The 72089-nt window shown below is 40.9% G+C and overlaps 1 protein-coding gene across 2 annotated transcripts; it reads left to right on the forward strand.

The window, feature by feature from the left end:
- Positions 1 to 12661: 12661 nt before the first annotated feature.
- On the forward strand, positions 12662 to 54749 carry LOC121314662 (SWI/SNF complex subunit SMARCC1-like). 2 transcript variants are annotated; one of them, XM_041248135.1, is made up of 28 exons: positions 12662 to 12920; positions 19218 to 19337; positions 20473 to 20558; positions 20776 to 20857; positions 21853 to 21945; positions 26174 to 26243; positions 26857 to 26926; positions 27777 to 27852; positions 28536 to 28661; positions 29140 to 29258; positions 29490 to 29635; positions 32320 to 32379; positions 33194 to 33231; positions 34935 to 35056; positions 35348 to 35419; positions 35687 to 35800; positions 36076 to 36229; positions 36340 to 36453; positions 40115 to 40174; positions 40551 to 40809; positions 41021 to 41182; positions 42129 to 42184; positions 42397 to 42529; positions 43361 to 43509; positions 44504 to 44638; positions 48211 to 48442; positions 52709 to 52840; positions 52987 to 54749. In XM_041248135.1, exons 1-28 carry the CDS (start codon positions 12723 to 12725, stop codon positions 53070 to 53072), a joined length of 3264 nt encoding a protein of 1087 aa, XP_041104069.1. In that variant the 5' UTR covers positions 12662 to 12722; the 3' UTR covers positions 53073 to 54749. The 2 variants fall into 2 exon arrangements, with proteins under 2 accessions (XP_041104069.1, XP_041104070.1); XM_041248136.1 differs by having other exon boundaries at positions 28536 to 28622.
- The last annotated feature ends 17340 nt before the right edge of the window (positions 54750 to 72089 follow it).

Below are 72089 nucleotides of genomic sequence, written 5' to 3' on the forward strand. Positions count from 1 at the left end.
TTATTTGTTCACTAGTCCCTTTTATCAAATATTAGATTTTGACTGAAGATCTGATAACATTCAGTGTCAAAAATATGCAAAAATGCAGAAAATCAGACAGGGGGCAAATACTTTTTCATGGCACTGTATATATATTATAATAGTGCCGTGAAAGTTTTCTTGAAAAAGAAAAAGTTTTTTTCTTCCGCCCAAATTTATACTTGCACTTTTGTGTGGTCCAGTGAATAATTTGCACAATTTTCCTTAAAGAATGTGTCGACAACGCAAAAAACAGAAATTTAACGTTTTGAAAATCTGCCTCTAAAAATACTACTCGAATGCAGTCAATTAAGAATGTGTGTTTTCTCGTAGAATGAAGACTTTAAATAATCTAAAGCCCCAGTCACAGGGAAGTGAAAGTCTTGGATTTTCAGGCTTTTGGACTATACACAACAGGCAGTGACCATGCCCGAACTAGGTCTGGCTCAGAAAACAGATGTGGTTGATGACGAATTATCACATGTATTTAAAACTGTAGAAACAAAGCTGCCTTATTATAATTATTGACCTGGTGTGGGTCTTTTGGTATGGGAAACAATAGCTACCAACCACAGCTCTACACCTTCCTTATCACTGCAGCTCACACTGAAATGAATCTCAAAGCCTGAGTTAAATCAATGTTTATGTTGCTGTCATACTAGGAGGTGCCATCATTTTGATGTAATCAAGACCTCATTAACAGACCCTCCGTGCAGGATCCTTTCAAAGAACACTGCCTGAATTACCGGAAAGATTTACCAATGCTTGAAGTGATCCATTCCTGGCTCTTGAGAACTGTGAATCAAAACCCTGCAGTGAAATATAACCTGTGTCCTGCTGATAATCATTCATCAGATACTACCGTCACATCCAAGCTTCAAAGAGCTAAGTCACAGTTTAAACAATCAGCAAGGAACACAGTGGTAAACCACAAACTATAAGAATGACAAACTATAAGCCACTATTGCAGAAACTCGCAAACTAAAGTTATAATATAACCTGGAATCCCTCTCAGTTACTCAGTAAAATGGTTTTATATAGGGAGATCTTCAGGCACTAAATTAAAACAGACTGAAAATAGGTCTTATTATTGAGCTTGTCACAAAAGATGTTTCCTGTTCCTGTGTTTATTTTGATACCTTCTGCTTTTGTTCTAAATGCAATGAAATACAAGCCACGTTTACGAGACAATGTGCTGCACTTTATACACAGTCTGATTCTGACTGGCTTTGCCCAACTCTTTCAAATTCTCGCAGTGCACTCTGGGAAAGAAAAGAATCCCATGTGATCCCTATGTGTTTATAGTACACTGGCTCCTTGCCTGCACAACCCAGCAGTTATGTTTCTCACGGTTTTCCAGTACTAAATTATGTTTTGTTTGTGTGCTCTGCCAAAATTCAACTCGCAGATTAAGGATCTTAAAACAGCAGGTTACATAATAGAATCAATTCATTTAATATTAGGGGTGTATCAATGAATTGTGCTACTTTCTTTACATGGTGTATCATGTCGCTAAAGAGGTGTGTATAGTTTGAAGAACAAAAGACCAACATACCCGTAGCTCACTGTAGTTCATCAAATAGTTGAATGAAGAATAAGTGTTTTATAGTTGGTATGAATACTCTCACTATACTATTTTATTTTTGTCTTTTAACAAAATAGTCCATCATTTATTGCCCGATTGATCTTATTGATCTGATGATCTTATTGATCACACAAGTAGCCTATCAGGACCATCACATGTATTGCGATACATATCGTGTCATGACCTGCAGTTTGTGATCGTCTGCACAACCCAGCATAACAGAAGTGTGTCGTTACACTATTTAATATATGTGTTTAAATCAAATGACTGACAATACAAGACAATAATCTGACAGTGACTTGCGGGATGATAAAGCGACCATGTCTTACAATCATGTTTAAACATAACTGTTTTTTAAATATTATTCTATAGTTGTTTTATCTGCAGGTATCAACACTCCCAATCACATAATGCAAATTGAAATGCAGGACTCTTACACCTGTAGCAGGTAAGTGAGGAAAAAATTCATAAAGAGATGAAAATGACTGGACCTGGTACTGGTAATGAAACAGTGGAAAAACAGCATGCTAAATATAGCAGTGCACACACAATAAATGCAGAGAGGGGTCAGCATCCCTGTCAGAAAAGCCCCCTGGGTCACACCCAGCAGGTGCTGCTGATGAATCAATTACCTGGAAATAACCCTTCCTGCTGTGCCAAGGATTCAGAATGACGGCAGAATGGACTAAGTGCTTCATTTTCAAAACTGTGGATTACCATTAGTAAATGTACTCAGAAGTATAAATTTATTTTTCTTTTGCATTTTAATTTAAAATTAATGTTCTGTTTTACTCAAGTGAGTGTTTAGGAAAATATGCTTTTTTAAATAGTTTTATTACCACATATTTATTGAACATAAAACTTACCACAATTAAAAAATCAGGCACTATGAATATATGTAATTATCGGAACATGTATGCAGGGCTCTAAATTGGCAAAAAAAAAAAAAAAAAAAAAAAAAAAAAAAAGGGCCAGGCCAAAATGGCCTTCAGTTAACAAAATGTGTAGAGGGCACCAAGGCCACTAAACCTTAAGCCAAGGTCATTTAGGATTAACACATAAAGCTACTTATTAGCCACAAAAAGAAACAACACAGTTAACTAAATAACAACCATTTACTTGTTCGAAAAAGCTTTTTGTGTGTGTGTGTGTGTTTTTGACAAAAGCTGCCTTTGTAAACTTTTAATTGCATGAACTGTCCTGTGTGGCTACTGGTTTGCTGGCATGAGGGTGACTTTTGTGCAGAGTGTCATAAAGGTTTTTTTGGCAAACAGCTGCCTCTGTACAGTTTTAAATTTATGGGCCTGGTCTGGCTGCTTGCTTGATGCAAATATATAAGGAGAATTGTTTCCAGTAAAGTTGGAATTTTTCACCGCTAATCTTTTTGATTCTTGAGAGCGGTATCCTGTCAGTGAGCAAGAGGGCTTTAGATTAAACCTGCCAAAGTCACTTTTACTTTCCTCAGGCCAAGCAGATATTTCCAAGAGAATGCTAATAATCTTCCAGGAAAAACACTGTTGTTTCAAATCTCTGCAATAGTTCCAATAGGCTTTGTTAACTAGTGTTTAAGTGTACTTGCATGACTAGAGAAATAATGGTAAAAAAAGTTAACTTCAAAACATGATTGAAAAAAGTAAGAGAAAATGTATTGATTTGGGGTACATGTCTTAAGCATTCCACTGCATATAGAATCTTTCAGCATCAGCGTGTTTTGCGAGACCGCATACATCCTCTTGACAATTACAATGATATTGACCTTTATGCCCATATTTTGAAGATCACTGATGAACTCAAAAGTAACATAAAACATTTATCTTCCAGAAATGGAGCACTTCCTCCATCTCTCCAGGTTTGCCGCACTTTATGGTATTTCTCTACCAGATCTTTTCAAAACCTGGTAGTCGATACAGGTGCATAAATAAACAGTCTGCAGAACAGCCCACTTTGTTGCCCTGTCTCTGTGTAAACTGTTGCAAAAGTATGTATACTTCCCCACTGATACCAAAAGACAGAACAAAACACTTTTTTTCAGATTGCTGGTGTTTCTGATGTTGTTGGCTGCATAGATGGGACATATATAAAAATAAAAACACCTTCCATGCATGAAGCTGAATAAAACAGAAAGGGTTTCCACTCATTGAATACACAAATTGTTTGCGATGCAGATTTGTTAATCACGAATTGTGTTATAAAAAGCGGTCCGGATCCAAACATGACGGCTTTATTCTGAAGCATTCAAATCTATGAGATGAATTTGAAGATTGTCGATTCTCAACAAATACCACATAAACAATTTCTGCAAGTAACAACACAGAAGCTTCAAATGTCATATAATAGGTGTAATGAGGATGTATACTGTAATACGTTCAAGTTTATTACGTTGGAGCTGTTTTGATCAGCAGCACCACCACTCCAACATCCTCAGTGCTGATTGGTTACTGTAAAGGGAACAGATGATCGACTTGGAGTCTCCACTCTTAGTAACAAACTAGCGAAGTTCTGCCTTAAGTATGTGTGGTGCAACCGAAAATAGGACAGCACTTAGTTAAAAACTAACTAGTAACTACTAAGCACTTAGTGAAGGCTTTACGTGTTAACTTATAGACAAACTTACGCATAGCTGGTGCAATCCAGCCCTGGAATATAGATAAACCGGGAGTGGGGAAAAATACTTGGGAACTTATAGTACGACTATGTCCATTATAAGTTAGGAAGAAATACACACAGAGCTGGCTTCAATGTCCAGAAACCCTGCTATTTTAACCATACTCCCTGCTATATAAAATCTTAACTACACCCTTGCATACAGTACCTTAAAAATACTGTGCATACACATAATTATATAGGCCTTACACACACTGGATCATACAGTGATAATCTCCATCTGTGCTGGAGACAAACAGGCTTTATGCCTTGTGGATCGCCCCCTCCCCCTCTGAAACTGGTCTCCTCACGCTGCAGTTTCATTACAGCCATGGCATTTAATTTTTCTTTTCGCTACTGTACTGTCGGAATAAACTATAGCTCCTGCTGACAAGACAGGTCTTGTGTAGACACGGCTACTGCACAGACCGGCACGGATTGAGAGATACCAGGAAGAGATGGCTGCTCATTTGACCATTCTCTGAAACCAAACCCCAGTTAAAAGCCGACGTCTAGCTTATGTCTACTTAGACGTCCCAGCTTGGATTCTGAGCTCAGAAGCTATTAAAAGGAGAGTAGGAGGTAACGGGCGAGATTCTTCCCAATAGGGCTACGTTTACAAGCATTTGCAAACACAAAGGCCTACAGTAGTGTACCATTTACACTTAGACACTTAATAGTAAAAACAATTCTAAAAAGCACAATCTAGAGACCAACACTCAATCGAAAAGTAAAACATTAAAAAATTGTGTAATTAGATGCTGCTGTGCTAAAATAGGAAGAACAACAACAACAATGTACTGAATTTAGACGCCGATATGTCTGACTATTTTAAAACTTGAGCAGTTGTAAGCTAGTGTTAAGTTAGTTAAAGTATTTATCAGTAGCATAATAAACTGAAGCATTTGCACGTTTAAACTTGATGCCCTAAATGAATATCCAATGCTGCAGTGTACTGAGTGATGTTGGTGGGTCAGTAAGGGGGCATTCTTCCCTCTGGACCAAATCCCCACCTGATTTAAACACAGATCTCACATTCATACTCTGGGTTGTAGTTTCCGCTGTGGAGAACTGGAAAACATGGACCTGGAAATATTTGGATCGGAGTGGACTAAAGGACTGATCCTATACCGAGTTGCACCCCTTTCACGTGACCTACTGTGTACGGTTGCTTGTTTTGCAGAAATCCATTTCAGGCTTTCTTACTGAATACTTCCAAAGCATAAACAATTGGGTTTTGAAAAATGTTAGCGGTTGCTGACAGAAATAAACGGCTCAAAAGTTTCATGGATTTTTTTGTTGACTATTTAGCTGTACTATAGTAATACTGCTAAGCTAAGGGTCTACTGGTTGCTTGGCAGAATTAATGGTAGTTCTGACATGCACAGGTTTTTGTCGTCTGTAAAAGATGAGCTCCCCTCAAGTGAAGTTTGATATGAATTATGCTGATACAGTTTTAAGAAATGTAATGAAAGCAGGATTCACTTGCCACTTTCCTAGAGCTTAGTGTTCTGGCATGGACAGCAGACCACGAATAGTTTGCAATATTGAAAACATAAGTTAGTTAGTTTGGGGGAAACCCAGTAGAAAATTATAAGTGAGACCAAAACATGAATTATGATTTATGAATTTAAAACACTTCTACAGCATTTGGTCTCCTTTAATATTAAGAGCAGCGGGGGATGCCGGGTTGAGTAGAAGGGTTGGTTAGCCTTTGATCTTTATAATATTGCTTTTGTGGATTCTTGTATTCTGCCTTTTTGGTTCTTCTTTCTTTTAGACAGCAAATTATGTTTACTTTTAGTGATTTTTCTTTATTAAATAAAACAAAGAAGAAGAAAAAAAATGTGAGTACCATAACATTAAGACTTTGTACTTTTTTGGGGCCCGCCAACATTTCCTCTGGGACCTTCAATTTTGTTTTAGTTAAGAGTCCGGAACACTCAATGGGAAAATGTTTTGGAGCGTGCTGACCGGCTAGAACCAGGTTTAGAAATTATTCAAAGCAGTGTACATAGTGCAAGAACACAGGAAAGGTTATGCGCAATGGGAAGCCATTCGGCCTATCAATGCTCTTCCTCTCATCACCTCTCATCAAAGGGTTAAGCTTAATACTCCATAGCAACAACTTCTATTGGTAACCTGCATTCTGTGTAAACAAATGTCTCTTCCCTCTGTACAAGTCTTTCTCCACTCAATTTCCAAATGTGTTCTTATGACAAAGGGTAGGAAACAAAACCACAGATTATGCTTAGCTTTTCATCTTTAATGTTTCTGCAATTAACCAAATTCTAGTTGGAAGGCCTGAAAGATTTATGCAATAACACGCTGCTTTCAGTGCAGAAGAGATCAGCACCTCAGCTTTCACATTTGCCTGATGAAATTCAAGTAACTGTTTAACCTAAATACACACAATGTTGGATCATTATGGACTATCAATATACACAAGGACAAATGGAGCTAGCAGTAGAGAACTAAAAGGTTTACTAAAAGTTAAGGCTAAACATTTAAACACATGTGGAACACTGCAACTGTAACTTTCCATATTTTTTTGTGCAGAACATGTTTAATTGTTTTCTTCTAATGACAGTCATTTTGGTTCATTCTAACCAGCAGTTACAGTGCAATGCCATCTCTGAAAAGAACCTATTGCTTATTCAGATTGAATATTTAAAAATAAATTAAATTGTCACAGTAACAAGGGCATTTCAGTAAAGGATAGATAGCACATTCAAATGAATGGTGTAATATACATTGTTGATTCAGTAATTTCTTGCAACAAATGTACAGAAATTCTGGGAAAACTTTATGGCAATAAATCCATACAGCAACGTTCATTAGAATTTGATGAAAAGTAAAAACAAGACGTTGAGACGTAAAGGTGACCCCAGTAAGTAAGACACCATGAGGTAGATACTGTTAATAAGAACTACAACAAGTGAGTCACAATTGGAAGACAAAGTTTACATTACGCATTCAGTCAGGAAAGATGTGTGGTCAATTGTTTTCTTAAAACAGGAGAGGCTAATTACATCAACTGGATTAACACATCTTCAGTCATTGCCAGTAGCCACACCAGGTAAGGGGATATGATGAAAACAGCAAGTGCAGTGCTCTGCTTCTTGGACATCAGAGTTAAGTTCAATGAGGTTTGGGGCAATTGTGCATTATGAATTCTTCAGGTCAATTTTGGGATACAGTGTTGATGCAGAGTAACAGTTCATACTGGGCTACAGCATGTAAAACATTACTGCTAGAAACTGATGGAAACCTTTTGAAGGCTAACAACTCCAGATGATTGATTAGCACCAGTGCTTTTTCAGTTTCAGCATTTCAATTCAGGTTTTATTTAATTGGTAAGATTATTATTATGTTTCTATGTAGTTAACTAAATTCAGAAATATGAGTTTGACAAAATTCCCTTTTTCAGTATTTGTTTTCATTTTAAGAGACTTTTTAGGTTCACGCTAAGTTGCTACATACAAATATATTAATATCGATAGATATTAATAATTCCAGTTATCTTTTTTTCACAGTGCAAACACATTCATCCATGTGCTTGGGCAACAGTAAGTCATTGCAGCTTGTCTGCGCTATTTATATAATAATTTAATAAAAGGATATTAACACAACTATGAATATTTTTTCATGTCAGTTTCATTCTTAAACATTTTACAGTTTCTATTACTATGTAGTTAAAGAAAATGTTTATTTTTTAGTTTTACAACATTTTCATTTTGGTTAACTGAAAAAACACTGGTTAGCGCACAAAAAAGGGGTTATTTAAGGGATTATGCGTGGAAGTTGGAACAAGGAAGGTGTATGGCTGTAAGGTGTTGGTGGGAGTGTGGGGTTAACGACCTTTTCTTAGTCCCAAAATAACTGGTGCCTCATTTCCAAAGAATTGTGCCGAGAGTAAATCATCCACTTTGTAGTTGCGCAATTTAATTTATTTGGTTATTTTATTTGAAACTAGCTGAAGTACCCAGCGTTGCCCGGGGTTAGGGTTACCCTGGATGAAAGAGGAGGCCATGCAAAGTTTGGTTACACTGGCTCCTGCGGCATCTGAATGCATAACGGCACAGACACAAACTTTCTTTTTCACATATTAAGATATACATTATAAATTGAGCACTTGCTTTGACAGTGAGAAAGTAAAAGGAGGTTGTTTTTCTTCTCATCTACATTATTCAATTACACAATTCCTTCCACCCACACCAGCAGTGTTTAAGCCCCCAGCTAGTTGGTTACTCACAGCGGTCGGTGTCTGTGTGTGGGCCGAGCAGCGCCTAGCTCTCTCTCCTCCACGTCACTCTCTCCTCCGGAGCTACTGGCCGTGGCGTCCGAATCAAAGGCTGTCTCAACGGACCTGAGGGCAGCCGCCAAGCTGCCTCCCAGCCAAGACATCTCCCCAGAGCCCAGCTGGGCAGGGAAGACTGGCAGGGAGAGTGGGGAGGTGGTGCGGGGCAAGAAGGGATGTTTCCCAAAATGACTAGGTCCAGCTTCCAAGGCATTGCACAGGAGAGGGCTGGTTCTGTGCAGCGTGTCCTGGGCCAGCACATTAGCTCCCCCTCCTGGCAGGGTGCAATCTCCTCTTAGCACACTCTCCACAAGCCCCTTCAGCTGCTGTACTGCATGCCTCTCCACCTGCTTGGCCTGGACTACCTGCAGCCTCTTGCAGATCCTCAGGGCTCGCACCTCCATCTCAGCCTGTCTCTTCACTGCCTCCCTGGCCCCAGCCTCAAGCTCCACCAGGCTGGGCAGCTCTGAAGTACAAGCCCCCTCAACACCATACATACAATCAGCCCCAGCACCATACAGGGTCAAATCTAGTGCAGTCCTGAAGCCATTAGTGCTCTTTGTCAGCCCCACACCGACACTGTTGTTGACCACAGTCTTTCCCTTCAACCCCAGGGAGCCCTTTTGGAGAAGGTCATTATTACTGTAATTTCTATTTGTCACATATCCCTCTTTTTTTTTCACAAAGCAAGTTCTACCATCAGCCCATCTAGCTTTAGGTGACAGGGGCAGGTCCCCTGGCTGATTTACTACCTGCAAGTCTATTATTCTGCTCTCCTCAGTTGCAGAGTCCTCGGTACCAGCAGTAATACTAATTTTGCCAATGCTAGATGACGTGCTGCCTTCTTCTAATGTAATACTATTACCAGTATCGCTGCTAGGGCGTTTTTGTGTCAATGCACCATTAAAACCATTAATATTACCGCGACTAATGCTGTTATTATTACTGATATTATCAGCTGTTGCAGAAGCTGCAACAAAAGTGCGCACCCTGTACAACCTTACCCGGCCTTTGGCAGATTTTGGCTCCCGCCTACAACTACCACTGTTACTACTAGCACTGCTGTTTTCGCCAGCATCACGAGACAGAGGCATAGCAATCTTATCTGAGCTATCTTCTTTCCCGCAAGAAGAAACACCAACGATCCTGTCGATCTTGCCAAACGCGGTGTGGGGATCATTACTGCTGTTGACTATACCGGGCAAGGAGGAGGAGGCACTGCTGTAAACAGCGGCTGGGGCTACCGGCTCTTTAAAATCTGATTCCCCGGACTTTGTGTGGGCTTTGCTGCAGTGTGTTGCCCTGCTTTTGGTGCTAACTGGGAAACACAGACGTTTCCCCTCCCACCTGCTGTCCTGGTGATGGTGCATGGCTACAAAACAAGGCGTGTTTATTGTACGATCCCCAGTGGTTGCCGCTGCTTTGCTCTGCCCAGTTCCGTCTCCAGCAGAGCGGGGTAGAACAAGGGAGGAGTCTGGGTCCCCTTTACTGCTTTTGCTGCTTGTACTAGCGGCCAACACAGTCCCTATCGTCCTGGCAGCTGGCGTTGTCACAAAAACGCATCGTCCGTCGCCAGTTTTACTATCACCGCCGTTACTATTTTTATCATCGGTAACAGAACTGTCTGTTTTCTTCATTTCTTCCCCACTCCCATTTACACCTGTATAGCAATCCACCTCGCATTCTGGCACATCGGCACTGCCGGTCCCCCCAGTCCCAATAGTGGACTCCTTGTTGTTTAGAGAAGCAACATTATCGCTTTTGTTGTTGCTGCTGATATTATGAATATTATTAGCATACCCGCAGACTTGAGGCCTAACGCTGTCGGCAGAATCCGCGGAGCCAGCGCCTGGAGCAGTAGCAGTGACGCCCGCAGGAGCAGCAGAGGTTTCGTTCCCATTCTCCACTGGAGCGCCGCTCCCCCGCTTGTTGCAACTGATGCTGCTGCTGGGCAGGACCCCGGATTCACCTCCGCCCGCTGCACTGGCATTCATCTTAGGCCAGGTGAAATAAAAATACATCGTCCAGTCTGCTTGGTGGCATGACCAGGAGAGGACGGGAACATGTGGCGAGAGTTCCGGCGCATATATCGCAATGCACCGGGGAGGCAGATCCTGTTCCACCAGCCGCTGCTGCCTCTCCCTCTCTGGTTTCTCTAACAATAGGTATCTTTGCTCTTGATTCCCCCTCTCTCATTCTCTCTCTCCTCCGCGCTCTTTCCGTCTACTACCAGTCGGCAAGCACTGCGCAGGCGCCCCTGCGTCATGCAGCCTTTCCTGGGTGGGTACTACAACTCCCAGAGATCAAAGGCATTCTAATTGTTGTTTATACAGCATTTATTATTATTACAGTATTTGTTTATTTAGCAGACGCCGTTATCGAAGGCGACTTACAGAGACTAGGGTGTGTGAAGTATGTGCCAGCTGCAGAGTCACTTACAACAACGTCTCACCCGAAAGACAAAGCACAAGGAAGTTCAGTGACTTACTCAAGTTCACACAGTGAGTCGAAGAGTGAGCCGGTGTGTGGAGCAGCAAGACTAATATTTTGTCTGTTATTAACACAAAGAAGGAATATTGTAACATGTATTATTTTCAGATCAATAATTCGAAATCATTGACATATTTTATTTGTTCTTTTATTTGCAATAATAATATAACCTCCAAATGTAATTCAAAAGATACCCTTAGAAAGAAAGAAAAAAAAACAGAAAGAAAGAAAGAAAGTGTACGGAGAGGGATGGATATACTCTTAATGCATAGTAGTTTTCCCCCATTCCAGGTTTTAATATATGCTTTATTAGCCAAAGTGTAAAGGTAACAAGCTGAGGTGAGTCTTATTAACTCACAGTAAAACAAGGAAGGTCAAACTGCTATGCAATGGATACAGGTGTCTGCCAAATAAATACATAAATAAATAATAATGGGAGTCTTATTTCCATGCCTGATACTGTAAATGCATTTCATGTAAATGTAGTGTGGAATGCCTACAAGCTGTAGTTACTTTTTATCATTTGCATCTCCCCACATGGCAGGACAGACAAGAACCCTCCCTCCCTGAACACATGACTACAGCAATGGAGCATCGGCCCACCCCTCACATTTTAGGGTGGGGTTTAGGATTTCAGCATAGCACAAGGGGAAGGGTTGTGATGGGTTATTACTCAACCAATGAGGTTATGCATATATAGAGCATTTAAATAGTTTTAATTGTTTACACACCTGGCAGAGTGGCCTTGCATTTGCCTGTATCTCTGTAATCCATCCAGGAAGCTCTAGAAAACAAGATGATACATCTTAATTAAGTCGTAGAGGTGCACTCCACTTATAACGGATCCTGTTAGAAGGGAGTTCTGTTTACATCGTATCGAGGAGGCACGTCCCTGCCACACCACATGGGTTTTAATGGGGAATTACTCTGGTTAAATCAGATTCGCTTGTGACGTATATACCGTTTAATAGGTACAGTAAATGACAGTGACTGCGGCATGTGTGACGTCAGCCAAGAACAACAGCTGCTGTTTACTTTAGTTGGCACAGCAGTTGTACAGTTTAAACATATACCATTTTAATTACATTTAGTGAAAATAAACATTCGTAAAATGGTACTAGTTATTATATTGTATGGCCCACAGGGGCATGTTTTGTATAAATAGTAAACTCCCATTCTTTGGCAGTTAAGCTTTCTTATATTGTTTACATTTAAGGTACACAGTTACATACAGCATTTCAAATTGTATTTTCTACGTACTTCGTTTATAAAGAACTTATTCCCGTTATCCCTTGGAGTCCATTATAAGTGGAATGCACTTGTACTACTTTGCAATGGATAACACAGTCTACAAATAAGTAAATAATAATTAATGATGACTAATAAGTAAATACACCAATACCCCCTGTTGGACGTAAATCATATTACAAGAAGAAAACCATTTCCCCCTTTTTTGTTGCCTACCATTCTTCAACTAACATCCATATGTTATATGCTGCTCAGTGAGGTGTTGAGGTAATTACACACTGCATTATAACTGCTCGTGTCACTCACTACAGTCTATAAACTACAATTCCCAGAAGTCCTATGTGATCACGCGAACCATCACCATGGCGGCTGCGCAGTGCAGCTTTGGGCCTAAAGTAGTGTTGCGATCGGAGCGGGGAAGGAAGGCGACTAGAAACAATGGCAATGGCGGCTACTGCAGCGGGAGGAACCGGCTCAGGCGGCACCGCAGTTACCGTGCAAGGGGGTAGTGGCGCCTCAGCACTCGGCGTAGGCAGGAAAAAAGATGGGGGGCCGCCTGTGAAGTACTGGGAGAGCGCGGAGACGATTTCCCAACTTGAGTCGGTGCGGGTTTGGACCGGGAAGCATTACAAAAAGGTAAAGGACCTCTCCTGATTCACACAAAGCGCGCACTGGTGAGGCACGACGGGGGTAACGCACAAAACACAGAACAAATAAGCCCAGGTTGATTAAATACGACTCGCATATGTGTTTATGGCGACTCATTTATGTATATTTGAAAAGGTTCACCAATATACACACACAGTGGCGCATACAGCAGGTGGATATGTTATGTATTGTTGTTTTTATTATTATATTTTTTTTGGGGGGGGGTACTGTTAATAAAACATACCAAGAAAATTGCATTATATGTAGAGTCAGGAATATTGGCTTTGTACCGGTGTTTATCGATGTGGTACCGTTATAGTATGTAGTGAGGATGAGAGAGGTAACTCGCACCAGAAGGCCTGAGAGGGAAGAAAAAATGTAATCACAAAAAGAATAATGTTCACCCATTTTTAATAAAGCTAATTATATATCGCCCTTTTTATCAATCAATGTTATTATTTTTTTGATTTTTTTTTTTACCGAATATAAGTGCAACACAACAATAAAACAGGCCAGTCCAGGTGACAGTCTTTGTTGTAATGTTTACGTATTTTTGGAGGTGTCTTATCGGGAAATTGAGAGTACTGTTAATCAATTTAGCCCCTATGTTTTTTAAATCTTTCAATCATTTTAGTACTGTACTGAAAAGAAATACACAATATAACCCCCGTGCAATACTAACCAGTGATTTTTGGTTGATGTGCGCGGTGTTTATTACCAATCGGTTGTAACAAAGCCCCTTATAAAGTACACGGTGTGTGGTTGGACTGCACTTTATCATTACCACAAGAGAAAAAAAAACAAATGAAATGGCCATATGTTAAGGCACAATTCACTCACTTGGCATGTTTGTTTGTTTTTTTAATTTTAAGTCGATAAAACAAGTACCGTAATGGTGTACGCAGAAGAAAGGAGTTGCTGATTTCTGTTGTGGGACTTGACTGTCACACAGGCATGATATGATCTGGTGGGCTGGAATGGCTTTGATTAGAGACTTTACTAGTCAGTTTTACTCAGCGGTATACGTGCTCTAGATTAGAATAAAGTGGGACAGGCATGGACATATATAGGCCTCATTATGAATTTGTATTTCTGTTAAAGGAGTTCTTGGATAGTACCCTGGATTTTGTTTCACATTTGTTATTATATGAGTGAGGTCATGTGCACACTTATTTAATGAAATGCTGTACACAGACATATCATTTAGTGGTGTTATCATATTTGGCTGTAATTAATATTCCCACTTTTCTGGATTCTTTAATTTTGTTTGCTGTAAAACACCCAGAAGTGTTCAGGCATAACATTATCTATACTAATACAGGGTTTTGACAAACCTGTGTGAATGAGCTTTATGTTCTGCATCTCCTGTTGCAAGTGCATTTCAGTCACAGTGGGCAAGATGAGAGAAATCTAGAAAAGATAGTTGCTTTGTTGGCAAGTTCTTTCATTTGCACAAATTACTGATGCTTAGTTCTAAACCATTTTGGGAAGATTTTTTTTTTTTTTTTCGCATTTGCCTGAAGATTTCAACTCTAACTTCCTTAAGGCAATGAAAGCAGTGACCGTGGATCTCCCACAACAATTTAAACATCTTTCAGACTTGCCATATAGAGGGAGGATTCTGTATTCTGACCTAGTCCTGTATGACTGGAAATATCAGGGTACAGAAACAATAGAATTACTGACATGAATGGTTTAATTATTTTGAAGGAATTTTGTGCTAAAATACATTAACAGTATTTTACCCAAGGGCAAGCACAACACATTTTTATTTTATTTTTCTTTGAAATAGCGCAAAAATAAAACTGAATTACTAAATTTTCCCTGTTAAATGTATTATATGAATGGACAATAATTATATTTTCTGTTGCCGATTGGCTTAAAATGATACTGCTTCTCTCTCAAACCCACTGTATCAGTCTGCTGCGGCTGGCCTTTTAAAATAGCCCATTTACAATAATGGAGGTACTAGTCGAAACATTTGTCCATTTGATTTCTTAGATTCTATCCTAATTTATGGTGATGTGTTTTTGATGTTCAGTTTTGAAGGTAAATTACCATATTCAATTTGGCGCCACCCTTGAATTAAAGACTCCCTCGTATTGACGCTGCAGTCATATATTGGCTTTATAATAGAGGCCACCCTCAAATAAACGCTGCTATCAATAAAGAAACATTAAAGTATTTTTTTATCCCCTGACACAAATAACAGCCGGAGTGGATGACGTTAGACCAGAAGCAGGACATAAAACGACAGAGAGGTGGAGTTTGGTGGAGCTGAACAAATGCTTTTGCTCAGAATTTAATAAATAAACAGAACAGAAAATAAACAGTTGTAACAAACACAAACAGGACACGGCACATTTGCCAAAATAAATAGACAAACAAAAACGGACTAACACTTCACAAAACAGGGTGAGCAGATATTCTAACTATTATTCGTACAATTTATCACTATTACCTCCGTCTCCAATCCGTTCTCCACTCACCGAACACACAACCCCAAGTGGGTGAAAACATGCAGCTTTTATGCAGCTGTACCAAGACTTGATTGCTAATCAATCATTCAATTGGAGCCGCGGTACAACTGCATGTGAATTAATAAAGTGCAATTCCCCGTGCTCACATATTATTACTTTTTACTTGCACGTGAAGTGCTGTGCAATCCTCGTGCCTAAATACAAATATACATTTTAAACACTTGTGTTACACAGACCCGTTTATATCCCGTGTACCAATGACTATACACCAACATTAACACACAACAGAAAACACAAAATACACACAGGGGCGGGCACTTTGCCACATCCCCCTACAAAAAAAAATACACAGTAAACAAACACGCCACACTGACTGTACAGGTAACACCCTCGAAGAGACGAGAGCCTCAATCTAGCATGTAAATTACAAACTAGTGTACACAGACATAGTAAGCACATTTTATTTTGTGGTAGTACAGTTCTGAAAGAAAATGCAAAATGAACAACGTACAGAAGAGCAGTTCTTCTGAAGTAGGATATATTGTAGTTTTTACAGAAATCAAACTGATATTCTGAGGTCATTTTTGGTGGATAAAAAACATCTACGTCACACCCTTTGATTTAACTGCCACACCAGCATTGTCCTGCCCATTAACAACCAATACAAACTCCTGATTCGCTGGTACAGTACTCCCCTGACCTTCCAACTCCCACCTAATAGGCTGTCCGTAACTGTCACCGATAAGTGTATTGTAGTCAAAGTAGGTTAGCCACACACGCTGCTACATACAGGTAGGCTACCGTATTACAGAAAATACGCAACCGCGATACTTCTAAAATGTCATAAATCATGTAGTAAAATATTGCAGCATTTGAAAATTGTAGTATTATTAATAAAGGTTGCCCTCTTTGAAGTAATACCGTATATGGAACTTGTAGGAAGAGAGACAAAACAAATTGGAGGTTGTTTTGGAAAATGTATATAAAGACAGGGTTCTAAATTGGCAAAAAAAAAATGCAAGACCAAAGTGTAGGATCTTGTGTAGTTTTGCTTAGGATTCATATTGAAAGTTAATTATTGGCCACATAAAGAAACAACACATTAACTTAATAATAACTATTTTATGTATTCAACCAGCCATCTAGATTCGAGCCTGTGAGGTCATAGCTCCCTGTGCTGAAGCTGGACATTGAATGTTTTTCTTAGCGTATATTTTAATAGCATATATTCTACTGTTTAACATAAACTAAATTCAGAAATCTTATTCTCGCCCACGTACAGCATTTAAAATGCAGGGTTTGTGTGTTGCATTTATGGATGAACTGAAAAGAGAAATAGCTATCTTAAGATGGACAAATGATGATGATAGTAAACACTAATACAATGTACAATAGTTTTTCCTACAGTTGATTTCATTGTGATAAAAAGGACAGTTTAAATAAGGTGGTAACGACAATTCAAACATTCAAGTTAGCTACAGTAAATATTTTTTTTAACCAGAAAGAGAACCACTTGTACGTGATTACGCAATCATGTTAATGTTTGAATCCAAACACGTCCTAGTACAGGCGTCTCATTGCTGTAGCTGAAAGGGCACTGCGGCCATAATATCCGTGAATAGACAGATTTTGAGGGGCACTGCAGCAATTGCTGCAAGGCCAGTGTTAATTTCAGGCCCTGTAAAGATAAAGGTTACTTTTTATTCGAGAAAGAACAAACTTCAGTATTTAATTCTGAGTGGTTTAAAAATGCTATGATATAGATTTGAATCTTGTCTGTACCCAGATATGTGGATGCATTTTCACCTTGTGACAAATGATGTACGGCATGACTGTCAATTGTTTAAAATAACAAGTACAAACTGAATTATTGGCTGTTAATAGACACTTTTTAACAGATCTCAGTTATTGAGCTGCAACATGTTTATTATGAACATGCTGGTATTGTGAGTTGATGTGTGTCAGAGATGCCAAGTGCTACGATTTTGCTGTAGCAGCTATTATTTTGGAGTGTAAAATACGGTTCTACGACGAAGGGTTTGATACTAAGAAAAAATATGTAGAAAAATATGTATGTAAGTGTATATATGTGTGTATATATATATATATATATATATATATATATATATATATATATAATCCCACGTTATATAAAAAATATACGTGTAGCCTATAAATTTACATATATAACAGTTTCAACAGGCTACCGTGTGTGTGTGTTTTCCTGTCTATTTATATGTACATATTATTCTTAATATTGCACTGGCATTTTACTTAACTTACTAAAAGCAGTGTAGGGGGTCCTAGAGAAATTGCCGCGCAGTTGCCTTATACAGTCGTTCAGGTCTCATCACCAGCCAGATATAAAAAATGCTCTACTCTTCTCCATCTAAAAGAAGTCGACTATCCTGCCAGAAATAGACAGCAATACACTACAGAATGGACTTTCATTAAAACAACTAAAATCTGACTCGCATACCTAGTGTGAATATTGCCAGACTGACTTCTCGGTGAAACACGGTGGACGTCACGATTGCATCATTCATGTAGGTAAGAAAAAAAAAAAACAATTTGCAAAATCTATTGGAAATCATAAATTCTATGCGTGAATTTGTGGTGAATACAGGCGAAGATAATGCAGTGATAAAGGCAGAGACACTTTTTGCAAACTTTATTGTTGAACACAATCTTTCAATTGCTGTTTCGGATCATATCGGTCCACTTTGCAAAGTAGTATTTCCAGACTCAAACATAGCCAGCAACTACAGATCAGGCCGCACAAAAACTACAGCCATAAACCAGTTTTTATTAATTGGAATCAGTCATTCTTGATAATACTACAATAGCAATCAATTTTTTTAAAGCATTATTTTCATTATTAATGATTCAACAAAAAGTTGACTAACTTTGTGTGGCTGAATTTGTTGTTGCTTATATAATTAGTACATTGAAATGTAAGCCTTAACTAAATGATTAAATGATATCTATTATTTGAATGATTGTCAATGCCCAGCTTTAAAAAAAAAAACTTTTCTGTGTAGTTATTGTCATTTATTCATTTATCCAAGTATAACGTTCCAAATCAAATAAATTTACAGTATAATCGTTAATCTCGAAAAACTACTGACTTCTAAATCTTTTGTAGTCATTTTTGTATTACTTTAGTATAAATACATGTTAATTTGGATTCATATGTTGTTTTTTTCTGACTTTGTGAACAAAAAGACACACATTTGCCCGTTTTCTCATTGGAAATAGTGATATTTCAAAATATCACTGTCCTGGTCACAAAAACAAAGTTTGTGGGGAATAATAGCCATTTTCTGTACTTTTGAGGCATAAGCAATTAGGAAATAACCCTTGCTACCCAGGAAAAAAAAAAAAAAAAAAAAATTGTTACACGGTGTAATAAATATGCTTATTTAAAGGACTATTAGCTAAAGTGTAGAAAAGTACCTGATCAAGGACAAAACTTTCCACTGTCTACCATCAGCAAATAAAGTGTGAACCTGAAAGGTAACTGCATTTTACAAGTGACACCTGTAATTTGATCCCTGATTGAATTTGCCTTTTTTTTGTAAATATTCAACCTCCAAGTATTGATAATTGAACATTTCAGTCCAGATTTGATTCTTCCTTGGGTGATTTCATTTTAATTTGGAGGTGCTAGCAGCACCTGATCATGAAAATAAGGTAATTCACCAGGTAATGTTTTTACTGGTCAGGTGCTACTATTTTTTATGGCAAGTGCTACTGTTTTCCACTTTCAGAACTTGGCATCTCAGGTGTGTGCTTCTTTCCACAGTACATTCAGGCTGACTCCCCCACCAATAAAACGCTTGCAGGTCTGGTGGTGCAACTGCTGCAGTTCCAAGAAGATGCCTTTGGGAAACGTATCAACAACCCGGCGCTCACCAAACTGCCGGTGAGTGATGTACTCTGCTGCACCCTTTGTTTCTAAACATAAATAAATAAAATACATTGTTAATCTTCACAGTTGTAGGTGGGTGCCAACAAAGCTGTGGCACTGCCAGTCTTTTAATCCTGATCTGAACAGCAACCCCTCCTGCTCTTCAGTGATTTCTGGGTGCCTTTTGAGTCTTGGACAGACTGCCACCTGTACTGACATTTTCTAGTGGCCTTGTGATATGGATTATTTGTGGAAATATAGTGTAATAAGCCATGTGTTGCTTCAACTGATTAAAAAACGTATCTAATTTATTTTCGTTAACATCCTGACAACTTTTTACACACAACTTTTCAAAATGTCCTCTGTAGTGCATCAGGGTTTGAGATCTGTCCTCTAAATCATGGCAGGAAGAGCGATTTAAAAAAATAAATAAAAAAACAAGTGCTCTGGCTTTTCTGTTCCATGTCATGGATCATTATTGGTGTGCTAATTGTTTGACAATGTGGGCAGTAATCCTTAAGGCTAGAACACACATGGGCCTGCTGAACACTAAATAAATACCGCTAGTCCCCAACCGGGCAAACACGAGCGGTATGCACTATGCGACTGACTTTCTGCTACAGTATTGTAGAAAAATTGAATGGCAGTTGTTCGTGCCACACAGTAGACTTTGTACTCGAATATAATGTATAGATATGGCCAAAAGTTTTCCATTGCCTACAATTTTATCATTGAGAATCTAGATCTTTTATTTAACAACATGTAATCAAAGAAACTACATAATTGCAAAAGTCTGCCGTAAACCACAATAGTAGTACAGTATTTCGTTAGATTTCGAAATGTCACATTTTTCAATTTGCCATTTTTTCGGTAAGTATATGGGAAAACTACAAAGCGATATGTTATTCAGTATGTTAACCTTAGAATCGACTTTATGAATTAAAATTAGTTAATTGTATAGGGTAATGCAAAACCTTTGGCCATGGTTATGTACTATATAAAGCATTACGGTACGATAATACCCAAAAATAATCCATAATTATAAAAGTAGCCAGCACAAATATCGCTCTCAATGGTGGTTTGTGCCTGTTGCCGGCTTATTTTGAATGCATACTCTAATATCTAATTAATTTTCCTCTGTTTTGTTCAGGCAAAGACCTTCCTGGACTTCAAGGCAGGAGGTGCCTTGTGTCACATCCTGGGGTCAGTCTACAAATTCAAGAGTGAGCAGGGCTGGTGAGTGGCTGTATTTTGTTATATTTTTGTAGAAAGCTAAACAAACGCAGTGTTTTGGAAATCTCCGTATGTCACTATATATGTTAACGGGGCTGTAGAATGTTTGCACACATTGTGCACCAAGTGATCTGATACATGAGAATAGTTTTTAGACTGTTTTTATTTTATTTTCTTACCCAATATATAATGTAGTGACCAGGCTGATTCCTCTCTACAGGCGAAGGTTTGATTTGCAGAACCCGTCCCGGATGGACAGAAATGTTGAGATGTTCATGACTGTTGAGAAAACACTGGTACAGGTAAGCATGTTTATATGCCTTTTATGCTGTTACAGGCAATGGTAGTGGTGGAGGTTTGTGGCAGAGTGCCTGCCCCTGTGTGTATTTTGTGTTGTATGTTAATGTTGGTGTTTAGTCATTGGTACTCGGGATATGAACAGGTCTGTGTAACACGAGTGTTTAAAGTGTCTATTTGTATTTAGGCACAAGGATTGCACAGCACTTCACGTGCAAGTAAAAAGTAATAATATGTGAGCATGGGGAATTGCACTTTATTAATTCACGTGCAGTTGTATGGCAACTCCAATTGAATGATTGATTAGCAATCGAGTCTCGGTACAGCTGCATAAAAGCAGCATGTTTTCACTCACTTGGGGTTGTGTTTGGTGAGTGGAGAACGGGATTGAAGACGGAGGTAATAATAATAGTCGTTAAAAATAGATGCTCACCCTGTTTTGTCTGTGTAGTCAGTTTTGTTTGTCTTTGTTTTGGCAACGAGTGTCGTGTCCTGTGTCTCATTTGTTTTGCAACCTTATTTTCTGCTTGTTTAAATTATTAAATGCTGAGCAGTACCACCTCTGTCGTTTTATTTCCTGGTTCCTGTTTCTGGTCTGAAGTCCCCCACTCCAGCTGTCTTTGTGACAAGGTTTTAGAACATTAATTCATCATGATTTTCAAACTATCTGGGGAGGGCTTAAGTCAGTCAGCGAATCAACTGCAATAATCTCACTTGAGGAGTGTGAGCAACAACAGCACCTCAATATTTTCCACACTGCATCCTGCAATTTACAAGTGTCCAGTGTACTTTTAGAGGTTACACAGAACCTCATTTAGCAGTTATGTTGGACTGTCTAATGTTAAATTGGATGTGGTAGTCCAAGATTTGTGCTCATCAGGTTCTGTGAAACCAGCCCTAAAAGTTAAGGGATTGGCAAAACAATTGGCAGTAAACAGAACAAGGGTCAGAAAAATCAAATTTTATACTTTGTGTCTAATCATTGAATCCCTGTTTTCAGAACAACTGTCTGACCAGGCCTTCTGTCTACCTTGTCCCTGAAATTGAGCAGAAGCTGGCAACTAAACTAAAGGACATCATTAAGCGGCACCAGGTACTTATCTCTAGGGGTAAATTGTTTAGAGTTTAAACATTAGTAAAGTGTCAGATTTTTTTAATTTTGCTTAATTGTTTAAACTTTGTCAAATGTATAGGTCAAATATTAACCCTTTGCGGTCCATTTATTCAGCTCTTGTCAGGCGCATCAGGTCCAATTTAGCCAAGCACCACCCCTTGTTTTATCACCAAACTCCTCAATAATGCGATCAAAGTCATTATTACTATAACATCTCAAAAAGCTTGGCAAATGTCTGTCATATTCTTTGAGCGATGGATGCGGAAGCAGCTATCTTTTTTGTTTGTCTGTGCTGCAGGGACTATGTGTATTGCTTAGATCTGCCCCCCCCTGCCCCCCCCCCCCCCAGCTCCTATTGGTCTGACTTGGCCATTGAAAGGTTTTCTTTGCTTTTTCTGGAGAAAAAAAAACTACTAGACCTGTGCTTGATGTCTTTTTGATGTTGGACAGGAAAGGGAAAATTGTAATGTCTGACCTGGTTTGACCGCAAAGGGTTAACCCTGCATGGGGAAAGTAGTACTTCGTATTTCTGTGGGGGGATGGAACAATGAAATGTATGTGTTGTGAACAAATAATTAGCAGCTAAAATCAACAGCGTGGGAGCACAATGAAAAATGGTTTAAAAGAAATCTAAAATTGAAAGCATGTCTTCTGCTGAGAGAAATGTTTGTGAATCAGGCAAAAGGAGGTAGATCAGGGCAAGTTAAACTGTAGTCGATTTTTCTCAGCAGGGACAAAGCTGATTTTGGAAACCATCTTTCCGTTGCCTATGGCCTTGCCAAAGCAAAACTCACGTTTTACTGCCGCTGATACTTTTAAAGACATTGCAACAAAAATTCCTCCAACATTGGTTACGTTTCAGAGACTTTATAGCAGTGCTAAGACTGTTGCAAGAAGTACAGAAAAATAGATATATTTGCTGAAATTTTTGATCGCTTAAGTGAAGCACCATGTGTACAATTGCCTCTGGAAACACCGATTGCAGTGACAAAAGCCAGTTAATGCTGTATCACAGAGTTGTTGACACTAAAAAAAAAAAAAAAAAAAAGATGCTCTGCAGAAAACTCTACGAGACGTCTTTTTTATAGCTTTCCTTATTCAAGCTAACTAAAAAAAAAAAACTGGTGTTCGTGATGGGTCACTCTTTTCAATCAAACCAAATGAAAATCTACCACGTCGCAATACTAACCAGGCGTTATTCGTTCCTCTTCATTTGGGGAAAATTTGAATCAAACCTTTTTTAAACTGTACCTAAGAAACCTGACTCTCAGTCGTGAAGATCTTTGACTTTAAGGCCTTAATTTCCGGTATTAAGTAGTTACATAAATCTTTCAGAAATGTGTCGAGAAAGAACTTTTCTAATGGTCTCTTTCTCTGTACAATCCCCTAAATCCCATAGGGGATTTATCTGGGCTGTGAAATAGACTCGCAGGTTTTTTTTGAACCGTTTCCAAAATACAGTGTTTACGCGAGGACTTTGGCGTCAGTGTTATATGTCACAAAACGCTTCTACTACGTCACTTCTACAATTTCAGACTGCCCACGTCATTACTGTAACTCTGCAAAATCGAGTAGAGAAATTTTTGCTCATTATATTACTCAATCCTCCCGAACGCTAAGACAATTGACGATTCAGGACTGTGAACATCAACACTTGCTCCGAAGTCGGTGAACTTACCCTAGTTTTCTTCATCAACAACCCAAATATATCTATATATATATATATATATATATATATATATATAATATATATATATATATATATATATATAATATATATTACCGCGAGTGGGCTCAGCTGTACCACGGTGGGGACAAACCCTTGTTTTCTGAATTGTCTTGAACTTACTGAAACTTGTTCTGCGTTAATTCGTCGTTGCAGCGTCGTGCACCAGCACGTAACTCGTTGTCATTATATTGTTATAAAGTTCATTATAAAAAACGACAAGTAATCTTATTTTATTGTGGATAACATATCGTTGGATTATTGTATGTAGACAAATTAAGATGTGTATTATTGTTTTAATTTTAACACTAATCACGTTTATAACATAATCTGAATTTTGTTATCTTTAACCTGGCCATGTCATCAAATTACATTTTGTTAATGTTGATCGGTCATTTAATGACTGGAGTCTACAACTAGATTCGATTAATGACACAAATAAGTCATTGGATATCTACTAATTTTTGTTCCTTGTATTCAGTGAAAATTACCAGTCACAGTAAACAACTACATATGACAGGTAAGTTTCCTTCAGTTGTCATCTACAAGATGCAACTCGACGTCAGGTCTGAAATTTTTCTACGTTGAGACAATGTTCGTAACGTTAAAAAAAGACAGAGATGTTACAATAAGTTTATTAAGACTCTACCGCATATTTTAACTTCTGAAATTGTGGCAGTTCGTAGTCGTAAATTTTTAACACACAAACGCATCATGGTCATGTCCCGTGCTTTTATTCTAGTATTTCCCGTTCCGAAAATAACGGATACAGCTAAAGGCCCCCTTTTTTTTTCGATTTCACACGAAAAAAATTAGGATGTGTGATTGAAAAGGACTTTCGTACACAAACACATTCTATTTTTCGTCTTGATGTATTTAAATAAATTTTGTTTTACTGTTTAAAAATTAGTTGTATAAATTTAAAGGTAAAACAAAATTACAAATGTTTACAGACCTTAACCACTTACATGGAGACGAACCCATGTCACATTGTAACTTGGTGAATGCGACCTCTGATTGGGTACGAGTCACAACATGTGAATAGCATGCAGTCTACATGCTGTCTGTTTAGTGAATACTAATGTACAATCAAATAAAAAAGTCAGTTTGTTCAAATTTTACGTCACTCATCCAACACGATAAAGGCTGTGCTATGTTTTAAAAATGTGTTGTCAGCTAGTACAAACCAGTGTCAGTTGATCATGTTTTGACCCTACTAAGTGTTAAAATGACAAAGACAGACACTGTTGTTTAATTCCGATTTTGACACTGTTAGGGTCAAAAGTACCCCACCGTCGTTCAAAAGTTTTATTAAATTTTAAAAGTTTTGACTAAGCGACCATCCTCACGCTGGTCGTTTTAGCCAAAATAATTTAAAATTTTCAAACTGATTCGCTCGTAGGATTTTCCAGCAAATCGGTACGGGTGACGAGCAACACACCGTATTTATGTCTTTTTGTTCCGTTGGCATAAACCACGTAAATGCACAACTCGTTTTTGATTTACAATAATTGACGTACAATGTTTGCATGTTACAAAAATAGTTCTGCTATATTACTCATCACCTTAGTTAACTTTTTAACTAAAAGTTAAATTGCATCGTCGGGATTAACCGTGGATTGGGTATTAATTGCACCTAACCCCCCCCCACGGAAGGGGGGGAGGGGGGGGGGGGGGGGGGCACCCTATATATTTTGCCACTCTACTTTTTTTTGCCAGACATAACGGGGCCCATGTTGGCCAAAAAGTTCCACTTTTGACTCCTCTGTCCATAGAACATTGTTCCAGAACTCTTGAGGATCATCCAGGTGCTTTTTGGCAAACTTGAGACGAGCATTCATGTTCTTAGTGAGCAGTGGTTTCTGCCTTGCTACTCTGCCATGAATCCTATTTTTGCCCAGTGTCTTTCTGATGGTGGAGTCATGAACACTGACCTTAGCCGAGCCGAGAGAGGCCTGCAGATCCCTGGATGTTCTAGGGTTCTTTGTGACTTCCTGGATGATGTTACACCTTGTTCTTGGAGAGATTTTGGCAGGACGGCCACTCCTGGGAACATTCACAACTATCCCAAACTTTCTCCTTTTGGACAATATGGTTCTGACTATGGTTTGGTGGCGTAGAGAGAGGGACTGCACTACTTTGGGAATAATTTACGTTCAAAACAACAGTACTGGCCCCATCGTAGTTGGATACGATACAGATTACTGTACTTTATTACTTTCATAGGTTTTAATACATTAGTGTAATGAGTGTGTTAATAAAGATTTGTAATCGCATATACTCTTGTTTTGATCACTGAACTGGTGATTGGAGGGACATTTTGAATGTCTGTTTTAAATGTAGAAGCCATAGTCAAGATGATAAACATTGAGTTCTGTCTCATTTTGCTGTAGATTGTATTTGTTTAGCTGTTGTGAAATAGCATTAAATCGTGTATTTGGAGATCTTGGATAGGTGTTTTAAATGTTTCTCTTCTTCCAGGGTACTGTTACAGATGACAAGTCCAAGGCTTCTCACCACATCTATCCTGTCCCTTCCTCACTGGAGGATGGTATGTTGGTTTACTGTTATATCCTATGGAGTCTACTGTAATTATCATAGCACACTGCATCTTTATGCTTTTCATATTACATTATATGAAAATTGTAATGTTTGCTTAAATCATCGTTTAGTACATAAACTGCACATAGCAAGTATTCTGTTTGGATTGAGCACTTTTCAGCAAGCATTGGTGCTGATTGAAGCGCAGTAACTGAAGCTGCTGTTTCAGTTTAAATGCTTCATTAGCCCAATCACCCTTGTCTCGGGTGTCGTCAATGCTGTGAACAAGCGCTCTACTGAATATACGTAATTTTGTAGTATGCATATCATATTGGACTTGTGCACTGGAGGTAATTAAATGGATTAGAATATCTGAAGTATGAAAAATAAAGTAAAAGCAACTTTCTTCAGATTGCTTTATGTATGATTTTTCCTTATTATTCCTCCAGTCCAGTTGTGATGCTTCCAAGTGTTTTCCTCATCCTACAGTACTGTAGCTGCAGCCTCTGAGTTATGGATTTCTTTTCCACATGTATGTTGGGATCCTCGGTTTCTTGCTCGTCCTCATCTCTGAAGGTTTCCGGGAGTGTTGAAGGTTGCGTTTTGTTTGTTTTCTCTTACAGAGGAGTGGCTGCGTCCGGTGATGCGGAAGGACAAACAAGTGCTGGTACACTGGGGGATGTATCCGGACAGGTAAGCCTCTAATACAGCAGCATGACCTGGGGAGGAAGGGAGACAGAGCTATTTTAACCAGATCCACGTAGATGCAATATCTCCTTTACAGGTATGTCCCGCTAGCCGGTCGCCACAAGTGAAAGTTTTTTCCATGTGGTTAAACTGATTTTCACCTCATGAAACCATTAAACCCTAGTGTAAATCAGACCAGCCAGCATGATTTCTATTAATTATACGTGCGGCCAGATTGTCCAATGAAATCACTCCTAGTTTGCTCACGTAACATAACCGTAGCATGAGTGGCCGAATCAAAAATTTATGGAGAGACTTGAAAATTGTAGTCCATTGACGATCCCCAGCCAACTTAGCAGAACTGGAGCCATTTTCCTGTGAAGACTGGGCAAAAATGTCACCATCCTACTGTGCAAAGCTAGTAGAGGCCTATCCAAAAAGTAATTTCTACAAAAGGTGCTTCTACCAAGTACTGACCTTAAGGGGCTGAATACTTATGCAACCAGTAAATTTCATTTTGTATGTTTTCTTTGCAAGTTTTGATGACATTTAACCTCCTCCTCATATAAGTGTTCAGTTTAACCACTGCAGCTTTGAATAAAAAGTTTGTTTGAAAAACTGCATAAATTATTTTTAATTCAACGAAATGTGACTATTGGGAGTGAATACTTCTGCAAACCACTGTGTGTGTGTGTGTGTGTAATATATATATATATATATATTTTTTAAATATATGTACATACATACATTTATTAGGCCAGGTAAAATTGTATCCGGGCCAATAAAAACAGTACCTCAGTGGCCCAAGGGGTCAGTAGTTAAAAATCTAAATATAGAGTACTGCCTCTCTTTGCAGTTATGATACCTGGGTTCCTGCCAGTGATGTTGATGGTGATATTGAAGAAAACGTGAACCCTGATAAACCCTGGAAGGTCAGTGCTGGAGACCAGGCATAACTTTCACTTACTGTTTCTTTTGATCTCAGTTTTCATTTGTTACGGTTTGACCAAATGAATTGAAACACATGCATAGAAGGGCTGTCCTTAATCAAACAGATTTTTTTTTTTTTTTTTTTTTTTTTTTTTACAAATGACATTCCTAATGTAATATATCATGTTATAAAATCATGCGGTAGAAACAACCAGTCGCTGATAAGCATTTTTCAAAAATCCAGTACCTCTCGTTCAATGCATACAATACAAAGCGTAGTTCTGAAGCTAAAACACTTTTTTAACACTTAATTGTTAATGCTTGTGTACAATCTTCTTTTAATCCTAACTTTTGATACCTTGTACAGTTTGAGCAGCCAGAATCACTTGGCGTCTTTTCATTTTCCTCCAGCCCTTAAGCTGCACAAGATGGTATCTCTTATAACAATACGACACACGCTATGTATTAACTTGTAATGCATACAAAAAATTGCAACTCCCTCTTGCACTGGGAGCAAAACTGCAGATATCACAGACCGATAGTGGTGATGAGCCCTTGGTTGGCTGTTTTGATTTTTGGGGATATGGATGGACTAATGAGTGTTTTTTGGCCTATGTATGATAAAAGTGGTGACTTGTTTCCATACTGGTCTGATCTTGTTTTTTGTGGTGTTGCTGCTGTGCAGGTTCATGCAAAGTGGGTCCTGGACACAGACGCCTTTAATGAATGGATGAACGAGGAAGATTATGAAGTAGATGAGAACAAGAAGTCTGTGAGTTATCCCAAACGCATCTCCACCCACATTCAGGAGGTAACCCCCAAATATTCCGTCACCACTTGAGGGAGGTGGTGGGAAGTGTGGGGCTCTCCTAGGCAAGGGATGAGGGTTTCTCTTCTAGATGCACACTTTGGGGCTTGAGGTGAATTTTAGAAGTCAGAGGCACGTTTTAAGTGGGCAATGAGTTTTATAAGCTGTATTTTCAGGAGAACAAAAAATAAACTTGTTGCTATACTATAAACTAGTGTGTGCATGATTTGTGGTTTTGGAATGGTTTGGTTTGTGTTCCCCTGGGTGATCAATAGTTCATTTTCAAAAACTGTTAAAATGTTCTGCATGATGGTTATTAATTTGAACTGTTTGTATTTAAGTACAACTGAAATGAATAATTTTGGATGAATCTGTACAAAACTACTGAGACCAATAAATGGCACTCGGTACTAGGGATACAGTTGAGAATCAAAGTTTCTGATCCTCGACTCGCTTATCTACTTGCTTGTGTCCTGTCTAGTCCTCCCGCACCCCTGATCGAAAGGAACGGAAAGCAGCTGCTTCTGGGAAAAAGAGGAGACGCTCCCCCTCTCCCCCTCCCACCCCTGCAGAGTCCCGAAAGAAGGGTGGAAAGAAGGGGTAAGTATCTGCTCATTTCCTCTACTCTTTGTACAAGGGGCACACATCCTCAATGGCCCTAGACACACAGTGTAAAGTGCTGAAAATGGAGCACTGTAGTCTAAATAACTGGGCCAAAGTTACAAAGACTTCTTTTAGACCAACACATTTTACGGTAATCCTTGTAGATGGTGGAGGTGGGAGGAGGGTAGAAGGCTAGCATCTCACACTCCCCACCTTTTCTCTCCCCAGCCAACCCACCCCAAACTGGAAGAGACGCAATCAGCGTGAGGAGGAGGAGGAACATGAAGAGGAGGAGGAACAGGAAGACCTGACCAAGGACATGGAGGACCCCATCCCTGTCCCCAACATGGAGGAGGTCGTCCTGCCCAAGAATGGTACGCAAAACACCAAACCGGCCCCCACACACCCCCCCCCCCCACCAAGTTTCTATAAGTGCTCATACAAAAGTGTTTGGCTCTTCTGTAAAGTGATTAAGATGTTTACTTTTGGGGGGGAGCACTCTAATGCTTGAATTTTTCGGTTTCTATAATAAATTGCTAATCACTAATACATATGCAAAGGTTCACTTTTACTGTGTTGAAGTGAGGATGTATACATTTATGATTCAGGCAATGTAAAACTGTGGATGCATTTTTAATCCTAGAATTGTGAAAAGTAATTTATTTTTATGCCACGTTTACACTGCACACGTATCTATTGCAATGTAAAGTTTTTTTTTCAATCTACACAAGTCACTCTAACGAGTGATTTTCTATTATGTAGGTCCACACATTGGTTTATCAGTAACAATGTTGCCCCTCTTCTGAAAGCCATTTTCTTTGTATAGAAAGAGTAGGGCATTATTGACAATATTTAAAATATATTTCCAAAACCCAGATTTATCGGTTTAAAAGACATAATTCTAAGTGGTTCTTAGAGGGTGTTTTTTTGGTTATTGGTAAGACCTACTTAGTTGTACTGAAACTTGGACTGCATTACAAAAGCACTGTGTTAAAGTTACACATCCTTGAATTGTTTTGGAAAAGCATTTTGCATGTGACCAGATTCCTTTTAAAATTAATACTTGGTATCCTGCAGTGGTGGTGAGCCCCCAGCAGAGGACAGCGTGAGCTTAATTTACAAGAATGTCTTTTTAATCTTTAAGGACCGGGATTGTGTTAACACAATCATACTGAAGTTGGCTTCTAGGACTGCGATCATGTAAATGTGGTAAAAAAAAAAAAAAAAAAAAGAAAAAAGGAAGCATTTAGTTTTGTCATTTTGATGACTTACAGGGTTGCTATACTTTGCAGTACAGGCTTGAAAGACATGCATAGGGGAGGGACTGACGTTCACGTCCTGATAGTTTTTTTTTCGTGTTTCAGCACAGAAGGATATTTAGTCTCTATAAAGGGCGGAGACAAAAGCAGAAGGAAAACATCACAGGAACTTGTTTAGAGCTAATAAAAAAAGGAAACACTAAATCTGATGTATTTAACTTAAAACATTTATTCTGTTTTAATATATGTTTTTACAACATTTATAAATATCAAGAAAAGAGTGGATATAATTATATACTATTTCATGAACTAAATGTGTCCAGGTATGTTTTTTTCCTTATTAATGAGAATTGAATGAGTAACTCTTATTTATTTATTTTTGAGAAAATAAATCTGTGTCCATTATTGCTTATAAAGACCAAATGTGTATTATGTCATTGCAATCACTCAGGTGAAACAATGTCTTGTAATTTGCCCAAACATCTATTTTTTAACAAAACTTTCCGGAAGTATTGTAAGGTCCATCAGGTCATAGAATATCATGTTTTTATACATGTGTCTCGAAGCAGAATACATAGTAAAAAATACTAATAAGTAAAAAAAAAAAAAAAAAAAAAAAAAAAGCACATTTTGTATGGTTTCTGAAGTACTTTATAATATTCCCCGGAGTGCGATTTATTTATTTCTTTTTGTGAATTTTTATAGCAAGAGTCAAATACAGCCCAAAAAAGCCTGGTCCTTAGGGAGCATCCCACTGAAAAATGCTTGGTCCTGCAAGGGTTAAATGGTTCCACACTTCCCATACATTTAAAGATCAACAAACTGTCGCAGATAAAAGTATTGGCACCCTGTAATTCAAGGTAACAGATTAGGATAAGTACAGTGGTCTCTGGCTAAAGGAATGCCCCCCGGGAAGCAAGTGAAGGGTTCTCTTAGCCAAAGTGTTCTCTAAGACAGAGATGACCACGGACACAATATGACTCGCATGCATTAGCATATGAAATGAACAGAATAAGTTGGAGAAAAGAAAGTCAAGTGCAGGGTAGCAGAATGTCCACCTTCTGGATACTAGGTTGGTGGCTGTGGGGGAGTGAGAGCGAGCCTGTGTGAGCATTATTATGGGTTGTAAAGAGGATATCTGCACAAAACGTGTAGAATACACACAGTCGTATTGGGTACTGTAGCACACGCCAGTTAAACTACCATAAATGGTGTATTTTGGTCTTTGTCATAATTATTGGTAATGTTCACAAAATGCTTCCATATTCCATATGTTTTAATTATCTTGTATTAAGTGGTAGGGTGCTGATACTTTGTCTACAACTCAAGTTCCTATGGTTACTGTAGTAATTCCTTGATTTACTAATGAATCCCTTACCTATTCGTTTTCATTTTTTCTGAACAGCAGTTGAAGTCTATTCCAGTAAACTCCATTAACACTGGGAGAGGGGTGAAAGATCTATGGATAAAATAGTTTGATTAATGAATACTCTGTTGGAGTATGCTTGTTTTGGGAATAAGGATCACTTTGCCTCACAGTCAATTGATTCGAACCAGTAGGCCATGACGCATCCTATTGAGACAAAAGAATGAAATACTACAGGGTGTACACAGAGTTTGTAGTCTTGTGTTGAATATACAATAGTTTTGTGTCTTTTGGAAGTTACGAGCTCTTCATTTAAAGACTGCTGTGTGTGAGTGGGTGGCTTGTTGTTTTTTTTGGAGTGGGGATAGGGGTGGGGTGCTGTGCTGTTGGCTCCTGCAGGGCTCTCTGTTGAATGCTGTTTCTTTAATTCCAGTGAATCCCAAAAAGGACAGTGAGAATACCCCAGTGAAGGGGGGCACCGTGGCTGATCTGGGTGAGTAAGATACACACAAAAAACCCACAAACCCTACTTTGTTAGATTCAAATAGCATACATTCATTCCCAAGAAGTGGACTACAAAAAGAATATATTAAGAAGCCAAAACGGAATGCGTGACTATTCTAAAGCCACCTCCAATGATTTGAAACCTGCATTTGCATATTTTGTCTGTTCTCACCAAATAAAGTACACAGTGTATTTGTGAAGCGTTTCTCCTCACTAGGCGCTCTGTTTAGATTACAAGTGCAAACAATACCTACACAAGTGACAGAAGTGCTGCTGTCTGAAATTATTGTTCTGCTTCTCCCTCCTCCAATGACTGAGCAGCTCGGGGAGAACAGAATCAGAACACGCCCTTGTAATATGATCTACAGTCTGTGACTAATTTGCTAATCTCACACTCCCACTGACAAATCTTTGACAAAAGTATAATTAACTGTCATAGCTTGACGACAAAGGGATGTGCTTTATTTAATATTTCAAAGCCTTTTTTAATTTGACTCAGTCTGGCTGTGTAAGTAAACTTGTTATGAGGCCTGTTTTAAAAGCAGGGAGGGAGCAGTGAAGTGGTTAGGTTTCAGAAGTCCCTGTTTCAAGATGAATTGGCTTACTATTCATTCTTTCCTTGGCAAATGTCAACTAAGTGGACTGTCAGCACAGCCTGTATTCATATTGTGTAGAACATACACTAAATGTATGCAAGCATGCATGGCTGAGACACCAATTAAATATATGTACATATTAAATTAAACATCATTGAGATGCTTTTAATTGTAACCCAGTTATCCTAAAGAGTATTTATTTTTCAGATGAGCAAGATGATGAGCCCACGGTTACCAGCGGGAAGGTAATTCAGTAGTGTTAATGGGCAAGCAATTACACATGTTCTAAACTGTAGAAAAGGATTCCGCTAAATAATGTAATGAACCATAAAAGAAATGTGATAAACACTGAGTCAGCAGTCTTAATGGAACCTTCACAGTTTATTAATTGGGGGTAGAGTTGACATCATCCAGTGATTAAAACTACGTGAATCAAAACTCATTTCGATGTTGCAGACATAGAGAAAGCTTTTTAGTCAAAACATTTGTCATTGAATGTGTTCATTTTAGTTTTTCTAAACTCTGCACTACTGAATTTAATAGTTATTGAAGCTAAGGTATGTATACTACATTAGAATTTTGTGATAATTAATTTATTATAGTGACTTTCCAACCTAGGTGTCTCAAGGCGATGTACAAAAGAAACATAAATCAACATTACAAAACACAATGAATAACAATCAGTTAAATTCTAGAGATACATAAATAAAATACAATAAAATAGGTAAATATAGATCATCATAAAAGTACAGTATGTTGTAATAAACAGTGCAGACTGCAGTAGTCAAAGTTACAAAAAAAAATACAACAGAATAAGTGTGACTTTAGAGTATTTTTAAATCTTGCTGTTGTGGGTTCTTTAATGAAAGTTGGTAGCGAGTTCCAAAGAAAAGGAGCAACTCAGTTAAAATTACGCCCTCCGAGTGTAACACATTTTGGAACCATGCATTTTAACAGTCCACAGTTAGAGAATCTAAGCTGCCTCCCAGGGATGTAAGGGCTAAGGTGGTCCATTATATAACTAGGACCCTGACCGTGCAAAGCCTTGTAGATCAACAATAATGTTTTAAAGGAAATACAGGACTGTTTTCCTGGTGAAAAAGTAGATTGCAGTCTAGAATTTAAAGGGGAGGTTCCATTGTTTCTAAGGTTTACGTATAGATTGCTGTACTACTGCTACGTCTGGAGAATTAGTAGATCGAGCCCAGGGAATAAGTAGATTGGATATATTAACAAAAAATAAATACTTTTAAATTGATTTTGTGGACGTATGACTGTATAGATAGATAAGAGAATGCTGTAATATACGTTAACAATAAATGCATAATTTAAAACGAAGTTTGTAAGTGTAATTTGTGTGTCTGTTTAACAAACGTTATTGCAACTCGAAGTTTTTTCTAATTTAGCTGTCATGTTGAGTTCTTCTAGTCTATTTTTCTTTAAAACTAGGACAACTACAGCTTACATCTGACTAACAACAACATTTTTAAATACACACCGGCAGAAATAGTTGACAAACGTTTAACGCTTTAGTCGGAGTATAAAGATATAACAGAAAACTATGCATCACACACGTTTTACAGACAGAAAATAAATAAAACCAAGAAAGAGGTGTGTGAACACATTACCATACGATCTGGCAAATAAAATGATCTGATAGAAAAGTATGAGTGCAGTTAACTTCCCCTTTAATCAAATAGCTGCCGCGCGGCCTTTTTACTTTACTGCGCTTGCGTGATCTACTTTTTCCCTACGACACCGGTAAAGAATCCATACTGCTGCATTTTGCACCATCTGCAACCAATGCACAGAGCGAGCAGGAAAATTAACAAAAAGAGCATTACAATAATCCAAACGGGCTGATGGCTCTGAACTGGACACAACTGGAAGCTGGAGTATGTTTCTAGTCAGATAACGTTATATCTCTTTTCTGCCCCTTTATCAACAGGAGGAGGAGGAGCAGGGAAAGGCAGAGGTGAACCGCTTGATCGACTCCAGTGAAGACAATGTGACAGAGCAGACCCACCACATCATCATCCCCAGCTATGCGTCCTGGTTTGACTACAACTGGTGAGCAAGGGCTAGGAGGTACAAAGATAGGGGAGGCATGGCCTAGGCAAGGGGGTACTGGGGAATGCACAGATAGGGGGAGCACAGTTTAAAGAAGGGGGCTGATTAATAGATGGGCAGCACAGTAGCTAGGAAGGGGTGCTGGGGAGCTCAGAACATGGCTTTTGTTGTGTACCACACAGGGAGAGCAAAGGCTAGGGAAGGGAGGCTGGGGAACACTGGAAGGGTTGTCACTTGATGTGTGTTTGCTTAATTTTCAGTTTCTAAGCTTTGTTGTTTCTTCTGTTCCAGTATCCATGAGATTGAGAGGCGTGCCCTGCCAGAGTTTTTCAATGGGAAGAATAAATCCAAAACCCCAGAGATGTGAGTCTTGAATTGAGAAGAATGCATAGGGTGGTTGTGTGTTGGGAAAGGGTATCAAGGATACACCGTTGGACAAGTGTAGTGTCCTGGTAAGACAACTACCATGGTTGCAAATTTACCGTTGAGTTTATGCATAATTGCATATAATTAAGCCGATCATGAGCACTTTTTATTTTGTATCTCTTTAAATTGAAATGTTCCTGAAGTGCAGTTCAGTAAGATGGTTGCTCATACAGTTCCTCTCTAATGTATATCTGTTCCTCACAGATTCCTGGCATATCGTAACTTCATGATCGACACTTACCGGTTGAACCCACAAGAGTACCTCACCAGCACCTCCTGCAGGAGGAACCTCACCGGGGATGTGTGTGCTGTCATGAGGTCAGCCAGCATGCAGCTACTGCTTACTTTAATTTCTCTAGCAATCCATTGTTAAAGTTTGTGATCAGGATAAAGAGGTGTCCTTGAGAGCCAGTGCAAATTTAGAGGCTATCGGTTAAATAGCTGATGGATTAATATCTGAATAGAGGTTTAACTGGTTCAATTAAGGTCATGGTTGAAAAAAAAAATATTGGGTCTCAAAATGGCCCTTGCTGTACACCTTGTTATAAATTTTGTGTGTGCGTGTTTCTCACTCTGCTCCTCTCACCCGACAGGGCACACGCCTTCCTGGAGCAGTGGGGTCTGATCAATTACCAAGTGGACGCTGACAGCCGTCCTCTGCCAATGGGGCCCCCGCCCACACCCCACTTCAATGTGCTGGCAGACACCCCGTCTGGACTGGTACCCCTGCAACACCGCCCCCCCCAGGTACTTCACAGCTTCTGCCCAGTCTGTAATGTAGAAACTTCTATTGAAATCCTGAGTTTACTACATGCAAAGAAAACTCTTCCGGCTGCTAAACAGTCTCTCATCCACAGGTCCCGGCCTCCCAGCAGATGTTGAACTTCCCAGAGAAGGGCAAGGACAAGCCCTCAGACATGCAGAATTTTGGGCTCCGCACTGACATTTACTCCAAGAAAACACTCAACAAGGTGAGCTGAATGGTGAGAGGATGCGCATACAAATGAAGATGATGGATTGAATTATAATCATTGGAGTCACAGTCTCTGGCTGTATTTAAACTAGTTCTTCATTTCTACATTCTGGTTAAAAGACGTAGAAGTTTAGGGAAGGGTGTGTACATTTTGAGCCCCCAAATATGTGGACTAATTGATTTTATTGGTAAAGTAATTGTAACATTTAATCTGTTTTCTCAAGACAAGAAAACATTATTTTGGATACTATCTGAAGACATGTCTTTAGTTATGTATAAACAATATTTTATTATTGAAAAGGTGCGCAACTCAACTTTTATCATGGACCGCATATCCAAAAAAGTTGATTTAACCATTTCCTAAAACGGGCCACATGTAGCTAAAAATAATCACCTGTATCTACAATACCCTTCACCTTTAGCTGCAATACAGATAGGATAGCTATCTGTCTCTATCTGGATATCTTTCTATCTGTCTGTCTAACTATGCATGACGTTTAATCACAGTGAAATTTTACTATGTACATACTCAATGCATATTAAGACAAAGCTAATTGAAACTAGACTTACTGTAACTCAGTGAGACTGATGGGCATTAACACTGATCGATGGTGTCGAAATCTGGCACAAGTGATGTAACAGCGGGTCTCGGCTCTGCCTCCAAATGCTTGTCAGACGGGATCTGAGTTTTGTTTTAATCCTTCCCATCACAGAAAATGTTGATTCACGTGTATGTTGAAGCAAACACTGATAGGATTTTTGCTGCTGCATTTCTAACAGATTTCTAAAATACCCTCTGCATTTTCACCTCTGTAGCTTCTCCCTTTAGTTTGCTGCTCAGTTTGTTTTCCATGTCTTTTGCAATGCAGGGATTCTTGACAAACTGAACTAGTTTCTTCAGCTGATCTAACTCTGAATCTGGATTCAAATCTTTTTTACCTCAGTAAGCAACACAACATAACCACAAGTGTCCAGGTTTTCCTCAATGTCTAACTTTTCCACACTTGATGAAAATCATGAAAGTGTGTTCAAGCTTTTTTTTTGCATTTGCATGATGACCAAATCAAGTTTGCTCATGAAGGTTGAAATTTTCTGGAAAATAATGTTCAGAGGCGTGTCTTTTCCCTGGAGTTCCAAAATCAGACTATTTAACATCAAAGTTAAATCTGTGAGGAACACCAAATCCAGCAGCCACTTGCCATCACTGAACTAAGCCACATCATGCATTTTGCGTATTTCTGGAAGCAATTCAGAAAATCTCTGTAGGACCTGACCCCTGCTGAGCCAGTGTCCTTCTGTGTGGTAAAGTAGGTATTCATGTTGCTACCCAGTTCACTTAAAACAAGTTGAACAAACAGTGTTGCAGCAAATGTTTTGAAATTTTTTTTTACGGTTTCAACAACTGTGTTCATAACTTCCTGCAGACTACCACTTCCAAGTTTTGAGCACAGAGCCTGCTGGTGGGTCAAACAGTGAATAGCAATAAGGCCTGGTTTCTCTTTTCGAATTGAACTGACCAGACCTTTGTGTTTACAGGTCATGGAACGAGCGCTATCTGTTACATGACTAAGTTTTTAAATTAAACTCCAAAGTCAGAACAGATTTCTTGTAGCCCATTGAAAACATCTTCTCCGAGTCTGACCGTGCAATGCAAGAAGTTCTTCTGCAATTTAGAAGTCCTTGTTAATACACCTAACCTATACACAACTACGATATATATATGTTGACTCGTCAAGTGCCAAGCTTATTGCGGTAGCCCCTTCTATTGTTCTCTAACTGATCTGACAGATTTGTCAGCTGAAAGCTGAACTGCGACTGACTGCACCACTGCTTAGTTGCAACATAGATATTCTACAAATAACTTTGGCTTTGTTTCTCAAATTTTGAAAGAGCACTTTGCTGGATGCCAGAAAGCATTCTTTTATAAGTTCCCCGTCACTAAACGGCTTGCATTTTCTTGCTAGAAGCCAGCAAATCCGAAACTAAGGTAAAGTCACTAACTGAGTCTCAGTCAAGGCAGCAGTGAGAGATGACTCGTGTTAAAATCCCGTTTCAGATTCCTTATTTAACCTTTTGCGGTCCTAAGTCGGACCAGGTCCGACATCATGAAAAAGACGTTAACCACAGGTCTCCAGTCGTTTTTCTCCGGAAAATGCAGAAAAAACCTTTCAATGGCCAAGTAAGACCGACAGGAGCCAAGAGAAGCTGAAAAAAGAAAAAAAAAAGGGACGGGTCTGAGCAATACACAGAGGCCCTGCACCACAGACCTAACACGGACATAAAAAAAAAAAAAAAAAAAAAAGATAGCTGCTTCTGCATCCAGTGCTCAAAGAATATCACAGACATTTGCAGAGCTTTTTGAGATGTTATAGTAATAAAATAATGACTTGGATTGCATTATTGAGGAGTTTGGTGATAAAACGAGTGATCAGGAGAGGGTTTATCAGTATGCATTACTGTGAAGAGGTATGTAATAAATACAGCGAACAAGGGGTGGGGCTTGGCTGGAGATGCAGTACCGAGTGTCCTTTGCTATGCAGTGCCTTTTAAACCTGTTTTAAAAACTGTGTGGGGGGGAGGAAAAACTTTTAAACCGCGCGTGTGAAAATAAATTGGACTTGACTTGCCTGACAGGCGCTAATTAAATGGACCGCTAGAGGTTAAGATTCTGTCTTCATTACTAGCGGGGAATTTCTTGTGGAGCTCTGCATGCCAAGTTTTCAAAGTGCTGTTTTATGTTTTGCAAACTGACAGGAAAGAGGCAAAGCAGACAATATGGCTTAACCTGCTTTTCAGTTACACAGAACGATTCTTCCCAATCTTTTCTCTGCTGTGTTTTGTTTCAGTACCCCCTTTTTTCTTCAGAAAATAAACTTCAGGACAACCATGATTTCCTAGTTTTCAGAAGCAGTTTTAATTCAAATGTACGTTCGACTGTCAGCACGCGAAGCACATTGTAGTGAAGTCACTCGCTAACAACTGCTACAGTTGTAATTTCTCATTCTAAAATACAAGACCATGAGTAAAATTGAAGTAAAATGGTGGGTGGCAATCCTATGATAAACTCGTCGCAAGCGGCCCGCGGGTTGCGTGTCCCTGATCTAGGGTATTGCCACATTATTATTCTATCTTCCCATCGTTAACTACATTCATATTTAAGTGTAATCAAAAGTTACACTGAACATGTGAATATATTTTACAGTTATCAAATTCTGGCTATACGTATGATTGATTGATTTAGCATAGTTAATATTTAGACAATTTTCATTCAATTCAGTGTTATCATATGTCAGTGCTGTTCAACAGAAAAAAATAAATCAACTAACTTATTTGAAAAGTTAGAAAAATAAAAAGTAGATTGTAGTTTGTTTCCAATGTGTAATATGTAAGAGAAATTAACGAATGTACTGGTACGTCATTGAATTAATGGTCCCCAGGGAGTACGAACGTACCGGTACGATATGCAAATTTTGAGCTTTGAACTTGAATTGCTGAGTCTACAAAACTGCTGATAATCTGGTATTGTAACACTGGTTGAAATTGGGGTGCTGGGTCATTTCGGAAGTTTGTTTTTTAACTCTGGTTCTACTGCAGTCTGCATTGAAATACAAATATTATATGAGCCAGTTTGATTTGTGACATCTACTTCTCCTGTGCAGAGCAAAGGAGCCAGTGCAGGGAGGGAGTGGACCGAACAGGAGACCCTGCTCTTACTAGAGGTGAGTGTCAACATGTCTGTAGTACAGCATGCTGCGGGCTCGTGCGAGAACCAGAAAAGCAAGTTTGAAGCCTATGGATAGCATACATTCCCTCAATCTGCCAGCATGTTGTGGGGATGCTATTGTAGCTGGTTTAAGCTGTTCTTGTGATGCGCCTGTGTGTGCATAAAAGCATAGCCTTCACACTTGAGAGAGAATAGGTACTTGAAACATTGAGTCTGCCTGCAAACTGGGACTGTGCTTCAGGGCAAAGTCTACAAAGCTGTAACATCTGGCAAAAGTTAATAAAATGATGTTCTTGCTGATTGAAGCTGCTCTGTATAACTGTCTTTGCAAATCACTGATCTCTAACCCCTTTGTCCTCACCTGTCCCCAGGCTCTGGAGATGTACAAGGACGACTGGAACAAGGTGTCTGAGCACGTCGGAAGCCGCACCCAGGACGAATGTATCCTGCACTTCCTGCGGCTGCCCATTGAGGATCCCTACCTGGAGAACTCGGACGCTTCCTTGGGGCCACTGGCCTATCAGCCCGTCCCCTTCAGCCAGTCCGGTAACCCTGTCATGAGCACTGTGGCTTTCCTGGCCTCCGTAGTGGACCCCCGCGTGGCAGCTGCTGCTGCAAAGGCAGCTCTAGGTAAGGAGCCGGCATATCGTTGTCTCTGATTTGTAATCTCTTCCACTGCTGAGGCATTGCTGGCTAACTGAGACTAACTTTTATACAAACATTCATCAAGGGATTTATTAAAACTGGTTGCTTGTTTTATGCCAGAAAAGTTTCTGCCATGGTGGCTGCCTGTACCGTGTAAGGTGTTGACCCTTCATATCCTTTTCTCTTCCCTCTCCAGAGGAGTTCTCGCGGGTGCGTGAGGAGGTTCCAGCAGAGCTGGTGGAGGCTCACGTCAAGAAGGTCCAGGAAGCAGCCAAGAGCACTGGCAAAGTTGACCCAGCCTTTGGGCTGGAGAGCAGCGGCATAGCCGGCACCACCCCCGAGGAGCCAGAGAAGCTAGGTACGCTCCTTTTAGTGTTTGAATGAGTAGCCTGCCCTGTCGCAATTAACTTGGCATTGATTAAAATTAATTCAATTCCAAGCACGTCTTGTCAAAATCAGGGTTTGAAACAGTCCTGGGTTTCACAACTACCGTCAGTGTAAGTATTAATTCAGCCATCAGGTCATTTTATAAATATATTCAACTGCATGAACATTTCTGAATACTTAACTTACGCACTGAGATTTTTTATAAATGTCTAACAGGACTTGTTATGGTTTTTATGATTCCAAAAATGAGTATGCAAGTGCTTAACTAGAGGAATGTCAAACCCTCGTACAGTAGATAAGTACGACTTCTTTGACAGAGCAATTAAATAAGTCACTGTATTTAATATATTATAATTTTCCATATACAGTTAAATGCTGTGAAGTCTTATACAGAGAAACATAATTTCTATTCAGTAGTACAGTGTACTGAATACTCCACTTTTATGCAGAAGTGTGAGTGCCGTGCATCCAGGCCCTTCTGTAAGCGGTGTGCTGGTTATGAATTCAAAATGATTGTCCCAACAAATTAATCCAGACAATCTTGGAACCATAACAATATTATTGCATTACCGATTCTGATCAATACATTTTGCTAATACCTTAAAACCACAGAATACTGTACTTGGTAGGATAGCATGCTGATCAATTTTATAGACCAACTTAAGGTTTTCCTCTGCACCCAGATTTGAAGCATAAACTCTACCAGCCAGGGTTATTCAGATGTTGGCTCAATGGTTTCCATTGAAGGCGGGTGATCATGCAAGATTAGTAATAGTAGCATTTTGCACTGGAATGCATAAGGGAAAATGGTGGTGCTGTCTGTGCATATGTCACAGAGTGAAAGAGACAGTTGTCCAATTGTGATAAAAAGTTTTGATGATGATTCAATATCCCATGTACCCCTTATCTCTCTACAGATGCCCTAGAGTCTGAGAAGATGGAGACAGAGACTGAAGGACAGCAGCTAGAGAAGGTGAGTGAGAAACACACCATCCCAGCACAAAAGGATATAATAAATCCATCTCTAATTTCATGCATTTCTAAAATGCAGTTCATTATATTGGTGCAACGTGGTGCTGTCGTGGCTGTAGTTGTCTAGATATCTCGGATGTTTCCCAATCTGATAATCTGCCAGGCCTGTATTGATGTGCTGCTCTTCAATAGTCTCGTATCTCTGGTGCTCAGATGGAGAACAAGGAGGATGCAGCAGCAGAGAAGCCCAGCGAGCCTGCAGAGAAGCCACAGGAGCGCGTGAAGAGCGAGGCCACAGAGTCGGAGAAGGAGGAGGAAGCACTGGCTGGAGAGGAGAGCAGGACAGGTACCGAGAACACAGCGCTCCAATGAGCAGCCAGAACTATAGTACGAAATTTAGAAATACAATAAAACTTGATCATTTCAGTGACAAATGTTTAGACTAGGTCTTTTTCAATATTGAAATTAGTTTTGGTTCATATACTTGTATCACTGAATGATGTGAACTCTACCATTAGTGTAAGTGATCTCTTAATGTTTCCATTAAGAGGAATGTGCATGTGCTTATTTTCTCTCTTTATTAGGAGTGCAGTGCACTTAAATAGACAGACACAGTATGATGTTCCATCAGACTCGCTGGATTCATTAAAAAAAATTAATCTTGGCATTCTGTAGTATCTTCATATTCACAAACAGGCTCAAAGAAACGTAATCAAGCATGTAACTAACCGTATTGGAGCATTTCTTGGGTAACAGGCTTGATTTAAAGCATCTAATGTAACAAGCTGTAATATAATATTTTAATTGGTTGTATTATTATTATTATTATTATTATTATTATTATTATTTTTTGTTTGTTTAGCAGACACCTTTATCCAAGGCGACTTAGAGACTAGGGTGCGTGAGCTATGCATCAGCTGCAGAGTCACTTGCTCTGTGCTTCCAAATAAGACTGCTGCCAGCCTCTTAATACAGCAAATGTTGGGGGGGGTCCAATATGTCCTGGTAAGAAGAGTAGGTGACCTGGGAGTCAGTTGTGTTGTGCAGTTGAGTGAGACATTCAGACATCCTCTTTTGACTCCCAGTTTACAGCGTGACTTGTAGGCTAAAAGGCTCGATCTCTGGTCTATCATGTAGGGATGGGTTTCAGTTCCTTGCTGTTAATCCTGTGTTGCAGATAAAGACCAGGAGGAGGAAAAGGAGAACATGGACACCAGTAGGGACAGTGATTGGGAGTCTGGGAAGAAGGTGGAGCCCGAGGTGGGGGAGGGGAACATTGCCACTGCCGCAGCAGCAGCTCTGGCCTCCGCAGCAACTAAAGCCAAGGTTAGTGATTCACATGGATCAAGCCCAGTAAAATATATTCTTTTACATACATGTTCTTTAGCGTAAATGTGTTTTCGTCAAACATATTGGTAGTACATCTCTTTTTGGAAGTGTAAAGGGATGTGTTCATATACATATATTTACTAGCAGCGGATCTTGTTTCCGAGGCGATTAGTCAAATAAATCATTTTGATCAATCAACCCTTTTGTGGCGTTTCACATTAAGATACAACTGTGTAGACATGACTTGTGACATTTTGCAAGCTTAAATAAAAATGATCACATGACAGACCTGTTAAAGGACTGGTATTTTTAGAAAGTTTAGTAGTTTAAGTTGTTTCTTTAATATTAAAAGATTAGCTATAATAGTGTTTGGATGACATGACCAATTTTGCTTTGAAGTATGCATAGGAATGGAGTGTTAAGAACCGATATCCGGGTTTCTAAAACAGTGTGCGTTATCCACAGGAATGTGTAATACAACAAAATATTACAGGAATGATAGTGTGTGTAATGCAGCACAACGCGTGTGTGGCTATGTCCAAAAAACATAGTATTGCTGTAGCCCTTGACTACAATTTCCATGATTAAAAAATCTGTATTGATGAGCATATAATGAGCATAAATTATTGTTGTTTTGCTTTTGAAGCTTGTTGCTATTGGGCAAACACACAAATCCATATATAAATATATACCTAAAAGGAAGTATATTAAAAAGAAAAAAAAAGGTGCTTGCCATTTTACTTTGACATAGCATAACAAAGATTGAGTGTTTTTTGATTTGTGGTGTTTGTTTGTCTCTGCACTGAACTGAAGTCTTCTGTCTTCATATTTGATATTCCTGCCTCTTGCCAGCCTTGACCGCAATGCTTCTCTTACCACAGATGGCCAGTCCTTGTGGCTCCTCCGCACTATTGTCTGTGGCTAGGTACCATCACCAGGGTGGTGTCTGGCAAGGGTCAGTAAGTGCTTGTTTGTGTTTTGTATGGTTCAGCACCTGGCTGCAGTGGAGGAGAGGAAGATCAAGTCCCTTGTGGCCCTGTTGGTCGAGACCCAGATGAAGAAGCTGGAGATCAAGCTGAGACACTTTGAGGAGCTGGAGACCATTATGGACCGTGAGAAGGAAGCGGTGAGTTCTTAGCGTTGGTGGGTTTTTTTTTTTGCTTTGTAAACAAAGTACTGCAGTAGCTAGCTTACTTGAAATCTAATCGCAGCGGGGGTCATACATCTCTTCTTTATCAGGTGCTTCTTACTGTATAAGCACACCTGCTAAGGTACTTAAATTCTGTTAATTGATCTTAAGAGTCCCCTAGCTTCTGAGAGTGCCATCGTCAGTCATATCTCTCTGCATCATTTTGCAGCATCTGCAATAATCACGTTAGTCGCATATTCACCCTAATTTCCAGAATGTGTAATCAGTTCCAGCCTCGCATTGGTTTACGTTGTGTTCATGCAGCAACATTTAATCTTTTTAGATATTTTGCAGAGCTTTTTCTTTATAAAAGTTAAGGATTATTGACCACTGTCCCCCTCCCACAATAAATCTATCCTAAAAATAGATTTTTAATACCAAGAATTTCATAACTTTAAATTTCAGGCTTATTGAACAACACATTTGTATTCATTTTTTTTAAATGAAATTCGCCATCTTTACATTTCATGTGCACTGGTGTTTCCTGAAGGCCCTTGAACCACTGTATTGCAGAGAATCATTACACCCTGTTTTGTAATCCAAGTTGGCTGGTCTGTCTGCCTCCCAGCAGCTCCCAGGGCAGACAATGCTACATATCTTTCAATCCTCTGTGAGCCTGGCTCCCTCCTGCTGCTAGATTCCACATGACAGCCAGGGACTCTGCTGATCCCTCCTCATGTATTTTAAAAATTTGAAAAGGAAAACTGCTGTGTACCTAGAAGAGCAAAATCAAAAATAAAAAGGTAATGTAGGAACACGGCTCTGGACAGCAAGCTAACCGACCAACAGCAAGCAAGGAGAGTGAATCTAACAAATAGAACTGGTGTACCTTACTTCCTCTGTCGTACTGTGGATAAAAATGACTTTGCCTTCACCCACCCTTCCTTCCTCACCCAGGTTTCTCTCTCTGTTTCTATCATTTTTTTTTATTGCTGTATGTTTTTCAAGCATACTTTCCTTTTGTCTCTCCCTGCCTCTAAGGAAAGTTGATGCAGTGTGACAGCTAGTGTGCTTGAGTGGAACTGGAATTACATTTTAAATGAAGTGGAGCATCAGTAACTGCAGATAGAGGCTTGCCCTTCCCCCTGATGTTTGTCGTCTCAAATAATAATGCAGCGGTAGCTGCAGCAGAATAGTAATTTAATTTATCAGCTTGCTCTCAGTAACCCCAACAAATCTGATTTGCTTACTTTCCATTTTATAAATCTATGTAAGAAATCAACCAGTAAAGTGTCAATATTTCAGGGCGTCTTATTGTGTAGTGGTGTCATCCTTTTCATCAAACACTATTGCACAATTCTAAAGTTTTAAAAGAAAAAAGAAAAAAAAAAAAACAGTTGTTACAATTTTAATTTAGAAGCCTTGCTTAACAGTTCGCTTGCCCAAAATACATGGGATGACCTCTCCTTATACAACTGCAGAAACCCTTTACAAAACAGATTTAGCTTCTATTAAAAACAGAAGCATTTTAGCTTATGTATTGAAGGCCAGAAACACTATACTACTGGACCATTGTAGGTTTAGCATGGTATATTTGCATAACGTTGAAGTTTCTCAAGCTTTTTCCCTGGTGTGGATATAAGGTTCAATATTAACATCTTCTGATACCATGTGCATTGGAAGTTCCACTGCTATATCACTGTTGTGAAGCTTCCTGTTTTATTTATTTTTTTATTTATTTCATTTATTTAGGCCTTTGCTATACAACAGGAGACAAGTCCCGGCAGTTTAGGGGACGCTTCAAGTACTCATTTTGAGTAATGCATTCATAGTTCAGTTATGAATTAACTGTTGAGAATATATTTTTATTTCTTTCTTTTGGCTCCAGGCAGGCTCCTGTTTTGTGTTGATAGTGGTAAGAGCATAAAGGAATTAGCCACTGCCAAATTTTTGGTGTTACACAAAAGATTCGGTGTCTACTGGGCAGTGGTGGCTTATAGGCGATACTTGGCTATGCAGGGCTTATGTGAAAAGCCATGTACGTTGCAGTTAAATCTGTAAGGACAGCAGAACTACTGAGGATAAGCACTTGTGGCAAGGAGGTAGGAGCAGTGTCTGGACTTGCACTTCGATTACAGATTTGGATCATTATTCAATTAACTGATATGTTATCCAGCCAGGATCTCAGAATCTGGTACTGATTGCTTGATCCAGTAAAGACTTTTGCAGTATGACAAACTATTTTCTCATTGGTGTAAAACTGCAGTATATGCAAGTCATGGTGACCTGCTTAATCAGTACACAAGTGGTTCTGTATAGGTGTGCAAAAAAAAAAATAATAATTCTTTATAGTACAGTACCACTGTTTTAAATTTTGGTTTGCTCTTTGATTTGACATATCTGAAAATCTCCTTGGACAGGTTTTCTCTCTTGCTCCAACTGTGTCTCTGTTCATGTCTTTAGAATTTAGCTTTTAAACCGGTTGCTGTTCTCTCTTGGGCACTGCAAAGGCCTCCAGTAGAGTCTGCGTCCACTACTCCCCACATTGATTTGACTGCATTTTAGGCAGCTGCAGTCCTATTATAATTGTATTCCGACCCCACGCACGCACCCACCCACCCACACACACTTTTACAGATAATCCCTGCTGTATGTGTGGGGTGGAAGCGTGCTAGTTAAGAAGTCTCCTGCTGTGACTAGATCAATCTCCTTAAGGAATGCAGCTGACCAACAGAGAACCCACTACTCGCATAAACCATGTGTGGCAGTTCAGTAGAGAAATACTTCACAGCCAATTAGGACAAGAATTAAGGAAATGGGCCCAGTTGTACTTATTAAAACAGTAGTGATCCTATCCTGTTTAAACAGTCTGAAAAACACAAAATGGAATAAAAAATAAAAAATAAATAAAAATCCACCTAAATGAGACTTTGTAGATAATTTTTCACAGTAGTCTTGATCATGCCTGCTACTTGGCTCTCTATTTTTAATACTCTGACATTTCATTGCCTAGCCAGTAACTAAAATGTAATTTAACTTGCTGTGTTGAATGATTATAATAAAGACTATTGTCATTAACCAAGCACTGCGATTTGTAGGTGCAGTGCACTTGAAATCAATGCCGTGCAATTGCTCAAAGCCAAGATCATAGAGGATTTCTGTGCTTGCAGAACTTGGGTGAAGAGCACAGAAGGGCAGGGGAGCATGAACTCTTGTGTGCTGGAGCAGACGGGCAGGAATGACAGTCAAAGGGCTGAATAATTCATAAGCTGTCTCATCGGATATCCTCCCAGCAATGCATCTGCATTTGTCAGGGAGAGCAGGGGCCAGATCTAGAAACTACGTATTTTAAGGGGAATGGTTTTCTCAAAATATATGTGGTATCAAAACAAGTGTTATCTTTGACATGATATGTATTTGACTAGATGTATTCTGTACCGTTGCTTTAACTCTTTCTCTGCTCTGATTTATTTCTAACCACTGTCTCTTTCTCCTCAGGAGTGTTTTATTCTAGGGGCATAGTCAGCATGCCCACCTCCTGACCCGTGTTCCTTCCTTTTTCTCCTTAGCTGGAGCAGCAGAGGCAACAGTTGCTGACAGAGAGACAGGCCTTCCACATGGAGCAGCTTAAGTATGCAGAGATGAAAGCTCGCCAGCAGATGGAGCAGCAGCAGGCAGCAGCGGCCGCCCAGAACCCAGCTGGGCAGCACCCTGCTTTACCAGGCATGATGGGGCACCAGCAGCCCCCCTCCTTCCCTGTGATGCATCACCAGATAGGACCCCACCACCCTGGACAGCAAGGTTAGAAGCCCCACACTGCCCCATGAGGGGACATGAGAGGTTCAGCATGTAATCACAGGACCAGTCTATATTTACTTTCTACATTTTGTTTATTGAATCTTTTGTGTACAGAATAAAATACTGCTTTTTTTTTTTTAATCAAATGACACAAAACCACTACATTTTTTAAATGTATTTATTGTTTTAAAAACCATTAACCTTTTTGTTTAACATAAAGCCAGTTTTATCCCAGTCTTGGTAATTGTCATATCTTCCCAATGCTGAAAAAGTATTTGCCCCCTGCCTGATTTTCTGCATTTTTGCAAATTTTTCCTATTGAATTTGGTCAGATCTTTTTGTGGGTTGTAGTAGTATATAGAGGGAGTCAGAAAAAATGACACCAAAGTTTGGTGGTGCTTTCATTTGTTGGCTGTGCAAGGTAATCAAACATGCAATCTTCGGGTGTGAAAGTTATTGCCCCCCTAGCTAACTCAACCCAGTTCAAGGGATAATTAGTCAGCTGATTGAATACTATGGTGAACAATCTGGCCTGATTTGGGCCAGCTCTGCCCAATGTAAATCTGACTAACTTTGGAGCTTACCATCAGAGTGAAGCTGTCAGCACACAGGTTCTAGAGGCATATTATGCCACGATCAAAAAAAATTCCTGAAAAATCTCTGGAAAAAATTTGTTGATGCTTATCAGTCTGGAAAGGTTTACAAAGCCATTTCTAAGGCTCTGGGGCTCCACCAAACCACCGTCAGAGCCATATTGTCCAAATGGAGAAAGTTTGGGAAAGTATTGAATCTTCCCAGGAGTGGCCATCCTGCCAAAGAGCAAGGCGTAAAATCGTCCAGGAAGTCACAAAGAACCCTAGAACAACATCCAGGGATCAGCAGGCCTCTGTCGCCTCAGCTAAGGTCAGTGTTCATAACTCTACCATCAAAAAGACAGTGGGCAAAAATGGGATTCATAGCAGAGTTGCAAGGCGGAAAGCACTGCTTACTAAGAAGAACATGAATGCTCATCTCAAGTTTGCCAGAAAGCACCTGGATGATCCTCAAGAGTTCTGGAACAAGAACAAGAAGAAGAAATTTAAAGTTGTGGTCAAAGTCCAGACCTAAACCCCTTTGAGATGTTCTGGCCTGACCTGAAATGAGCAGTTTATGCTCAAACCCACAAAAGTCACTGAGTTGAAGCAGTTCTGCATGAGGGAGTAGGCCAAAATTCCTCCACGGCGCTGTGAGAGACTGATCAATAACTACAGGAAGCGTTTGGCTGCAGTTATTGCTGCTAAAGGTGGCGATTACTTTTTCACATGGGGGGCATTGGGTGTTGTATAACTTTCTTTACTAAATAAATGAAGTAAGTATCAATTTTGTGTTATCTAATATTACATTGTGGTTGAAGAGCTGATAACATTCAGTGTCAAAAATATAGAAAAATGCATTAAATCAGATGGGGCAAATACTTTTTCACGGTAATGTATAAAATTGAGTGAAGGAAGAAGCTTTACTTTTCTCATGAATGGATTTTAAATAGATGCAGAAAATCTGGGACTGGATCAAACTCATTCAACAATTGTACTAAAACTAAGGATGTCACGGTATCAAATTGACGGTATGGTAACCGTCAAATGTACCACGGTTATCGTCGTACCGCGGTATAATTTCATTTTCTTGTAATCCTGTTTTTAAATGGCTATTTAAAGAAATACACTCGGGTCAAGACATTTAACAAGAAAAATACCTTTGAATTTAATTTAAAGTTTTAAAACAAATACAACATTTACCGTTGAGAAACGCCAAAATAATAACATTTACTGGGCTCTGAAATGATAGGGCGTAAGGATGTGACCATAGCAACTGAATACCCTCTGCATCTTTATCAGTTTGGATGGCATCCTATTAGTTAAGATAGGGGTTTTCAACCAGAGGTATGTGTACCCCTGGGGGTACTTTTAAGGGTCATAGGGAGTACACAGGATGACTCAGAAATGCACAAATAAAAATGAAACTAAGAAAATAAGGCTCTTGAATTTTTTTTTTACAGTATTATATATTCTCTAAACCATGATAAATAAATATTTAATCTTTGTTTTAGCAGCTCAAAAAAAAAAAAAAAAAAAAAAAACACAATCTGTCACGTTTTTCCCAATAGAAAGCGAAAGATTCCTAAATATAGTACCTTTTTAATTCTTTGCATCCAAGTTAAGAATCTGTCTCAGCAATTCCCAGCTGTTGTGTAAAATTGCATATTAAATAAAAAGGAGAAAACAGAAATGTGTTCACTAGATTATTCTGCCTTTTATTGTAAAGGGTACTTTAGTTGAAACTTCCCGAAAGAAGGGGTACATTTTCAAAAAACAGTTGAAAACCTCTGAGTTGAAGCAACCTACCAGTAGCCAATCGACTGTTTTAAGACATGCAGTGCCTCCCGACTGATCTCTCAGCAGAGTGCAAAACTTAATGGTGAGAAGACAGACAGCACCAGCAGATTTTTTTTGTTTTTTGGACTGCATGTTAACGGCAACGAACACAAAGGAAAGAAGAAAAGTTAAGGTTGGTATACGTGGCATCTAAGGGACTTTTTTTTTTTTTTTAAATGGGAATAAAGTTGTATTCATTTTTGAATACATAAAACCAAAATCCCTAAACCACTATCGACTTGAGGAGACAGAAACATATTTTCAATACTGTTTAAAATAAAAAATACAAATGCCTGTAGCATCTTAGACTTAGTTATGTAGTAGTAAACAGATTTTTTTGAACCCCTGCATTGGTGTCTGCTTACTGCTTTTCTCTTGACCGATACGATAGATAACACTATGTAACACAATTTTTGTTCCTGGGTAGTAAGTGTTATTTCCTAATTGCTTATGCCTCAAAAGTATAGAAAATGGCTATTATTCCCCACAAACTTTGCTTTTGTGACCAGGACAGGTAAATTTCAAAATACCACTATTTCCAATGAGAAAACGGGCCGAATTTGTGTCTTTTCGTTCACATAGTCAGAAAAAAACAACATATGAGTCCAAATTAACATGTATTTATACTAAAGTAATACAAAAATGACTACAAAAGATTTAGAAGCGAGTAGTTTTTTGAGATTAAACTACTCGCTTCTAAATCTTTTGTAGTCATTTTTGTATTACTTTAGTATAAATACATGTTAATTTGGACTCATATGTTTTCTTCTGACTGTATGTGAACGAAAAGACACATTTGCCTGTTTTCTCATTGGAAATAGTGGTATTTTGAAATTTACCTGTCCTGGTCACAAAAGCAAAGTTTGTGGGGAATAATAGCCATTTTCTATACTTTTGAGGCATAAGCAATTAGGAAATAACACTTACTACCCAGGAACAAAAAAAAAAAAAAAAATTGTCACACCGTGTAATAGCTACTTTTACTACTTTTGGTTTGGTAAATTAAGAGGAAGGCAGTGATGAAAAGTTACAGTGCCTTGTTCTTGCTGATATTTGACTATTTGTGTTTGATTTACTGACAGTCTCGTTTGCTAGTGATCATTGTTTAGTAGGGCGGTTTATATTAAATATGACGTCACTTATTTAATAGCCTACTTGGATAGTCTCATGCATGGCAGTTTTCAGAACTTGAGATGTCTGTGTTCATTAGTTAGTTCTAATGAACACAGTGGCTCACCGATGGACAAACGGTAAAAAAAAAGTGCCCATATCGCCTTAAACTGAGTGAACTCGGTAATCATGTTATAGAAAAATGATTGCGGTTTACCATAAAACTGGTATACTGTGACATCCCTAACAATAACACTTTGAGGCCAGCAGCTACATTATTAATACCTTGTTCTTTGTTACTGGTAAAGTGCAAAACTTTATAGAACCATCAGTGTTTTCTGATGGTGTCTCTGAATTTGAATTTGATTTTTAACCAAGTGGCGCATGAAGTTGCAGAGGGTGATGTAATGAAATGTGAAGAAAGAAGTTCGCTTCACATTTGTTCGTCTGTGTGTTCCCCAGGCTGCATGTATTGTACATCTCTGTACCACGGCATAGGTTCACAGTGTAATGACTTCAGTGATGCCCAAAAAACATAACTATATACTATAATCTACATGTGGGCAGAAAGTTTCATATAATCACATTATTTGAGAAGCAATGATGAATTACTATCACAGTAACAAGGTTGTTCTATGGTCTCCATACTGGCATCCTCCATTTGATAATTGACCCTTTTGTGGACCCTCATGTGGGGTGTGGGTGTGAAAAGCAGTTAATCCCTGATGTATTTCCTGTGTGTGTGCAGGGCCTATGGGACCAGGCCAGCCCATGGCAGGGAGAATATTGACCAGTGCTCCAGGTGGACCGTCCCACCCTGCGCAGCCCAGCAATCCCATGATGATGGGACCCCGGCACCCAGGAGCACAGAATGGCATGTGTGAGTATTGCTGGTTTTATGAGGGTGGGGAGGGGCAGCTATTCACTGACCAGTTGAACCTTTCAAATGTAATATGTTTCGATTGTAACCTATGATGGGTCCTATTGCACACTACTGACTTGGCTTCTATGTCTTTTGGTTTTCAGACCCCACCCCACCAGTGCAGCCTGAAGGGTTAGCCCCAACCTCTGCAGGTCCTCCGACCGCCTCAACCAGAGTGGCTGAGAACTAGTATATGAACCAACCAAATAACCCTCGCCCCCACCCCCTAGTCCTGATACATTCACTTCAGCTCAGACTGTTGCAGGACAGACATCTCGTAGCAGGCAACCTCCCAGAGCAGCCCATAGTCCTTTCCAAAACAAAAGGGAAGGCAATTGGAAATAAAATATGTTACACGAGTGGAGTTTTATCCTTAATCTTGTCCTATCAATTCTAAGGACACATAAATTTAATAATTGGGATTGCCTAGCTATTGTCTGCTCTAACATTGGCATGTGTTTTTGTAATTGACCAAATCAACAGGATTTCCTCTTTATAACCTCCCACAGTTCTAGGGGAGAGCCTGGGTATTTGAACACTCTCCTCTTTGAAGAACTACCTCTTACTCCCCACATATCTGGGTCTGTTTAGAATATGTATTCTGCTTTTAAGGCTCAGTCTGTAATCAGTGAACCTTGATCTGTATTTGTTTTATATAAAGAGAGCGATGAGTAGGAGCTGGCTTAATTTACACATAATGGGGGAGGAGGGGGGCCGCTGTTTTTTTTAAACAGTTTAGCAATAGATATTGTTGCTGCTGTTCTTGACCAAGGGCTGTATCATTTCCAAGGTCTACAGTTTAATTGAATCTGTCACACACACACACACACACACACACGCACACACACACTACGGAGGGATCGCACCTTTATAGATTACCACATTTTGAGAAGCCACATCAAATGAGTATCTCTACTGAAAGGGACTAGATGATCAAAGTTCCCCTAGCCCTCCTTTTGGGATGGGAAGGCTTGTGCACAAACAGTTAAGTTTTCCTTGTACTCTAGCTCTTTACTGGTGTAGACAGAACCCCCCCCCCCCCACCTTACTACCACCAATTAAAGGTTCAGGAAAACCAAAAAAAATTATGTGAAATCAAGCTTATGTTTCAAGTAGAAGTGTTTTGTAAATGTCTTTGTGCTTCAATTTAAAATAGCTACTTTAGATCTTTTTCAAAACTTCTCATCAAAACATTTGTTTCTACTTTCTCTTTTTTAGTACTACATTAGGGCATAGCTTATTGTCAGATGCATTTGTTTGCTGCTGGTCAATATAAGTGAGATATGGCGCGGATGAAGTTGTAGGGTTCGGCCAAAGCCTTTATTGTGTGTTCAGGTTTGAATCCCACCTCCCTGGCCATACAGTATTCCTGTCTGGGCCAAAAAAAAAAAGGTTAAACTTAAGGTTCTAACTAATCCAATTTGATGCAGCTCTCAGTACAGATCACAGTTGCTGCATGGATCAGGGGTGGTTTAGGGGAGATTTTTCCCATTGTGAAAGGTGACTTAGCAAAGAACTTCTGACGCATTCAAACCATATGTGTTGATTTTTGTTTTGTTTGATCTTTTCCTTGGAATAGTCTCGTATCACAGACTTTGCTAGTGTGAATGTTCTCATTCATTTTGAATTCCTGTGAACAGGTAGCTGTGTGTCTCCTGCTGTGATGCCAGCATATCACCTTGCCTTCCAGGGTATGTTGGTACAGGGGAAATGAACTGAACGGCGTTGCTCAATACATTTTGTATTTTTGTTTTATTTTTTAAATAACTTTGTGTAGACTCACTTTTGGTGTTCATGCAGTTTGTATGTTTTTAATTGGTACTGAGACCTTGACACTGTCAAATAAAAGTTGTGTTTTGTATGAAAACCCTTAGTTCTGCTTTATGTTCTCGGCATATCTTACAAACTAAGCAATGCTGCATCTGCTTATTTAACGTGTTGAATTAAAATACCTTTTATGTAACTAAACTCAATCATAAGAAACAAGGGTCTATAAGATGGATAGTTTTTGCATCTGTTTTTTTCAGGGCCGTCTTGTTGAGGATTGAGTGAGCAATATAAAAAATGTTGTTTATAGGTGGAGCACACATCAAAAATGAATAATTGTTAAAATTACATGTAAGTTGGTAAAACATCTAGCCTAAATTTGGACGGGGGGGGGGGGGGGGGGGGGGGGGGGGGGTAAATTAAGACAAGTTAATTCCTGCACATATACCCCCCTATAGTAGTTCCAATTAAGGCGAAATAACTAAGTACAGGTGCACTCCACTTATAAAGGATCCTGTTAGAACAGAGTTCTGTTTACAGCGTATTGAGGAGGCATGTTCCTCCACACCACTTGGATTTTAATGCAGAATCACTATGGTTGAATTGGATTCGCTTGTAACGTAGATACTGTTTTAATACATAGTTTTCCTAATATTTTGCTCAAATAAGGTACAACAGGGACAGTAAATGACAGTCACAGTGGCTATTGTGACGTCAGGCAGGAAAACTTTTATTCTATTTTTTTTGTTGGCGCAGTCACAGTTTAAACATGTAACATACATTTTTAATTACATTCCGCAAATATAAATTCTACTTGGTACTACTTAAATTGTGCTAAATACAGTATAATCGTAAATCTCGAAAAACTACTCGCTTCTAAATCTTTTGTAGTCATTTTTGTATTACTTTAGTATAATACATGTTAATTTGGATTCATATGTTGTTTTTTTCTGACTTTATGTGAACGAAAAGACACCCATTTGCCCATTTTCCCATTGGAAATAGTGATATTTTGAAATATCACTGTCCTGGTCACAAAAGCAAAGTTTGTGGGGAGTAATAGCCATTTTCTATACTTTTGAGGCATAAGCAATTAGGAAATAACACTTACTACCCAGGAACAAAAAAATAAATAAAAAATTTGTTACACAGTGTTATTTATCATTGTCTCCTGTATTTGTCTGAGGTAATTACACAGTACACTGATGTAAGGAGGGTGGACAGTTGAGATCTATTATGATCTACTTGATGTCTAACCTGTCCCCTGTTAAGCATTCATATTAATAGAGGGTTTTATAAGGTTTAATAAACACTTCTCAATATTCGTATGTTTGGAGCAGTGCAAGTTGCAGAAAAGTGGCTAAACCCTTGTTAAATCAGTAGATACATTATTTTAGTTTTTGAAGTTTTTAAACAAAAGCTTGGGAAAAAATGGTACATGGGTGGTTTCCTGGGCACATGGCTCTTATTTATAAACAATAATTCTAATCTCTGCATTTTGACCTTGTGTAATCTGTTTAATCCAGGGTTTTTAAATCTTTCATAGAGGGATTTTTCAGTGAGCTCAGCATTATTTGCAGTTAGAAAAGGGCGAGAGGGTTATATCACAGGAGAAATATCCTGCTGATGCCCCCACAGAGCATGGCTTTATTAAAATAACTGGCAAACTGAGTCATGGAAGAGGACATTACCTACCACAGGTAATAAATTATCTGCATGTTCCTAAATTCAGTAAGAGTAGTTTTCTCTCCCTTTCTCTTGAATCTGTAACCATGTCTCCATTCTCCTCTCGTTCTGTTCCTGTTGTTCTCTTGGCTGCCCTAATGGAGTTCATTAGGGGATAATTGGGCCTGTTGAATAGGAAGGCCGTCTCTTGGATCTCGCCAGGCTGCACACAAGGGAGCTGCTTGTTTTCCAGGGCGCTACGTGGTAATCAAGAGACTGAAGAGACAAGACTGTTGAGAACCCAGACCAGCCAAGCCTGTCTTGATTACTGCCATTATCATCAGCCTCTTTGATGATCTCTTCAGTGTGGGTGCTTTGTCTTTCCTTTGGAAAGTATTTTTGGCCCCTAGCAATGCCCTTGCAGATCATCTAACCTGAAAACAAGCACAATGTTGTATTCTTTTCTTTTTTAGAATCTATGTCCCACTCGCAGAAAATATCACATTTTTAGCGTGTGAGTGTGCTGGTTCTTGCTTCTGCTTATTTTGGTAACTCTGCTGGGGAATTGCTGCTTGTGTTATTCATTAATGTAATACACACCTTTGCGATTAAACCAGTTTCGGAGTAAATGCTTGGATTGGATCCAGGGATCTCTTGGTTGTTAGTTCTTTAATCAGCAAAGTGCTATGCTTGCTGTATAAAGTTCTACACACAAATATAATCAATTCCCAATAAACTAATGAAATCCACAATTAAAAGTATGTGTTCTTAAGTGGTCTCATCACTCTTAATATGGGCACATTAAGCACCACCTTGATCACATTGAACAACTGAAATCTCCAAATAACTTGTACTTTAATAATAATAATAATAATACAGCTTGCACAATAGTTTAAATTACACACTAGGAGTTCAAAACGATCGAGATCCATGTTAATTATACACAGTCTCCCGTCCCCAGGAGAGAAATACGAGTGTAAACAAGGCTCGGTGCCATTTTCTCTTTTAGCCTTTGCCAGAGGAAGGAGTGAGCTCTGACATTGTCATAACTATGTTAATGAATTGATTTCATTAAATTTTTCTCTCATTTTGAAATAGCTTTTTTAATTCTTTATTTCTCTCCCCTGTACCAAACACATGTACAGGAAGGTCACCTTTGACCTTCACTGTATTTGTGATACAGGAATTAACCTTTTAGTTGCTTCTCAGCACCCCCCACCCCCCTCCACCTCCCAGAAATTATCTAAAGGCCAGGGTAGAATCTGTTGAGGGGATTATTCAGCCCCAATTTTCAATCAGCTCTGTCTAGTTCTATTACTATTTACATAGACTCGGTGCACTTCACAAGTCTGTACTGAGTGATGCTCTTGAAATTCTTCCAGATCTTTGTGGAACAGATCTGAGGTCTCCCAGGAATAACTTGCGGAGGTGAACGATTTCTGCGAAGGCTTCCATTTGCAATGGCGATTTCATAAGACTTAGGAGTTTATGCTGGTCCCACAACTCTTCCTGTTGCTCTTGTGTTCTTTATCTAAACCTTGTGTTCTCGTTCCAGATTCTGTATTTCCTTCACTCTGTCTCATTATAATTTTCCTTCACCTTTCTATCCTTCTCTCTGAATGCTTTGAGGTCAGGCCATTCTGGTTGCAGCTGATTTGTTGAAATTGGCACAGGTGTCACTTTTGTGAATGTTTGTCCTGTGTGATCCTGCAATACATATTAAGAATAAATACTTGAGACCAACACAACAGCTTCCAACCTAGGTTGTTGCGCTGCCTTGTCAGGGGGTGCAGGCATGTGGAAACCCCCCATGGGCAGGTCTCCACTAAATGCTTTGGAGCTACGGGCAGTTAATCCACCAAGATTCCAGGGAGATACAAGGGAGACGGGTGTTGAGCCACGGACAACATCACAGTAGTGGCATATATCAACCACCATGGCAGTCTCTGATATCCCAGTCTCAATCGTCTTGTCCAGAAGCTTTTGCTATGGGCTCCTGTTTTCAGTAAGAGCAGTACACCTACCAGGGGTGAGGAACTGGATGGCAAACCTCTCTCATGGCCCTCACAGTTCGGTATGGCACTTTACCTGGAGATTATGAACCTCATCTGGGAGAAGTTCGGATGCCAGGAGATGCATCTCTTTGTGACCCAGGAGTCCACCCATTGTCGCCACTGGTATTCCCTATGGAGAGTGTTGGAATAGACGCACTGGACCATAGATGGCCCAAGACTGATCCATGCTTTTACACCATTGCCACTGCTTAAATTGTGTTTGGCCCAGGAGGAACTGGTTCTCTACTGGCACAGCTCCTATATTGTCAGCCATGGGAGTTGCCAGCTCGAGACGACCTGCTGAATAAGGCGAGGGGGACTTTGTTACATCCAGACCCAATAGTTCTGAAGCTTTGGGTCTGTCCCCAGTGCGGTGACATTTGAGTCGCCTCGGGTTATCTGACAGGGTCATTGTCAACCTTAAGAATGCCAGGGCAGCATCTACCCGCTCCCAGTATGGTTACAAATGGGGTGTCAGTTGCATGCACTGGACCCCACAACTTGCCCCATGGCAGATACACTGCAATTTTGCATGACCTATTTGTTGAAGGGAACTCTCCCTCCACATTTAAGGTCTAGCTGGCAGCTATTTTGGCTTGCCACATTTAACCTGTTAAACCTCCAGCCTCCCACAGGCAATTTCCACCTGGAGGGCTATGGCCTTAAATAAATCACATTATCTTCCAAAGTATAGACAGCACAGGCATGGTTCAGGGCTTGAATTCAAGGTAACCCCCTGGCCGTTAGGATAAAACAGATTAGATATAAATCTTACTCAGTACCACACTGGAAGGAGATGTCTAGAAAAAAAAAAAAAAACAAGAAACGCTTTTCATTTGTAGCACATGAAAAGAGCCAGATTTCCCCAACATGTCTACTACACTGGATAAAAATTTGAAACTGACTGAATAAAGGGATCAAATTCTACATGAGTTTTCACAAAGCTAGGCCCAAGGGTCCTCTCCAAAAATGGCCAGTCTGGAATAAACTCCCCAGTAATGTTGTTGAAGCTGACACCCTCGGATCCTTCAAGAAGCTGCTTGATGTGATTCTGGGATCAACCAAACGAGCAAGATGGGCTCCTCTCGTTTGTAAATCTTATGTTCTTAAGTCGAGACCACCACCTTCTACTTCACCCGCCCCGGTTACATGCTCCCCTCCAGCAGTTTCCAGTTGGAGGACCCATGGAGCTGGTCGGAGTTGACATCTTGGGGCCATTTCCGCGATCTGAGAAGGGGAACTGGTTTGTCTTAGTAGCTATGGACTACTTTACCAAGTGGCCAGAGGCATACGCCTTGCCAAATCAGGAGGCAGAGACCATCGCTGAAGCACTGCTGGAGGGGTTCTTCAGCTGGTTCGGGGTCCCCCAGGAACTCCACTTCGAGTCCCAGGTCTTTGCGGAGATGTGCTGCTACCTGGGGATCCACAAAACAAGGACCACCCCCATTCACCCGCAAAGTGATGAAATGGTTGAGTGGTTCAACCGCACCCTGGCTGTTCAACTATCGATAACCACTGCAAGTCACCAGAGAGACTGGGACACCCACCTTCCACTGGTTTTGCTGGCTTGCTGCTCTGCGTACTAAGAATGCACCTCCTGCACCCCTGCCTGCTAATGCTGGGACATGAGTTGCACACCCCAGTGGAGATGATGTTTGGCTGGCTGCCGGACACACCTAGTGCTCCCCCTGGTCCTGAGTATGCCAGGAGGCTCCAGGATCACATGGAGTAGGCCCATCGCTTTGCCCGGAACCAGTTGGAGACCATAGGCTTGCGGCAGAAGCGTAATTATGACCTCCAGGCCCGGGGGCGGCACTTCGAGAGTGGAGAGCTGGTCTGGGTCTATAGCCCCAAGAGAAAGTGGGGCCGTTGCCCGAAGTTCAACAGCCATGCCGGATCCTGGAATGCATCGAAGAGGTGGTGTACTGGTTCCAGCTACCACCCCAAGGGCGATGGGTAGTTCTCCACAGGGATCGATTTGCCCCATACAGAGGACAGGATCCGGCACTGCCTAACCCAGCAGTACTTGACAGCCCCCTTTCACTGTCCCCTGCCCCCCATCCTCATTTGCCCAACAACCCCCTTCCTCAACTCCCTGTTCCTCAATCCCCATTGCCCAGGAGTCCACCACCATGGTGAGTGAGTAACAAAGAGAGTGAGAGTGTTAGTGTGTGAGGAAACAACAGGTCCCACGTTGCTTGGGGGCATTGATATAGTGGACCCGATACGGCTAGGGTATGGGAAACAACTGGTCCTGTGTTGCTTGGGTGCATTGATACAGTGGGTCCGATAAGGCTAGGGTATGGGGAAACAATGTTGCTTGGGAGAGGTGAAACAACTGGTTTAGCGATGCTTGGGAATGGAAACAACTGGTCCAGCAGTGCTGTATTGTGGTAGAACCACGGATCTCTCCTCCATTGATAGACCCAACAGGTGCTGGGGATGTTGCCCTGCGTCCTTTTTGAAGGTTGGTGGTGGGTACAAGGAGGTTCCTGCGGAGGTCCATGCTGAGGTCCTCTCTGCTTGGGGGAGACTGAAACTGATCATTGGTTCTAGTTACTAAAGCAGGGTTTTAACCGATTGTAATGCACCACCCGAGTCTGTCCCTGGTGCTCAGCTAGCTGGTATAGTTCATCTGATAACCTTTTAGTCACAGTGTGGCAGGCTGGCGAGTGGACAGAGGCCCAGAGACAGACTGCAGTTCAAGATGTCAGAGCCCCCAAGCCTTCTTTGGTTGAGGGGACCCCGAATCTCCAAGGTAGTATGGCGACGGCGGCCCGGCTCCCTCTGGTGGCGGCGGCCACGGCGGCCCGGCTCCCTCTAGTGGAGAAGGCGGCAGCGTACCCTCGGGAGGCGACAGCAGCAGCAGACCCTCGGGAGGCCTAAAAAACACAAAGGAGGCACCAGCAGTCCCAAGCGATGCGGAGCAGCAGGCAACCCCAGGCGATCCAAATGAGTCATCCCTGAGCGGAGCGGGCGTGGCATCCCTGGGCTGTGCAAGGCAGGCATCCTTGGGCCATAGCTCCTCCCCTCTGGGCTCTGGGAGCGGCGGCTCCTCCCTCTCTGGCTCGGGAAGCGGCGGCTCCTCCCTCTCTGGCTCTGGGAGCGGCGGCAGCTCCTCACCCCTCTCCGGCTCTGAGAGCGACGGCAGCTCCTCACCCCTCTCTGGCTCTGGGAGCGGCGGCAGCTCCTCACCCCTCTCTGGCTCTCGGGAAGGCGGCTCACCCCTTTCTGGCTCTGGGAGAGACGGCAGCTCCTCCTCCCTCTCTGGCTCTGGGAGCGACGGCAGCTCCTCACCCCTCTCTGGCTCTGGGAGCGACGGCAGCTCCTCACCCCTCTCTGGCTCTCGGGAAGGCGGCTCACCCCTCTCTGGCTCTCGGGAAGGCAGCTCACCCCTCTTTATTGGAGTGACCGGGGCAACTACCACCAGGTAATTAACCACCATGAGGGCAACCTCTGGGAAGGACGCTGGGTGGTGTTGTTCCTCCCACTATTCCCACCTCTCCCCATCTCGATGCCATAGCGTGTTGATAACTATGGGGAGATCGTGGATGAGGTCTGCCTCAGTGCATCAACCAGTCCAAGATCTCCTGGGACGGTGGTGAAGGTGGTGGTGCTGGAGGTAGTGGGGTGGCCCCTGATGCCCGGGGTGAACATTGCATCTCTTCCTGGGCCTGGTTGTAGGGGCATCCTGCCCAGTTGTGGCCGTCCTCCTCACACCGGCCACACTAGTTTGCCGGTGGCACATCTAGGCAGGACCGCCAACGATGGTCCTCCTTCCCGCACCAGGAACACAAGGGGAAGAGGCTGACCAGGTCCTCCAGCGCTGGCTGCAGCAGCTTACATTTCTTCAACTGCTGCTTGTCCTGCCTTTGCCGCTGTCTGCTCTTCTTTCCCATGTTTTTTAAAAAAAAATACTGCTCTGAGCCTCTAGGAGGCACTATCCCACTCTAATACCAAATGTGGCAGGCTGGTGAGTGGACAGAGGCCCAGAGACAGACTGCAGTTCAAAAAATATATACTTTTATTATAAATTAACACAAAATAAACATGCACAAGGGCAAAACAAAGATGTTTAAACATAAATACCTAAACAAAGAAAACAAAACTTACAAAAATAAGGTTTCCAGGCTGGGCAATGCCTTCACTGGATTCAAAATTTCAAAACCACCAACCTGCTTTCTCACCTCCCTCCCCCCTACTGGGAGGCTGAGGCCTCCTTTTATGCCAGGTGGCTAAATGATAATTGATTAATTACATTAGTTGATTGCTTCCACCTGGGGCAATCAACCTGGGCAGGGAGGAGAATTTAACTCCATCACAATGAACACAATATTCTAGATGAGGTCCTATCAATGCATTGTAAAGTTTTAACATTACTTCCCTTGATTTAAATTCAACACTTTTCACTATATATCCAAGCATTTTGTTGGCCTTTTTTATAGCTTCTCCACATTGTCACTGGTTCTCAAATTAGGGGGCACGCGAATTGTATCCTGGGAGACATTAGAAGAGTCAGGGTTTTTTATATTTTTACTTTTTTTTTTTTCTTTTTTGAAAAATTATTATTACAGCGCACATCTTACCTAGGCTATACTGTATAGCGGGCGGATACTTTATTTGGGCTTTATTGGCTATTTTTATTGGATCTCTAATAATACTTCCACCAATCAGAGGGTTGCATACAGTACTCATAGCAATCCTGCCCTACAGTTACTGCATGGTAGTACTATGATCGTTCTATTTTGTTATGCTGTGAACCATAGTTTTAAAACTGAGACAGCAAATGCTTATCGTAAACGTTTACTGGTTCTTAACATTAAGGGCCATGTAAGAATGATAAATACTGTAACTGATTAGAAGGCCGCTTTTATTGTTTTTCAAGTTGCTGCAGTTACATTGTAGATGCTATAATGAGTTAGTGTAAATGAGATACTGTTTTAGCAGACATATTTAATTAAGTAAACATGTATTTAAATGTTTTTAGAATTAAAAGTATAAAAGCAAAACTGTAACTTTTTTTGTGAACATTCTGTGAAAAAACTCCCCCAGTGTAGCAAATCCACCAAATTTAATACCAGCCAAAATGTCCTGTTATACGGTATATATTATCTTAAAATAAATCTTTGTCAGAGTTTGTAGATGGCACTGTGCATCTGAGTGGTGCCTTTTAAACTTGCATATTTTTGGATGAAGTCTGCTGCCATCTGGTAATGTGTGTTGTTTATCAGCTTACTATATAGTAAGCATTGGTCACAATCGGTACACTGCAATTTACAGTCTTAAGTTTGCTCTTATTACGATGGATCAGTGGATGGACATTTTTGAGTCAACATAAACTCCTAGATCTTTTTCATAGAATCCTTCTTCAATTTCAGTATCTCCCATATGGTATTTATAATAGACATTTTTATTGCGTGTGTGCAGTACCTTACACTATTCTGTATTAAGTGTAATTTTCCATATGTCTGCCCAGTTCTGAATGCTATCTAGATCATTTTGAATGACCTTTACTGCTGCAACGGTGTTCGCCACTTCCCCTATTTTTGTGTCATCTGCAAATTTAACAACTTTGCTTACTATACAAGAAACTAAGTCATTCATGTAGACTAGGAAGAGCAGATGACTGAATATTGATTCCTGTGGTATTCCACTGGTTACCTTGCTCCATTTTGAGGTTTCTCTTCTAATCAGTATGTGGCAGAGCACAGCTCTGACCTTTAGAAATTGGCAGGGATGGGGTTAAATTCCCCTACTTGCCTGGCTTTATTGTGTTCAGGTGGCTGGGGTTGATTAGTTGATTAGCTTAATTAACGATCAATCAGTGCCCAACCACCTGAAATAAAAGGAGGCCTCTGCTTCCCATTAAGGGGAGGGAGTTGAGGAAGCAGGTTTGTGTTTGTGTTTGTGTTTGTGTTTGTGTTTGTGTTTGTGTTTGTGGTTGTGTTTGTGTTTGTGGTTGTGGTTGTGGTTGTGGTTGTGGTTGTTAGTTTGAAAGTTTTGAATCCAGTGAAGGCATTGCCCAGCCTGGAAACATTATTTTTTTGTAAGTTTTGTTTTTGCTTTATTTGTGTCTAAAGATCTTTGTTTTGCCCTTGTGCACTTTATTTTTGTGTTTTTTTATAATAAAATTAGGATTTTTTGAACTGCAGTCTGTCTCTGGGCCTCTTTCCACTCCCCAGCCTGCCACACAGTACTTTTTGTTTTTTACATGTTAACCACTCCTTAATCCATGTGCATGCATTTCCTTGAATCCCTACTGCATTTAGTTTGAGAATTAATCTTTTATGCAGGACTTTGTCAAAAGCTTTGTGGAAATCTAAATAAACAGTCATATGCTTTGTAATTATCCATTATCGATGTTGCATCCTTAAAAAGACAAAGCAAATTTTTTGACATTACATTGACCTTCAAATCAAAGAACACTTTCTGTCTCCCAGAACTTTCTCTTGGTGCCATTGCACCACGCAATATATTGAACTCGGCCTCTCTGCTAATATATGAACGTACTCTGGGGCAGAATTATATTTCTTGGGGGGGGGCATAGTGGGGGTGAACTTAGTGCTTGCTTGCACACTACTATGGTATGCAAACAATAAGGGAGCAAGTCATCCCAGTTATTTTCATTCTCATTGGCAAACACAGATAGCACAGTTCCTAGTGTCCTATTAAACCTTTCTACAAGGCTGTCAGATTGGGGGTTATAAGAGGTAGTACCAGTATTATGTATCTGAAGGAGGTTACAAAGTTATTTAAAAAGTGTACAATCAAAGTTTTTGCCCTGATCTGTATGAATGGTACGTGGAGCCCCATACTGCAATATAATCAGTTCTACCAGAACTCTTGGTACTGTGCAAGCCTCTTTATCGGGTTCAGGAAAGCTTCCGCCCACTTAGAGAGTAATCCATAATCACTGGAATATGGAGATGGCCATTAAGGGTAGCAGGGAGAGATACTACCAAGTCCATATTCACTTTCTCAAAGGGGTAGAAAGCTTGAACTGGGTACATCGGGGCTCAAGGGGTAGCACCTGTAGTCTTAAAAACATCACATGCCTTGCATTTTCAAACCCACTTCTCTATTTATTTTACCCAGTAGGGCCAATAAAATCTGTCCTGGGCCTTTGAGTTTAGCAATCCTTAATTGACCCCCAGTAATATCATCATGGAGAGACTGTAAAGCAACTGGTATTAATAACCTAGACAAAATCACTTGATGTTCCAAAGCCAATTGAGATGGGTCCACTAAACATGGTCAACTGTTTCCACATGACCAGAAACTTTTTAAGTTCAGGATGGCTTCCGAGTTCTGGGCACAGTTCTCTTCCTTCAGTCTTCCACCAAATGAGTTTGCATAGCTCGGGGTCAGCATTCTGGGCTTCTTGTACATCTCCCACATCCTCTCTCTCTTGGCTGATCTCCATTGATAGAGTTGTATGAACTGAGTCAACAGTGACATCTAGTGGTCCGCATGATAGAACATCGCCATTGTTATGCAGGTATCCTGGACGGTGTATGATTGAATACCGGAATAACCATCATGCTAGCTGACCTTCTGGTTCCTTGAAGTTGTGCAACTATTGTAATGGCCCATGGTCGGTTCCCAAGGTAAACTCTCTTCCCAGCAAAGAAATGTCGTAAATATTCACAAAATGTCACTACAGCCAACAACTCCTTCTTGGTAGCGGCATAGTTGAATTCCTGCTTAGTCCGGGCATGGCTTGCATAAGCTATCACAATTTCATGTTGTGGCAATGTTGCCCGCCCCTGTGTGTATTTCAGTGTTATATGTTGCGTGTTGTGTGTTAATGTTAGTGTATAGTCATGGGTACACAGGATATAAACGGGTCTGTGTAACACAAGTGTTTAAAATGTATATTTATATTTAGTCACAAGGATTGCACAGCACTTCACATGCAAGTAAAATGTAATAAGTGAGCACAGGGAATTGCACTTTATTAGTTCACGTGCAGTTGTACCGCGACTCCAATTGAATGATTGATTAGCAATCGAGTCTCGGTACAGCTGCATAAAAGCGGCATGTTTTCACTCACTCGGGGTTGTGTGTTCGATGAGTGGAGAACGGGATTGGAGATGGAGGTAATAATAATAATAATAATAATAGTTAAAATATCAGCTCACCGTGTTTGTCTGTATAGTTCGTTTTGTTTGTCTCTTTAATTTGGCGAAAGTGCGTGTCCTGTGCTTTTGTTTGTTACAACCTTTTTATTTACTGTTCTGTTCATTTATTAAATGCTGAGCGCAAGCAAGCGCTCAGCTTCCCCAAAACTCCACCTTTCTGTTGTTTATTTCCTGGTTCCTGGTTTCTGGTCTGATGTCACCCACTACAGCCATCTTTGTGACACGTGGTGTCATCATGGGATCACCAGTGCCTCCTAGACGCAGACCAGAGAGGGAACTGCAGTGTTGTTTTTTGAGAAAAAAAAAACAACAAAAATGGAAGGCTGGAGAGATGGCTGCACTGAGCTGGAGGAGCTCCTCAGTGATCTGGAGGACCAAGGCTGGTGCCTTGCCTGTGGGGTGTAAGGGCACATAGTGGTTGTCTGTCTCTACCAAGAGGGAGAGGAGGAACTGGCCCAGGAGAGGAAGGTAAGGAGAAGGAGGCAGAGAAGGGAAAAGGTGAGGAGGAAGCAGAGGGAACCAAGGTGGTGCACTATGTGCATTGCTTATGGGCATGAGGATGAGAACTGCCCAGAACAGGAGCCAGAGGATGAGGATCCCAGTTGCCCTACACCTGGGGGAGAGGATCCTGAATGTCCTACATCTGAATGGGAGGAGCTTGAGTATCCAGCACCCAGAAGGGGGGAACACAGGCTTTTACAGCCCACAAAGGGGGAGTCGGTGCGTCCAAAGCCCCAGAAGAGGAAGGCAGAGTGTCCACACCCCAAGTCTCCACCAGTAGAGGAAGAATACCTGCTGGTTTCATCTCCACAGTCTGCATGGAAGGAGGTCAAACATCCACAGCTCAAGAGGGAGAAGTCAGTGCTTCCACAGCCCGCAAAGGGGGAGTCGGAGCATCCACAGCCCAAGTCTCCACCAGCAGAGAGAGAGTGTCTGCTGGTTCCGTCTCCAGCATCGGTGGGGGAAGCCATGCTTGCTTGAGGGCCACTATCGAGGGAGATGTGGGACTGGGTAACGGACCCTGATGGTGGCCTGGAAAGAGACCTCCCGAAGGTGATCAACCTGCTGTGGGCCCGAGATAGGGAGCTTTGGGAAACTTGGGAACAGCAACACCAACCAGTGTCCCTCCTGGCTGCCGATATGGGAGGGGTTCCACCTCTGGTCTCATCAGGAGAAGCCCTGATGCTGTCTCCAGGACCAGAGAGAGAGGAGCCAATGCATCAGTCCCCTACAAGTGAGGGAGAACCACACCAGTCCCTAGCAAGTGAGGGAGAGCCTACGTCACCAGAAGACTACACGCCACTCCCACCTCCGTCACCAGGAGACAACACGCCGCTCCCACCTCCATTGCCAGAAGACTACACGCCTCTGACACCTCCATCACCAGGAGCAGAGCAGCAGGAGCTGCCTCTGCCACCTCCACCACGAGGAGCACAGCAGCAGGAGCTGGGTCTGGGTCCACCAGCAGGGGGTGAATGCCTGTTGGGTCCCCATCCACCAGCATAGGGTGAATGCCTGCTGGGTCCCCATCCACCAGCAGAGGGTGAATGTCTGCTGGGTCCCCATCCACCAGCAGAGGGTGACTGCCTGCTGGGTCCCTTTCCACCAGCAGAAGATGAATGCCTGCTGGTATCGCTTCCCCCACCATCACAAGGAGGGGAGCTGGAGCTGCCTCTGCCGCCATCACCATCGGGGAGAGGAGCATGAGCTGTCTCTCCCTTCACCAGATGGACCAGGACTAAATGCTGGCGGTCCTCAGCAGCCCGTACATAGGCTACTGAGGGAAGCACTGGGAAGACCCGCCCGGCCGCAGTGGCTGAGAAGAGGGCCAAAACCCACACCCCATCTTGTCCTGACTCCCCGCACATCTTCGTCCAAGGATGCCTGCCACGCTTCGCCCAAGGATGCCTCCGCATCGCCTGGGGTTGCCAGTCGCTCCGCATTGCCTGGGGTTGCCAGTCGCTCCGCATTGCCTGGGGTTGCCCGCCGCTCATCATCGCCTGGGGTTGCCCGCCGCTCAGCATCGCCGGGGGGAGCCAGCCACATTGCTTCGTCTGGGGTTGCCAGCCGCTCCGCATCACCGGGGGCTGCCTGTTGCTCCGCATCGCAGCAAGAAGTACTGTGGCCGGAACCCAACCAAGGGGAGCTGCCGGCCACAAAGAAGGGGGAGGAGGTCTGGAGACCTCCAACCCCAGCAGCAGTTTCGCTGCCGGAGATTGTGGGGGAGGTCAGGAGATCTGCTCCCACTGCAGCAGTTTTGCTGCCGGAGATAGGGGGAGAGGTCAGGAGACCTGCTCCCACTGCAGTTTCTTCACTGCTGGAAGTACTGTAGTCGGAGCCCCACCCACTGGAGCTGCCGGCTCCGAAGAAGGAGGGAGGTCAGGGGAACACCCCCCAAGCAGCCTTTCGGCTGCCAGGACTACCCTGGCAGGAGTATGCCACCCTGCTGTCAGCATTGCTGCTGACAGCCTTACAACCTGTGGGCCCCTTGAAGCCTTGGTCCTGGCCCAGGACTTTGTGTGGGACTTTTGGGCTTTTAAGGGGGGAGGTGGCCATTGAGGCCATGTGTGCTTTGCACAGGAGGGGGGTATATGTAACAAAATTCCCGCCCCTGTGTATATTATCTGTTATGTTGCGTGTGGTTTGTTAAATGTTGGTGTATAGTTATTGGTACAAGGGATATAAACGGGTCTGTAACATGAGTGTTTAAAATGTATATTTGTATTTAGGCACGGGATTGTACATCACTTCACGTACATTTAAAATAGTTAAAATGTGAGCATGAGGTTGCACATAATTAATTCACGTGCTGGGATTCAAGTGAATAATTAATTAGTAATTGAATCCCAGCACAACAGTATATATAGATGCATGTTTTCACATACTCGCAGTTGGGTGTTTGGTGAGTGGAGAACAGGAGAGAGAGTAGGAGAATTAGAATTACAATTGCTATTGCGTGCTGGTGGGACCAGCACGATACTTGTTTGTCAATCTGCTCACCGTGTTTTGTGTAAGTGTTAGTCCGTTTTATTTGTCTATTTATTTTGGCTTCAAGTGCCATGTCCTGTTTTTGTACTGTTTTATTTTACAATAAACCGGAGCAAGCAAGCAGCATCATCATTTCATTTCATCCGTCCTGTTTTGTGTATTTCATTCCTTTTCCTGGTTCTGACGCCGCCCACTTCGGCCGTCTCTTTGACAAGCACTCTACCTCTAATGTACTTTAACTTGCACTTATCTGCTCCCTATTTTACTGTATTTAATCCTGCACTTAACCCAATCTGTAGAGTCTTGTATTTCACTTGCACTCATATCTAACCCTGATGTAACTATCAACACTGTTACCTGCTCTTGAACTGCCCCGATATTAAATCGTACTGTGTTTTGTATTTGCTCTTATTAGGACTGAAGTCATTGTATTTTGTATCTTGCTCTTAATAGTACTGTAATTCTTGACATGTATTTTTTGTATACAACTGTAAGTCGCCCAGGGTAAGGGCATCTGCTAAGAAATAAATAATAATAATATATATATTTCTTGTACGTTACAAAGTGTAGTTCGACTACGCCAATTCTGTGATAACAGTAACAGAACAAATTTAGATTTTGTTTTAACCCTTCTATTTCTTGGAATTCACAGTGGAGGACAACAGCCAGACACACAGACAGGACAACAAGGTAAGTAATTGATTACTTTTATTCTGGGTACAGTCAATGTTAAAAAGAATGTGACTAACTGCTAATAACTGCTGGGCTCTTAACAGTGGGAGAGAGGGCCTTCAGTTGCTATGCACCCAAGCTCTGGAATGCTCTCCCACAGAAAATTCAGATGCAAATACTGTTGATATTTTTAAAAAGCAACTAAAAACACGTTTTTTTTTTTAAATGGCATTTGAGTCTGTGTAGATGTAACAAAGTGCCCGCCCCTGTGTATATTATCTGTTATGTGTTGTGTGTGGTGTGTTTAAATGTTGGTGTATAGACATTGGTACACGGGATATAAACGGGTCTGTGTAACACGAGTGTTTAAAAATGTATATGTGTATTTAGGCACGAGGATTGCACAGCACTTCACGTGCAAGTAAAATGTAGTAATATGTGAGCACAGGGAATTGCACTTTATTAATTCACGTGCTGGGATTCAAGTGAATAATTAATTGGTAATTGAATCCCAGCACAATAGTATATATAGATGCACGTTGTCACATACTGGCGGTTGGGTGTTCGGTGAGCGGAGAACGGGATTGGAGATGGAGGAAATAAGTATAGTAGTAATAATAATAATAATAACAGAAAGTATCTGCTCACCGTGTTTGTCAGTGTCTGTCCGTGCACCGTTTTGTTAAGTTTAAAAAAAAAGAAAAAAAAGCATGGACAAAAAAAACAGACTACAACAAAGAAAAAAGAACAACAACACAAAACAAAAACGACACAGCACAAAACAAAATACATTACAGAAACATTTTTTTTTAGTCTGTTTTTGTTTGTCTATTTATTTTGGCGTAGAGTGCCGTGTCCTGTGTTTTCGTGTTTGTTTAAACCTTTTATTTTGTAATAAACCGGCGCCAACAGGCGTCTTCATCATTTCATTTCACATCATCGTCTTTGTATATTTCATTCCTTCCTGGTTCTGACGCCGCCCACTTGGTTGTCTTTGTGACACGTGGTGTAGTGCGTGGGATTTAACAGCGCCTCCAAGCGTCAGACCAGGAGAGGTTTTTTTTTGTGTGGAAAAAAAAAAAAAAAAAGGGGCGTCTTTGGATTACAAAAAAAAAAAAAAAAAGAAAGAAATGGGGAGAAGCAGGAAAGAGGATAAAGAGGTGAGGGACAGGGAGGAGGAGTGCCGCCTAAGGGCCAGACATCCCCGGCGATGTAACCAGTCCTTGCCGGGGTGCCTCCTCTGCAACCAGGACCATCTCTTTGCCAATTGTCCCTTCCGCTGCCCCTACCAGGAGGGAGAGGAGGAACTGCCACAGAAGAGGAAGGCAGAGGACCCACCACTGTCTCCAGAGCCGCACCAGTCTCCTGCAAGCGAGGGAGAGCCGCACCAGTCCCCTGTAACAAGGGGAGACTACATGCCGCTCCCACCTCCACCACCAGGAGACTACACGCCGCTCCCACCTCCATGGGCAGGAGCTACAGCTGCCTCTCGCCACCTCCACTGGCAGGAGCAGAGCAGCAGGAGCTGCCTCTGCCTCCGCCACCTCCACCGGCAGGCGCAGAGCAGCAGGAGCTGCCTCTGCCTCCGCCACCTCCACCGGCAGGCGCAGAGCAGCAGGAGCTGCCTCTGCCTCCGCCACCTCCACCGGCAGGAGCAGAGCAGCAGGAGCTGCCTCTGCCTCCGCCACCTCCACCGGCAGGAGCAGAGCAGCAGGAGCTGCCTCTGCCTCCGCCACCTCCACCGGCAGGCGCAGAGCAGCAGGAGCTGCCTCTGCCTCCGCCACCTCCACCGGCAGGCGCAGAGCAGCAGGAGCTGCCCTGCCTCCGCCACCTCCACCGGCAGCAGAGAGCAGCAGGAGCTGCTCTGCCTCCGCCACCTCCACCAGCAGGAGTGAATGCCTGCTGGGTCTGCCTCCTCCA

The sequence above is a fragment of the Polyodon spathula genome, chromosome 4, assembly GCF_017654505.1.
Source record: "Polyodon spathula isolate WHYD16114869_AA chromosome 4, ASM1765450v1, whole genome shotgun sequence".
Lineage (NCBI taxonomy): Eukaryota > Metazoa > Chordata > Actinopteri > Acipenseriformes > Polyodontidae > Polyodon > Polyodon spathula.

Excerpts from the sequence above, each read along its gene's own strand:
- LOC121314662 (XM_041248135.1), top strand. The coding sequence starts at position 12,723 with ATGGCAATGGCGGCTACTGCAGCGGGAGGAACCGGCTCAGGCGGCACC. Across the intron at positions 12,921-19,217 it reads CCGGGAAGCATTACAAAAAG|TACATTCAGGCTGACTCCCC; the intron begins GTAAAGGACCTC and ends TTCTTTCCACAG. Across the intron at positions 41,183-42,128 it reads CGAGGAGCCAGAGAAGCTAG|ATGCCCTAGAGTCTGAGAAG; the intron begins GTACGCTCCTTT and ends ATCTCTCTACAG.